General features: G+C 43.2%; 1 protein-coding gene across 1 annotated transcript; it reads right to left on the minus strand.

The window, feature by feature from the left end:
- Nucleotides 1–18,343: 18,343 nt before the first annotated feature.
- Nucleotides 18,344–60,612, minus strand: CMPK1 (cytidine/uridine monophosphate kinase 1). Its single transcript, XM_033916279.1, has 6 exons — nucleotides 60,378–60,612; nucleotides 54,994–55,140; nucleotides 46,123–46,275; nucleotides 42,718–42,794; nucleotides 28,979–29,075; nucleotides 18,344–19,695 (listed from the first exon to the last, which is right to left on the minus strand). Exons 1-6 carry the CDS (start codon nucleotides 60,489–60,491, stop codon nucleotides 19,648–19,650), a joined length of 636 nt encoding a protein of 211 aa, XP_033772170.1. The 5' UTR covers nucleotides 60,492–60,612; the 3' UTR covers nucleotides 18,344–19,647.
- Nucleotides 60,613–62,035: the final 1,423 nt, after the last annotated feature.

Below are 62,035 nucleotides of genomic sequence, written 5' to 3' on the forward strand. Positions count from 1 at the left end.
AGAACCAATCAAGCACAGCCATTTGGCATGTCAGTAGCATTCAATACTGTTATCATTTTTTGTTGAACAGATTGAGTACAGAATGACACTCAGTGGTTTGTGGGGTTTCTAAAAACTAAGTGATATAGTCATTAAAAATGGAGGTTTCATCTCTCTTTTGCACTCCCCCAGGTGGAGTTCAAGGGCCTCCGGTTTCCCCTCGTATCTGAGCTTGTTGGGATCAATTCCTTTAGACAGGAAAGACAGTGGTCTAAGCTGAAAGGAGCGATAAAAATGGCTACGGACCTTTATGTGAAGAAAATCAATAAAAACAAGAGGAAAAGGAAGCCGATATGGTTCTCCAAACTAGTGGCAGAGAAAATAAAGGCAAAAGAGTTGGCATTCGTGAAATATAAAAAAAACCAAGAAGAGGAGTGCAAAAAGGACTACAGGGTGAAACTGAAAGAAGCCAAGAGAGAGATACGTCTGGTGAAAGCACAGGCGGAAGAACAAATGGCTAAAAATGTAAAAAAGGGAGACAAAATTTTTTTCAGATATATTAGTGAAAGGAGGAAGATGAAAAATGAAATTGCTAAACTAAAAGATGTTGGGAACCGATATGTGGAGAGTTATGAGGAAAAAGCAAATGTACTAAACAAATACTTCTGTTCTGTGTTCACATAAGAAAATCCTGGAGAAGGGGATCCAAGATGGCCGCAGACCCAACCGGCTGAGTAACACGCCGAAGTCTCTCCTCTAACAACTTTTTACCTGCTGCCCGAGATATCTGCTTCCTTCTTCATGCCGAAACGAAGAGGACGCAGTGCCGCTGGAGCCTCGCGGCAGCCCGGTGCAGCGGTTTTCGGCAACATTGAGGAGATCCTCCGACGTATGCAGGAGACGCCCCGGGCGTCGGGGGTCCCGCTGGAGTTGCGCCGGAGCGGAACGGACGCTAACTCCTTGGGCTTAGAAACAACATTAAGCCCCGACGCCAGAGTACCTCCCCCTCCGCCTCAGGTAACCAGCTCCCCACGAGAGGAAGTGCTGTTGGAGCATGAGCAGTGCTCTCCCCCGGAGGCCACAGATATCAGAGAGGGGAGACTGGAGACTAACTCTTCTTTTCAGGAGAGTTTGGAAGAGTCTGAGAGTTCAACAACTGAAGGGGTTTGGAATCAGAGAAATGCTGTTCAAGAAAGAATATCAACTTCAACTGGTGAGACTTCTCATTTTACTAATGCATTTCACATTGAAAAACCCAGAGAGGTAACCCTGGATTCTCTTTGGGATCTGGTGGCAGATTTGGCAAAATCTGTGAAACCCCAACTGAGTCAGTTGGAAGAAAGACTTAAAGTTCAAGAGGTTACAATGGGGAATTTAAAAGTTGAATTTGATGAGTCTAAAAGCTCCATAGAAAATATTCATCAGGAGTTAAAAGTTTCTAAACAAATTAGAGAAACACTAATAAAAGATAATACTAATTTGAGAAGGAAGCTGGAATCCTTAGAAAATTTTTCTAGAAATAATAACCTCAGATTAATTAACTTTCCGAGGATTGCAACAATATCACCGAGAGACATAGTGAAACGTTACATGATGGAAATATTGGAAATTTCTGAAGATATGTTGCCACCTCTTACGCAGGCTTATTATCTACCTATTAAAAGAGAGGAACAGCAGCGTTTACAAGAAAAGGACCAGCAACCGTTAGATGTTACCGCAATATTGGAGCGTTCTGATATAGAAATGGTTTCTCCAGCGACACTGTTGATTACAGTAGCCTTAGCACCAGATAAAAACTGGTTGCTTAGGCTTTTCTTCAAAAATAGACTTAAGAAATTTATGGGACTTAAAATATTGATTTTTCCAGATCTGGCTCGAGAAACACAAAAAAGGAGACGTGAATTTCTTCTCTTAAAACCAGGGGTTATAGCTTTGGGAGCGACTTTTTATCTTCGACACCCTTGTAAATGTGTTATACAATATAGTATGAAAAAATATGTTTTCTTTGATCCAAGCCAGTTGACAACATTTTTGTCTACAGCACCTCAGGTTTAAGGGGGAATAAGAGGATAATTGATTTTTGTTGACCTGTCTCTGCCTAAAGGGCCTATTTTCTTTTATATAACAACTTAGTTTGTTTAAATTACTTTAATCATCCGCTTTCCATGACTTGGATCCATATAGTGGACTAGAGTTGAAGTTAAGCTATAATGATTTTTCTTGTAAAAAGTCTGGGAGTAGAAATGTTTATATTAGTACTTTATTGGCTTATCTTTATTTTTCTGTACAAGTGATACTTGAATTGTAAATTGAAAATATAAATAAATAAAAAAAAAAAAAAAAAAAAAAAAGAAAATCCTGGAGAAGGACCGAGATTGTCTGGCAAAGTTACACGAGAAAATGGAGTAGATTCTGCGCCATTCACGGAGGAGAGTGTTTATGAGCAACTTGAAAAACTGAAGGTGGACAAAGCAATGGGACCAGACGGGATCCATCCCAGGATACTAAGGGAGCTCAGAGAGGTTCTGGCGAGTCCTATTAAAGACTTGTTCAACAAATCTCTGGAGACGGGAGTGATTCCTGGGGATTGGAGGAGAGCGGATGTGGTCCCTATTCATAAAAGTGGACACAGGGATGAAGCAGGAAACTACAGGCCGGTGAGTCTCACTTCAGTTGTTGGAAAAATAATGGAAGTTTTGCTGAAAGAAAGGATAGTGTACTTCCTTGAATCTAATGGGTTACAGGATCCAAGGCAACATGGCTTTACAAAAGGAAAATCGTGCCAAACGAACCTGATTGAATTTTTTGATTGGGTGACCAGAGAGCTGGATCGAGGACATTTGCTAGATGTAATTTACTTAGATTTCAGCAAAGCCTTTGATACAGTTCCTCATAGGAGGCTGTTGAACAAACTTGAAGGGCTGAAGTTAGGACCCAAAGTGGTGAACTGGGTTATAAACTGGCTGTCGGACAGACGCCAGAGGGTGGTGGTTAATGGAAGTCGCTCGGAGGAAGGAAAGGTGAGTAGTGGAGTCCCTTAGGGTTCGGTGCTGGGGCCAATCCTGTTCAATATGTTTGTGAGTGACATTGCTGAAGGGTTAGAAGGAAAAGTGTGCCTTTTTGCAGATGATACCAAGATTTGTAACAGAGTAGACACCAAAGAGGGAGTGGGAAATATGAAAAAGGATCTGCAAAAGTTAGAGGAATGGTCGAATGCCTGGCAACTAAAATTCATTGCAAAGAAATGCAGAGTAATGCATTTGGGGATTAATAATCGGAAGGAACCGTATATGCTGGGAGGTGAGAAGCTGATATGCACAGACGGGGAGAGGGACCTTGGGGTGATAGTGTCCGAAGATCTAAAGGTGAAAAACAGTGTGACAAGGCTGCTGCCAGAAGGATTCTGGGCTGTATAAAGAGAGGCGTAGTCAGTAGAAGGAAGAAGGTGTTGATGCCCCTGTACAGGTCATTGGTAAGGCCCCACTTGGAGTATTGTGTTCAGTTTTGGAGACCGTATCTGGCGAAGGACGTAAGAAGACTTGAGGCGGTCCAGAGGAGGGCAACGAAAATGATAGCAGGCTTGCGCCAGAAGACGTATGAGGAGAGATTGGAAGCCCTGAATATGTATACCCTAGAGGAAAGGAGAGACAGGGGAGATATGATTCAGGCGTTCAAATACTTGAAGGGTATTAACGTAGAACAAAATCTTTTCCAGAGAAAGGAAAATGGTAAAACCAGAGGACATAATTTGAGGTTGAGGGGTGGTAGATTCAGGGGCAATGTTAGGAAATTCTACTTTACGGAGAGGGTGGTGGATGCCTGGAATGCGCGTCTGAGAGAGGTGGTGGAGAGTAAAACTGTGACTGAGTTCAAAGAAGCGTGGGATGAACACAGAAATTTAGAATCAGAAAATAATATTAAATATTGAACTAGGCCAGTTACTGGGCAGACTTGTACGGTCTGTGTCTGTATATGGCCGTTTGGTGGAGGATGGGCAGGGGAGGGCTTCAATGGCTGGGAGGGTGTAGATGGGCTGGAGTAGGTTTTAACGGAGATTTCGGCAGTAGGAACCCAAGCACAGTACCAGGTAGAGTTTGGATTCTTGCCCAGAAATAGCTAAGAAGAAAAAATTTAAATTGAATCAGGTTGGGCAGACTGGATGGACCATTCGGGTCTTTATCTGCCGTCATCTACTATGTTACTATATTTAGGTAAGAAAACCTACTGTTATGCAGATGATATTTTTCTGCTGCTTCCTGTTAGTCCATTTTTAGCTATATTAACTAAAACCTTGACAACAACTATTGGAAAATGTTTTGTTTGTTTTTTAAATGGGATTTATTTACTGCCTTTTCATGAAGAGATTCACCCAAGGGGGTATACAATACATTGAATAGCAATCAGGTACTCAAGTATTTTCTCTAGCTGTCCTGGCAGGACAATGGAGTGATATATGACTTGCCCAGAGTTACAAGGAACAAGGTGGAATTGAACTCATAACCTCGGAGTGCTGAGGCAGCAGCTGTAACCACTCTAGACCACACCTTGGAATACAATCTAGAGCACAGGTGTCAAAGTCGGTCCTCGAGGGCCAGAATCCAGTCGGGTTTTCAGGATTTCCCCAATGAATCTGCATGAGATCTATTTGCATGCACTGCTTTCAATGCATATTCATTGGGGAAATCCTGAAAACCCGACTGGATTCCGGCCCTCGAGGAGGTTAACACAGAGAAAACTAAATTAATGTGGTTTAGACTGAATCGGGAGTGAATATCTGCATCAGTAAACATACGAGTGTGTCAAATGCACTAGTCTGAATGTGAAAAAATATAGGTAGTATTGGCATTTTATATTTGATGTTCACCCCAGCTGCAATTTGAGGGTGAAATGCGGCCATGTCAAGTTTAATTCAAAATAAATTTGGTTTTAAAGGACTTCCTGTACTGCAGCCATTCCCAAACCTGGCCTGGGTTGTCAGGATATCCACCATGAATATTCATAAGATCAGTGTGCTTATGCCGTCTCCTCGGTAGGCAAATTTCTCTTTTGCATATGCATGGTACATATCCTGACGACGTGACTGGCTTGGATGCCTCAAGGACAGGTTTGGGAATCGCTGCTATACCAAGTGGCTTTTCTGTGCCTCCAGATACAGAAGCATTATAATAGGCCGTTCTGAGTGAGGATGTGGCACCCCTCTCCCGATCCCACCCCCGCTGAAGGTGCACCCCTTCCCTTCCCCCATATACCTCTGGTTGTTCACTGCCATGAGCCACTTCAGCATCTTCCTTGTGACTGCATCAGCTCTTCCTCTGACATCACTTCCTGTGCATAGCACCCAGAAGTGACATCAGCAGGAGAGCTGATGCAGTCACGAGGAACACGTTTATTTATTTATTCATTCAGTTTTCTATACCGTTCTCCCAGGAGAGCTCAGAATGGTTTATATTGAACTAAGTCCAGTACTGGACAGACTTGCACGGTCTGTGTCTGTATATGGCCGTTTGGAGGAGGATGGGCTGGGGAGAGCTTCAATGGCTGGGAGAGTGTAGATCAGTGGTCTCAAACTCTGGTTATCAAAGGCTGAAATTATTCACACTATTTATTCATCCAATTTTCTATACCGTTCTCCCAGGGGAGCCCAGAACAGTTTACATGAATTTATTCAGGTACTCAAGCATTTTTCCCTCTCTCTCCTGGTGGGCTCACAATCTATCTAACGTACCTGGGGCAATTGGGGGGGATTAAGTGACTTGCCCAGGATCACAAGGAGCAGCGTGGGTTTGAACCCACAACCTCAGGGTACTGAGGCTGTAGCTTTAACCACTGCAGCACTCTAGAAATCAAATTGTAGTAAAAGTGGGCCAAGTATAGGACAATCAAGCCATTGTGACATCACTGAAGAGGTTGGCTCTTATTGGTGGACTGAGGCATTATGATGTCACAATACCAGCTGTGGTTACCAGAGGCTGAAGCTTTTCATACTATTTATTTATTCAATTTTCTATACGGTTCTCCCAAGGGAGCTCAGAACGGTCTACATGCATTTATTCAGGTCCTTAAGCATTTTTCCCTGTCTGTCCCGGTGGGCTCACAGTCTAGCTAATGTATCTGGGACAATGGGGGGGATTAAGGGACTTGCCCAGGGTCACAAGGAGCAGTGTGGGTTTGAACTCATAACCTCAGGGTGCTGAGGCTGTAGCTTTAACCAGTGTGCCACAGGAAGTTGTTGCTTGCGGCATTGAACAACCAGCGGTACGGGGGAAGGGAAGGGGGCGCGCAGGTGGCGAGGGGAGGAGTGTAAACACCCCCACCAACATGGTGCCTGGGGTGGGCCGCCCCCTCACCTCCTCACTTACTATGCCACTGTCTCCCCTGCTTGACTGGGTGCAGTCTGCAAAATAGGAGCACCTTCGCAGCATATTAATGATCCATGTTTTATTCTTTATGTTGGCCCAGCAACATAAATACCAAGATTTAGGTTTGTAAAATATTTGTACGACCCTACTTTATTTACATATGAAATAATTTCTTGTACTCTTCAAATATGGATCTGTAGCAGATGTCATGTCCATTTTCAGAACCACAGTGACACATCAAAAGCCAAACACAAGGCCTCCAAAGCAAAATCCCAGTACAAACATCAAGAAATCATTCAGTTAAAAAGTACATGCCACAAGCACTGCACAGAGATCTTTTCTCCTCATTCAGATTTTCTAATATCGCCGGCAAAATCCAACGGGTCGATGTAGTGGCCGTAAATCTAATGATTAAAAAAAAAAAAAAGGACAAGCCATCCTCAAAGAACCATGCATGGAAATGAGATTCACGGAGGGTCGCCAAATTGACATGAGATCAGTGGCTGGCGATAGCGATCGGCACATGCGCAGAATAGTCCAGGGAAAGAGGCCTGCATGTACCAGGAAAAGCTACGCTATGGGTGTGCACATCACATGCTTACCTTATTGGACAGCAATATGGGCACGTCACACGCAGCAGTAGCCGTTAGGCACTCATGTCGCAAAAGATAAAAGCCCAGTGCTTTTACGGCAGTTTCCTTTTTGTGTTGGAGGGGAAGGGAGGGAAGGCACACTTGTCGACACGCTTTTAATACATAAGCTCAAGATACACGCTTTTGAGATTTTTTTTTCCTATTCCTGTTATACTACTATAATTTAGGCAAATAGTGCGTTTTCTTTAATTTTTTATCATGAGCCACAGCCAGAAACATGTGCCTGAGACACGCTTTTCACAGTACCAGCACCCCACCAGCTGGTAATTTTTGGTTGTTAAAAGCCAGTGCTTCATTTGGAGAATACCCAGCGATGATAATCACCCAGAGTGCTTGTTTAAATATTAACGAGCCCATTTTAATAGTAATGACCTCATTATAGTCCATTCGCAAGGCAAAGTCAGAGGTTGCTAGGAAGCTCAGAAAAGACCACAGTGAGTCATCTGATAATCGGGCGGTAAAATCCGGGCATGTTACACTGGCTGGAACTGGTTTAGTGACCATCGTTAAAGGCACAGTACGTTTTGAGAATCCGGCCTTCACGACCATAAGATTAGCAGAGTTAGCCTCAAAACTCCTACTTGGCCTCCATCTCACTGAAGGCAGAAGGAAGAGTGGCCTCACTGGCTGGGAGCAAGGGCCTGGACTCCCACTACTGCTCACCCTCTGGTCATAAATCCTTGGCACAGGCTCACACCTATGTGTATACAGATAGGCAGACAGATGCGTCCTTGGCTAGACGTGCCCTTGATTGATGTAGAACCAATCAGACATGCCAAACACTACTATCTATTACTGAAAGGCATACACAGTGCTGCACATTTTGACTTTTAATAGACAGTCCCTTCTCAGAAGAGCTTATAATTAGAGAATGACACGGTGACAAAATTCATCACCGTTACCATCCCCGCGGTAAACTATCTTCATGTCATTCTTTAAGGAGAGAGGGAAGAATCAGAGTATGAATGGCCACAACCACTGACCCTCAAGCTTTGCTTTGAAGAATGCTGGTGTAGAAGGACTGAGGTTGAAACAGACACTACAGAATGACAGTCTCTGGTATCCAGAGCAGATATTGTGATGTCATAATGCCTCATTCCACCAGTGCCTAAGAGCCAATCACATCAGTGATGTCACAATGGCTTCATTATCCTTGGCTCACATAAGAATCAGAGTGTGAATGGCCACAACCACTGACCCGCAAGCTTTGCTTTGAAGAATGCTGGTGTAGAAGGATCGAGGTTGAAATAGACACTAGAAAATGACATGGGATTATTTCCCGCGGTTATCCGCGGGGACGGGAACGGTGATGAATTTTGTCACCGTGTCATTCTCTACTTATAATCTAACCTAGATAGACAGACATGACATATAGGGTTGGGGATGCAGAACCCAAGGTGAGAGGAGGTAGAAGTTGAAAGCAGTCTCAAAGAGGTGGCCTTTTAACTTGGACTTGAACACTTCCAGAGACGGAGCTACTGTGTTTCCCCAAAAATAAGCCCTAGTCCCGGGATTTGCCAGCAACTCTTCAACCCCCCCCCCCGAACCGCGCAGCCAAACCCCTGCTGACCCTCCAGCCTTCCCTCCCTGCCGACCACGAGCAAGCCCTACCTTCAACCGAAGCAGCGTCGGGCCAGCAGCATTCTAAATAGGTTGCTTGGCCTTGTCCGTCGGCAGAATGAAATCCCCGACGTACAAGGCCAAGCAGCCTGTTTAGAGTGTTGCCGGCCCAAAGCTGCTTCGGATGAAGGTAGGGCTTGCTCGGTCGGCGGGAAGGATGGAGGATCAGCAGGGGTTCAGCTGCGCGGTAGGGATGGGGGGTGCTCAAGGGCTCTGCTGCACGGGGGGATGGGAGAGAGAGGAGGAAAGATGCTGCACCTGTGGGGGAGAGAAATGAAAGAGGAAGAATTGGGGTGAAGGAGAGGAAGGGAGAGATGATCATGTTCATACCCTGAAAATAAGACCTAATGCCTTATTTGGGACCCAAATGAATATAAGACACTGTCTTATTTTTGGAGAAACACGGTACCTGCATTAACATTTTAAATCAAAGACGTTCTGTTCAGGATTGGATTAGTATAATATATATTTAATCACAATTCTCTATGTACCTGGGTTTGCTTGTTTCATTTTGTCAAAATAAAGTCTGAAAGAAGGGCAGTTTTAAAAAGCGGAGAGAGTGAGGGATGTGGGTAGAGAAAAGCTGATCATGTTTAAGTCCATTTTTTCATGAAGGGGAAAAGCAACTTGGACAGGGATCATACATTCGGCACAGATTTACAAACAGTACCATATAACCTTTGAGGAAGTTAAACATTTGTTCCTTAGGCCGATTCGTTCAGCTGTTAGCTTCAACTTAACAAAAACTCATCATGCCAGTTTGGAGCAAACCTCAGAGCAGAACAACCCTGTTGAGTCCCAACCAATATAGCAGAACCCATGTAACACACATGCTGTTTTATTTAAGATGCATCCTTTAACAATTACTACATTTCTGGTTTTGCACTCTTGAGTGTTGCATGCATCATGAAAGGAACCAAAGCCCAAAGTGACCACATGTGTAAGTCACAATTTCCCTTCCCCCCCTTTTTTTTTATGAAGCAGCAGGGGTCTGTACTGGAACCAGTGCAATTTAACTTAGTTATAAATGATCTGGAAATTGGAACGACGAGCGAGGTGATTAAATTTGCAGATGACGCTAAAGTGTTCAAAGTTGTTAAAACGCATGCGGATTGTGAAAAATTGCAGGCAGACCTTGGAAAATTGGAAGACTGGACGTCCAAGTGGCAGATGAAATTTAATGTGGACAAATGCAAAGTGATGCACGTTGATTGCCCAATCCCACTCTTAAATTTAGGAAATTATTGAAAACTTACCTATTTGATAAGCAAAAATGTTAACTTTAATAGCATATCAATGATGGACTATTTTATTTAGGAATTTGTATTTTAATTGAATTGTTTTAATTGATGTTGTATTTAAAGTAGTAATATGTTTTCTGTATTGTATTTTTTCACTGAAATATCTCCGTTTCTCTTGCTGTGAAGCGCCCAGAACTACTGGCAGGGCGGTATACAAGAAAATAAATTATTATTATTCTTATTGGGAAGAATAACCCAAATCGCAGTTACCAGATGCTAGGGTCCAATTTGGGGGCTAGCGCCCAAGAAAAGGATCTGGGTATCATCATAGACCAGGGGTCTGCAACCTTTAAGACATAAAGAGCCACTTGGACCCGTTTTCGAAAAGAAAAAAAAACTTGGAGCCGCAAAACCATTATAAAACAAATCTAACACTGCATATATTGTTTCTTATCTTAATGCTATATACAGGATCACTAAATTGAAAATAAAATCATTTTTCCTACCTTTGCTATTTGGTGATTTCATGAGTCTCTGGTTGCACTTTCTTCTTCTGACTGTGCATCCAATCTTTCTTCCTCCTGTATGTTTCCTCTCCTCCAGACCTCATTCTCTCCCCCAACTTTTTCTTTCTGTCTCCCTGTTCCCCCTTCTTTCTGTCTCCGTGCCCTCCCCCAAGCCACTCGGTTTGCTGCCACCGCAATCGGGGAACAGCCCCCAAGCCACCGCCGTCCCAAGCTTTCCCTGCAGAAGTGTTGCGCTGACCAGCATTCCGCTCCCTGACATCAATTCTGACGTAGGAGAGGAAGTTCCGGGCCAACAAGGCATTTCTCCTCATTCCATCCAGCCTGAGCCCCATCTCTCCTTGATCCAGCATTTCCCTTCTGTGTCTGTCAGAATTACCATTCCACCTATTTTCCAGCATCACCCTTCTTTGTGTCCATCTCACCTATATCCCTATCTCACCACTTTTTCAGAATCTTCATTTGTCTCTGTCCTTATCTTTACGCCATGTTCACCATTTGCCCTTTCAATGTCTTTATCTCCCCCCCCCCCCCACTTTTTCAGCATTACTTCTATGTCTCTATTTCACCTCCTCTTCATGTCCCCTCTGTATCTCTATCCTTATTCAGTAGGTCCTGCTTACCCTTTCTCTTCTTTGTGTCACTATCTCCATTTTCAGCTTTCCCCCCCTTTTCCTTTGTTACTGCACCCTGTAGCTAGAATCTTTCCACCCTCCCTCCACTCCAGCCCAGCCCAGTATGAAAGATTTCCTTTTGTTTCCCTCCCCTCTCTCTTTCTCTCTCTCTTCTGCTCCCTCACCCACGAGTCCTGCATCTGGCCCTCTCCCTTCTACCTGCACCTGGCAACACCCCCCTGCTCCGCGGCTCTCTTCAGCAACTTGTCAGCAGCAGTGATCAAGACAAGCTGCCGACATCGAGGCCTTCCCTCTACGAGTCCCGCCTTTGTGGAAAAAGGAAGTTGAAACAAGCGGGACTCGCAGAGGGTAGGCCCCGACGTCAGAAGCTGCTGCTGAGTTGCCGAAGAGAGCCGCGGAGCAGGGGATGTGGCCGGAAGCAGGTAGAAGGGAGAGGGAGATAGGAAGGCTGTAGATCTCCGGAGCATGAACCGACCCCGGCCAGGATGATTTCTTACAAGTCCGGCGTCGCGGCGGGAAATAGCCATGCTGAGCAGTGAGCTCAGCACTACACAGATGAAAGCCTTGCTTGCTGATTGGTCCGGCGGGGCGGGCCGCCGGACCAATCAGCAAGCAAGGCTTTCATCTGTGTATGTGCTGAGCTCACTGCTCAGCATGGCTATTTCCCGCCGCGACGCCGGACTTAAGCTGCATGCCTGCGTGACACACTACCGGAGCCGCAGCAAAGGTGGAAAAGAGCCGCATGCGGCTCTGGAGCCGCAGGTTGCCGACCCCCGTCATAGACAATACGATGAAACCTTCTACCGGCAGCAGCCAAAAAAAGCAAACAGGATGCTATCAGTTAAATGTGGGTCACACAATTTGCTCTATCAAGGTGAATTTGAATGAGCATAAATCCAGAATATACACAGAAAGAGGCACAGTGCCTTTAGTTAAACAATGGCCACTGATGGTCTGATATTCATTGGCAAATCACTAATTCTGTAAAAATAGGGTGGGAGGGGGGTAACATCCAGAAATTTCTGGCTATTAAAGAACAACGGTGGATCTTTAAACTGAATTCATTGTCACCAGTGGAGTTAAATGAAGAAATTGAATGGTTATCCATTTTATGAAGTCAATTCTCCTTTTGAAATGCTGGCCTTAAGGACTTTTGAATATTGGTGTTTATAATGCATTAAGACCAGGATTTCATATGATATAATCTATGTGGCAGCGAATTACATCATAACATTAGCGCCTCACCAGTTGGAGATTTAAAGTCCCAGCGAAGAACGCCGCCACCATGTTATACGGAAGTCCAAGAGATTCATTGTAGGTAAGCACGAGCAGTGGCTAAATTGAAGTATATATCAGTTGGGTAATAACTTTACTTCACACATTCTGAAGCTTTTTTGTTGTTGTGAAGGTTTCAAGGATACTGCATGTAATTATAACCCCTCGGCCCTAAAGAAAGTTTTATCTGAAGCATGCATGTCGGGAGAGGTGGCAAGCTTACCTGAAGAGTATAAAATGAAGCATAAGTGCACAAGATAAGTGGTGGTTAAATTTTATTACCACACATTGAGTAAAAAAGTGAAAAATGAAATAGAAAATTAAGCACAATCAGTAATACAGGCATATTAAATGGATCGATGAAGACCAATGCGGTTGGTAGTTCCTATCTCCAACGGCATTCTGAAGATCCATACAAAAACCTATAAAGATTTATGAAAAGATTTTTGGGGTGTTACATGGATTATATACAATCTCAGCATTATGTAGCTTTCAGTGTGTGCGTAATGTATTACATTTAGAACAAATTAACAGAGGATTGTGTGAAGACTGTTAACTGAAGTAGCTGCTATTTATAGGAGCATTTCCCAGAATATAAAATGACACGGGGGACAATTATTTTCCCGTCCCCGCGGGAACTCATTTTCCCATCCCTGCCCCATTCCTGTAAACTTTGTCATCTGCACAAGCCTCAAACACTTTAAAATCATAAGTGTTAGTGGCTTGTGCGGTTAAGGCGGAGCTTACAGAAATGTGGCAGGGACAGGATGGGGAAAATTGAGTTCCTGCAGGGAGAGGGAAAAATTTGTCAAATGTATCTCATGCATATTTATTGTGGATATCCTGAAAACCTGACCTGGCTCTGGCTCTCGAGGACCGGAATTGCCTACCCCTGCCCTATACCAACCTCACTTTTGATGCAGTTAACAATGGCTTTGTTTAATGGCCATTTTTGCTTTCAAATTAAAATCATTGTAATGGGGCTCATTATGTCCTTCCCCCCCCCCCCCAATATTTGTGTGAATCATTTTAAAACTCAGGGTTTTTTTTCACCTTGTTAAAAACATAAGAAGCGCCATCTCCGGATCAGACCTTCGGTCCATCTAGTCCGGTGATCCGCACACGCGGAGGCCCTGCCAGGTGTACACCTGGCGTAATTTTTAGTCACCCATATCCTTCTATGCCTCATAAGAACATAAGACATAAGAAGTTGCCTCCGCTGGGTCAGACCAGAGGACCATCGCATCCAGCAGCCCACACCCGCGGCGGCCCAGCAGGTCTATGACCTGTCAGGTGTTCCTTGACTTAGCCCTATGATCCCCCTTTTTCTTCTATCTATACTCTTCCTAACCTAGCTCTACTTTTATCTGTACCCCTCAATCCTTCTTTGAATCCCTGTAGCGTGCTCTGCCCTATCACAACCTCCGGTTCTCTATTTAAATCGCAGTTGAGTAACATGTTCATCTTGCTCTTTTACTTAGAATTGTAGTGCCAAATACATTTTTTTAAATTTTACACTTTTCTAAACTGCCTTGATATAACAGATGCAGGTGGTATGTAAAGGTTAATAAACTATAAAAATTTTGTACATGATTGAATACATGACCCTAATTTGCATTCCACTTTATTCTTTTGGTTTGAGTCAAATTTCATTCTTGGACGTTACTGGATTATACTAGTTGCCATCCGTGACATTTGCAAGAGAACCTACCATTGCATCAGTTTGACTGAAATACCATTAAAAAGAGATGATAAAAGCAGCATGGCATTCAATAAAATGTGGGATAAACAGAGGATCTCTAATTAGAAAATGAAGGATGTGAATTAAAGAGCTAAGGCCGGTACTGGACAGACTTGCACGGTCTGTGTCCCATATGTGGTGATTTGGTGTAGGATGGGCTGGGGAGGGCAGCAATGGGGACATGAGGATGTTACTGGCCAGACTTTATGGTAGATATCCTGCAAACAGGATGGTTGGATAGGCTGAAGTGAGCTTGGACAGCAACTTCAGCATTTGGAACCTATGACAATACCAGGTGGACTTTACAGTCTATGACCCAGAAATATCAAAGAAGAGACAAGTTAATTTAATCAGAATAACTAATGGGCAGACTGGATGGACTGTTCAGGTCTTTATCTGCCGTCATTTACTATGTTACTTGGCAGAAACCCAAAGAGTAGCAGCATTCCAGAGCTGAGATTGTGATGTCATAATGCCTCATTCCACCAATGCCTAAGAGCCAACCTCAGCAGTGATGTCACAATGGCTAGATAAGATGGCAACTTCAGCATTTGGAACTTAGGACAATACCAGGTGGACTTTACAGTCTATGACCCAGAAATATCAAAGAAGAGACAAGTTAATTTAATCATATATTTTTAATGGGCAGACTGGATGGACCGTTAAAGTCTTTATCTGCCATCATTTACTATGTTACTATATATGGCCACATGTTCTTTTCAGTGAAGTTATCCTCTTGCATCGGTTATGCCTGTCTATAAGTGTGCCAAATTTATTAATCGTCTATTACTTGCACCCACACAAAAATTTTAAGAGAGCAGTTTTAGCATTGGTCTATTTTATAGGAGAATCCAGAATTTACTGCATTACTTACAGCTGCTGACAGACATACAAAGAATTTTGGTTCATTCTAACTTGTTGATGTCAACCACTATTTCAGTGAAGTTTCTTAAGACATACAGTGTGGACACTGTTTTTGTCCTGCCCCCAATCTTTATTGAGCGATATATTCCTTTTTTACAAATGAACACTTATGAGTTTCCAACATGTGACAGTACAGGACTGGTGTATTTAATTAGTCCAAGAAGACTGTCTTAAATTGGAAAGGCAATTCTTGCTTTGAAGAGACTTATTATTGAATACAGAAACTGTAATTTGCAATTGAAGACTTGATGTGGTTTTGGTGCCACATCGTGTTCAATATAATCCAATGTTTAAAGGACTGATGTTGACTGTTTTAGACCAATTGGTCCTTTCTCCTCAGGCTGGGGACCTTAATGTTTTGTTACTGTGGTGTGAACAGAAATCAACTTACTATCAACAGGATGGCACCTATGGAGCTCAACACCAAAATTGGTCAAGTCAGTTTTTTGTTTTAAAGGCTAGTGGTTTCTCGATTTGCCTTGTTTGTAATTTTGATTGGCTGCAAGATTTATTATTTCAGCACATGCTCACGGGCACAACTGAAGCATCTGTAGTTGAATGGTAAATGTTTCTGTCAACTAATGCCTTAGCAAATAACAACTGAGTTAAAAATGAAATGAAAAATCTTTCATAGTGTAAGTTCTCAATTTTATTTCCCATTGGTGTTTATAATTTCCCCTTGAAAAAGGTGTTTTGTTGGGTTGGGTTTTTTTTTAACCTTCTTACATTTTGAAGAGCTGAACTTTTTATTTTTTGTGCAGTTTGAAGAGCTCAGATAAGTTAAATTCAAATATTTCTTTGTTGAGTCTATAACAAAACACCTACTGAAACGCAGATTACAGGCGTGAGTGGTGTACTTGACTAGATCTGGCAATTAACCATTAGTCACATGAATTTTATGCTTTGTTGTATTTTGATAGAACAATTGATTTGTTTCAGTCTCATTGTAAAAAAATGTTTGGATTATGTGGGATATAAATGTTAATAAATGAAATGAAAATAGCATGCTATGACACCCCCAACTCACATAAAAATATTAAAAGATTGATCATGGCTGTTGACAGTGAATATAATCTGTTTAATCACCTTTTTTTGCATTTTATTTTATTACTAGACATCAATACTTATGCACACATGACGCTATGGACCTTAATTTCTAGATAAAGTTTATATGTAAGCCATGTACTGAAAAATGCAGCCTGCTTAAGTGATAGGACCCAGCACCTGGGAGCTCGTAATAAAATAAACCCATATTAAATCTGGTAAATGAGCTCTCATCTCTAAGAATGTGCACTAAACTTTCTGCTTTCTTTCAATATACTTAATCATTACAACAGATTAGATCTGGAGGATTAGATTTGGTCTAATCTGTAAAATAGCAAGTCAAGCACATCTCTGAAAACTGGCTCTTCCTTCAGGTGCAATTATGTAAAGAACTGGAAAAGAAAATTTATCTGATGAAATCATTTAAAAGATGTATTAATTACCTACAGCTAAGAGATCCCTAGTTGCTTTATGACAACACATCTGCTCCTAAAAGTACTTTCTCATTGAATTGACATGTTAAAACACATAAATATGGAACTCATAACAGCCACTAAAGACGCATACAAAACAAACCTGTGAAAGCAGGCGAAGCTATAAAGCATGTGAATATGAGTGTTTTATGCACCACGAATTACCTTTGTCACGTATTACCTTTGTTTATCCTGCTAGAGCAGGGGTAGGCAATTCCAGTCCTCGAGAGCCGGCGCCAGGTCAGGTTTTCAGGATATCCACAATCAATATGTATGAGATGGATCTGCATGCATTGCCTCCTAGAGATGCAAATCTATCTCATGCATATTTATTGTGGATATTCTGAAAACCTGGCCTGGACCGGAATTGCCTACCCCTGTGCTAGAGCACTGTTCTTCACCTGTACCGATATGGTATCCTATCACTGGTTGCAATAAAGAACTAGATGAACGCTTTACAGCAGGGATCTCAAAGTCCCTCCTTGAAGGCCGCAATCCAGTTGGGTTTTCAGAATTTCCCCAATGAATATGCATGAGATCTATGTGCATACACTGCTTTCAATGCATATTCATTGGGGAAATCCTGAAAACCCAACTGGATTGCGGCCCTCAAGGAAGGACTTTGAGACCCCTGCTTTACAGCAACATAAGAATAATTTAAAGGAATATATCAATTACATGGAAATGCTGTACTGGCCAAACCCCATCACAAACAAACAGAAAAACCACAAAAATAAATTTAGGTCTCTTTAAAAAATAAAATTCAAAATCAATTTATAAGTTTAACTATAAAAACATTTTTACCTTTATCCCAAATTGCAAAAAAGTTTAATACATAAAATGAAGAAATCATAATTGTTCTAGAAACTTTTTTTTCCTAATCCCTCAGCTGCTGAATGCACCATATTCAACAGTAACAGTATCAAGCAATGCATCTAAATGCAAAGAGAGCAAAGAAACCAGTGAACCAGCTTAACAGTCAGCTTTCTTCCTCAATATATACTGCAGAGAATATTCATTAGCAAGTAGTATAAAAATGGACAAACCAGAAGGCATCAGCAGTCTTTGTATCAAGATACACAAGTTGGGGCTGCAGGCGCAAAGACCAGTAAACATCTAATCGCATATTGTTTGCACTACTTGAATGCATCTCTGCTCAATAGAGGGTAATTTTCAAAGCCATTCATCCAAATAAGCAACTGTCTGATAATTAACATAAGAACAGCCTTACTGGGTCAGACCAATGGTCCGTCTAGCGCCCATCTTCACAGAGGCCCATCCAAGTCACAAGTACCTGACAAAAACCCAAATAGTAGCAGCAGTCCATGCCACCGATCCAGGGCAAGCAGTGGATTCTCCCATGTCTGTCTCAACAGCAGACCAAGGACTTTTCCTCCAGCAACTGGTCCAAACCTTTTTTTAAAACCAGCTACATTAACCGCTCTTACCACATGCTTTGGCAACGCATTCCAGAGCTTAAAACTATTCTCTGCGTGAAAAAATATTTCCTCCTATTGGTTTTAAAACTTCATCAAGTGTCCCCTAGTCTTTGTAAATCTTGATGCAGTTAAAAAAAAAACGATCCACTTGTGCCCTCGCATATATGTGTGTTTTTAGTTGCTCAAAAGGGAAGCATTGTACTTTTTAATTAACATGCATTATTTTCCATAGAAATTTCACCTGCTATAAGAGACGGTGCAAGTGTCTGTAGCCACTATGTAACCATGGTAATTTGCTTAGAGATGTTAGCATTCTCCCTTTGAAAATTAGGTGTAAACTACTTATACTTGCAGAGTTTCATTGAGGTAAACAATTTAAACATTACCCTCTGTGTGTTCTTTGCAACATTTGACATCTCAAAGTGGGGTTTTTTTCCCCAGGGAATTGAGGGGGGAGGATCTACAACTAATTTTAACATAATTAAAATTCTTGGATGCAGGAATCTTCACTTAACAAGTGAGACCTCTGCTTCCTGTTTTCCGATTACCCATTCAGCTCCCCATATAAAATTACTTCTCCGTTTTCTCATTTCATAATTCTATCTACTTAGAGGTTTATACATAGCAAAAAGGAAGTTTAGTGAAATACTCCCGAGGCTTGGTCCCTACCTCTCTATACACTGAGAGGTTCAAAAACTTAAAGACAGAAGTTTCAGGAGAAGCAGAGAGAGGGGGAGGATTTCTGGCCTTTGTTAAGCTACTAATCTTAAAACCCGTTCTTGGCAATAATGTATATGAGCTGCAACCTATAAAAGGTACAACAGCTTACATGGACAGCAAGAATTTTTAATTCTGTCTTTGGCTTGTGAGCCATCAGATTCATTAGAAGCACCAATTCAGTTTGACTCGTCCACACACACACACACAAAAAAAATGGAAGTTCTTATTAGGTGAGGGGGTGGGGGAGTCATTCCCACCAAAGCAGCAGCATGTGTTAGCGGATTCTTTTCATTTGGTACCAAAAAGGCCTCATTTGTATCTCACAAGCGATCAAATCTATGCTTAAAAAGAAGTGTCAACAGGCAGACGACCAGTCCAGAGAAGGACCACTAAAATGTCATGGTTCGCTCAGAGCCAGCAAGTTGGGGGTACAACAGAACTAATATTCATGTTGATACTAAGTTAATCAAATACAGTGTCAAACACCAAATCGAATCAAAAGAGCCCTGCGCAGACACCTGACTTGTTCTCAGATCAGAAAGCAATAGAAATGTAGGACAGATAAATACAGGGACTTGCCCTTTTTGAAGGATAGTTTACTGAACAAGCTTGTCATCTCAGCTGCGTAATGCACTTTTCACAGTACATCGGAGACGTTGCCTTGGTGTCTTTAAGGACCAAGGTTAAAAAGCCAGCTAAGTTGCTTCAGTTTGCTCTTCCAATCCCTCAGTTGGAATTGTTTCTTTTTCAAGAAGCTCATAAATTAAAGAATAGGGATGAATAATCTGGTTTTTCTTTTTAGTTGAGCACTAGCAGAAAGCCCCACATACGCTTCTTTAACAGTCCTTTTGTTAGATACAAACAGGCAAAAAAAAAAAAGAAAAAAAGAATCGGCTAATTTGCTACTGTTTCAGAATTTCTGTCTTTGTTTTAGGTACACAGATTGCAATGAAAAAAGAAAAGTGAAGGTAGCAGTTGTGAAAGCAAGATTCAAGCATGGCTCCAAGGTCATTTCCAAGGTCAGAATGAGGCGTCCTTGTCAAAGATTTTCTGTACAGCTTCGAAAACCTGAAATAAAAAAAAAAAATAAAGGTAATGCTACTGTAAACTAAATTCCCTGTTTTAAAATTTGTTAATCAGAATATCAGCTCGATGAGTTATAGTGGTGTACCAAGGGCAGGGCAGTGAGGGCGGTCTACCCTGGATGCAAAGCATAACGGGCTGCTTCTTTGCACTTCCCTCCCCCCCCCAGTGGTAAACCTCCATCCCTTCCCCACACAGCACCCTGCAATCTTTGGGCTGCAGGCAGCATTAACAAAACACAACATAAGAATTGGCGCTGCTGGGTCAGACCAGTGGTCCATCGTGCCCAGCAGTCCGCTCACGCGGCGGCCCTTAGATCAAAGACCAGTGCCCTATTTGAGTCTAGCCTTACCTACGTACGTTCTGGTTCAGCAGGAACTTGTCTAACCTTGTCTTGAATCCCTGGAGGGTGCATCTCCTATAACAGCCTCTGGAATAGCGTTCCAGATTTCTACCACTCTCTGGGTGAAGAACTTCCTTACATTTGTATGGAATCTATCCTCTTTTAACTTTAGAGAGTGCCCTCTCATTCTCTCCATCTTGGAGAGGGTGAACAATCTCTCTCTACTAAGTCTTTTCCCTTCATCTTCTGCAATGTTTTGATCATGTCCCCCCTTCTCAGTCTCCTCTTTTCAAGGGAGAAGAGGCCCAGTTTCTTTAGCTTCTCACTGTACGGCAACTCCTCCAGCTCCTTAACCATTTTTGTCGCTCTTCTCTGGACCCTTTCGAGTAGTACTATGTCCTTTTTCATGTACAGCGACCAGTGTTGGGCACAGTATTCCAGGTGGGGGCACACATGGCCCGTTACAGCTGCATGATAACCTTCTCCAATCTGTTTATGATCCACCTTCGTAATCATTCCTAGCATTCTGTTTGCCCTTTTCACCGCCGCCGCACATTGCGCGGACGGCCTCATTGACTTGTCTACAAGTATTCCCAAGTCTCTTTCCGGGGGGGGGAGGGGGCCTCCGAGTACCATCCTGTATTTATGGCCCAGAAGCTTTCCCTCTGCTGCAATGTCCTGCCTCTGCAGGGACAGAAAACTGAAGCAGAAGGAAAGATTCTGGAACCACCGAAGGCAGCGTGTTTAGAAGGCTGATACTGCCAGCGGCCCTCATACATAGGGTGATTACAGATCCTATAGGGAAGTTTGAGATGGCCTCTAACTTTAGAGGGTAAGCTGATGGTATTTGTAATATCTATAGTTTCAAGTTTATTTATTCATTTGATGAATCGCCTATTAAAATTGCTAGGCGATGTACAAAATCCAAGTAGAGAACAATACAAAGAAACTAACATTTTAACAATATAATTACATAACATACAGACATGAAGCAGGAGGGAAAAAATTAAAAGTTACAATCTTAAATTTGGTAGGCCCCCAATGTATTCTCAAAGCTGTTTTACACCTTACTGTTGAAACACTTGCACCGTTTTGGGGATATTTGCATCATTTAAGAGGGGATTTTAATGAAGTTGCTGTCATCATTTCTAGTAGAGAGGTTCCCATGTTTGTGTTCATCCTTGGACTTGGTGGAAGTGTGATGCCCTTTACACCCTTTACACATCTGTCTCAATCACTCTACCTTGTCCAGGATTGATCATTTCAGGAGGTTGTTTCTACACTTATCGGCCCTGCTGGAGATTTCTAATCATGCCTGGGTATCCACATCCATACGGCATGTCATTAAATTGGTTCATGCACCTCACTAGATTACAGTAATTTCATAAGAACATAAGAATTTCCATACTGGGACAGACTGAAGGTCCATCCAGCCCAGTATCCTATTTCCAACAGTGGCCAACCCAGGTCCCAAGTACCTGCCAGAAACCCAGAGAGTAGCAACATTCCAGAGCTGAGACTGTGATGTCATAATGCCTCATTCCACCAATAGCCTAAGAGCCAACCTCAGCAGTGATGTCACAATGGCTTGATTGTCCTATACTTGCCTCACATAAGAACATAAGAATTTCCATACTGGGACAGACTGAAGGTCCATCCAGCCCAGTATCCTGTTTCCAACAGTGGCCAACCCAGGTCCCAAGTACCTGGCAGAAACTCAAATAGTAGCAACATTCCAGAGCTGAGATTGTGATGTCATAATGCCTCAATCCACCAATGCCTAAGAGCCAACCTCATCAGTGATGTCACAATGGCTTGATTGTCCTATACTTGGCTCATATAAGAACATAAGAATTGCTGTACTAGGACAGAGCGAAGGGCCAACAAGCCCAGTATCCTGTTTCTAGCAGTGGCCAACCCAGGTCCCAAGTATCTAGCTAGATCCCAAGTAGTAAAACAGATTCTATGCTGCTTATCCTAGGAGTAAACAGTGGATTTCCCCAAGCCATCTCAATAATAGCCTAAGGACTTCTCTTTTAGGAAATTATCCAAACCTTTTTTTAAACCCCACTAACTGATTTCACCATGTTCTCAGACAATGAATTCCAGAGTTTAATTACACATTGTGTAATGAAATATTTTCTCCGGTTTGTTTTAATACTACTTAGTAGCTTCATCACATGTCCCATAGTCCTAATTTTTTGGAAAGAGTGAACAAGTGATTCACATCCACCTTTTCCACTCCACTCTTATTTTATAGACTTCTATCATATTACCCCTCCCTTTTTAACTCTCTAAATAGAATAATTATAAGATGAATAACTGGAAATATTGGAAAGATCATATTTTATTTCTGAAGTCCTTCAAGGGGAAATAATTGCTTATTCTACTTTTCAGAAAAAAAAAAAAAAATCAGACAGTTTATGAGAACAAGTGACCAAACTAAGATAAATGTATGGGAAGCATCATACTTTGACTCTTAAAATACAACTTTCAATCTCAGTAAGCCTTGAATGAATTGATCCAGCAAAATACAGTAAATCCATTAATTATTATAAGTACTGGTTGTATAAGTTTGCCAATGAGAACGGCAGCTTATTGGCCCAATTAGTGAGAAGTAGTATGGTCCTAGTAGGACAGCAACCATGAGGAATCACTCCAAGTTTAACACATAGGGCTCCTTTTACAAAGGTGCGTTTTTGGTCTTGGAGAATAAAAACTACAAGGGCAGCATCTATGAGACAGACTTGGTTTTTTTTGTTGCACAGAACTTTATGGACCCCAGTTCGTTTACAGAAGTTGGATAGTTCAAGGTCCAATAGATGTTGGCATTGTGGTTTAGAAGCTGGGACATTAGATCATTTGATATTTTTCTGTCCCTATATAAATGCCTTTTGGAAGTTAATTTGGCCTCAAATTAATTCATTGTTAGAAAATCATGTTGGCCTTTCATATGATACTGTACCATTTGGTACATCAATGAGATTTAAAAGCCAAATTTCAGCGAATAATAATAAACTTCTATTAATATTAACAGGGGTTGCCATTCAGCAGATTACAGGAAATTGGAAAGATTATACTAAACTAAATTATACTTTCTGGTGGAATTCAGTATGCCATATTTATAAAATGGAAAGGGTGCTTGCTATGCAACAAGGTAATTATAATAAGTTGAAAAAATTTGGGGGCCATTGATTATTTATTCTAATGATCAGACATCTTAAACACCTCAGTATTGGTTAAGATAAAAGGGGGGTGGGAATATGAATGACAATAATTGATAATTGTTAATTATTAATATATGGGTGGGAGGAATGGGATTGTTTTATATTTATATATTTGGAGGATTACAAATAAGATTGTCAAGTGATTAATTAATATATTTCTGAGTGATTATTGTACACTTGTAATTTCTGAAAATGAATAAAGATTAAAAAAAAAAACCAAAAAAAAAACAAAGGTGCGTTAGGGCCTTAATGCGCGGAATAGTGCGCGCTAAAATGACACACGCGCTAGCCGCTACCGCCTCCTTTTCAGCAGGTGGTAGTTTTTCGGCTAGCGCGCGCTAATCTGGTGCATACGCTAAAAACACTAGCGTAGCTTTGTCAAAGGAGCCCATAGTGATAGTGGCATAAACTCCATTCTATCATCTTTCTGCTCTAGTCTTGATGCTACTCCAACAGTTCCTATTTTGGACAGTGGCGTCTCTCTTGCCAGTTTAGATTTACCTCAGTTGGCTGTTGGGGATAAGGAGGAAGTAGAACAGGTGATCCAGGAAGGCTCCTGGGTATAAGTTGTTCAAATCAGAAATTGCTCCCACTTTGACCGTGGTGTTTTAACACACTACAGTAGAATCTCAGTTAACTGGCCCTCTCACCAGGGCAGGATTAATTTGTCGAGGGCCCCTAGGCACACAAATCCACTGGACCCCCTGCCCCACTCCACTCCACCCCGCCTCCTGCCCTGCCCCCATTTTTTTTAACCATTTTAAAATTCAAAACAACAACAAAGATTACCATACCAATGCACAGTTTTTCTTCTATGCAACCTCCAAACATCTCTGGACAAATCTCCCTTTCCTTCTTAGAGGACAGGATCTTCAGCTGGCAGAGCTTTGGGAAGCCCACCAATTTAATTTTGCATATGGGTATGAGGCATGGGGCATGGCGAGAAGAAAATTTAGTGCCTGTCATTTTATTGGACTAATACATCTCTCAATTAGCTTTCAGAGGTTAAAACCTCTTTCTTCAGGTCAGTAAACTATACTGCTGTTACAGGATCCCTGTCCTGACCTGAGGAAAGGAGTTATGGTCTCTGAATTAGTAAAGAATGTATTAAAATTAGTCCAATAAACAGGATCACCTTATTTCCATTTTCTATTAATAAACGATTATCAACACAGCTACAATAATACTTTAACCTAAAGCAAAAATAAAGGAAAAAAAAAGGAATTTTCTTCTACCTTTTGTTTGGTTTCTGCTTTATTTATTTAAAAATTTATATACCATATATTATCTATACAGTTTCCATAGTAACAAGCATAAAATGAAATGAAACAAGCATACATAATTCATCATTCTCTTACTTCCACCCAGTGTCCACTCTCTCTCTCTTCCATATGGCATCTTTCCTAATTCTATTTCCCTTCAATAAAATGTCTATCCTGTGCCCCTTCTCTCCTTTATACATGATTCATCTCAGCTTCACCCCCCTCCCTTTTCTGCCTCAACTCCCTCCCCTATACTCTTCTCCTTTCCTTCCCATAGTCTGGCATCTCTACCTCCTTTCCTTTCCTCCCCCCCCCCATGCCCTAGCATCTCTCTCTTGAGGCTCTCCCTTTCCCTCCATGTTCTAGCATCTCCTTTCCTTTCCCTCTGATCTGGCATCTGTCTCCTTAGTTTCCCTTCCCTCCCCCCATGCGCTGGCTCTCTGCTCTCTTTCTCTTCCATCTCTCCCTCCATTATCTGGCTTCTCCTCTCCTTCCTTTCTCTACTGCCCTTTTTCCTTTCCTCTGGTCTGGCATCTATCCCTCCCCCTCCATGGTCTGGTATTTCCTTTCCTTCTTTCCTTTCAATCTCTCCCATAGTCTTGGCATCTCTCTCTACCCTCTTCTCCCTTCAGGTTTTGAACCTATCTCCCTTCAGTTTCTCAGAATGCCCCCTTGTATTTGCTGTCCCCTTTAGTCTGAAGAATCTGTCCCTATTCACCCTCTCCATGCCCCTCATGATCTTGAAGGTCTCTATCATATCTCCCCTGAGCCTCCTTTTCTCCAGAGAGAAGAGCCCCAGCCTTTCCAGCCTCTCGGCGTATGAGCAGTGTTCCAGCCCTCTTACCATTCTCGTTGCTCTCCTTGAGAGAGTCCAAAGGAGAGCAACGAGAATGGTAAGAGGGCTGGAACACTGCTCATACGCCGAGAGGCTGGAAAGGCTGGGGCTCTTCTCTCTGGAGAAAAGGAGGCTCAGGGGAGATATGATAGAGACCTTCAAGATCATGAGGGGCATGGAGAGGGTGAATAGGGACAGATTCTTCAGACTAAAGGGGACAGCAAATACAAGGGGGCATTCTGAGAAACTGAAGGGAGATAGGTTCAAAACAAATGCAAGGAAGTTTTTTTTCACCCAGAGGGTCGTGAACACTTGGAATGCACTACCAGAGGAAGTGATCAAAAAGAGTACGGTCCAAGGATTCAAACAGGGATTGGACAGATTCCTGACGGATAAAGGGATCGTGGGATACTGAGGGAGGAGCTGGGATGTAACACAAGTATAGAATGTTAACCAGGTAATGAGTATAAACCAACCAGGTCGTGCATGTGCAAAACTGGAGGGCTAGGACTTCGATAGGAAGGCAGGACTTAAACGAGATACCAAGGTGGCAAGGCAGCCCCTTCTAGTGATTCAGACAGGTCGTGACCTGTTTGGGCCGCCGCGGGAGCGGACTGCTGGGCAGGATGGACCTATGGTCTGACCGGCAGAGGCACTGCTTATGTTCTTATGTTCCCTGGTCTTCCTCCTTCCTCCTTCCCTCTCTCTCCCTAATTGAGTACAGCAGCATTTCTCTTCCCCTCTCCTTCACATACTCGTCGGTAGCACAGCCTTCACAACTCACTGCTCTTGCTGGCTTCAGGCTTTCTTCACTGCCAGATCCCACTTGCTTCCTGTTTCCGCAAAGGAAGGACCCGGCAGAGAGGAAGGCCCAATGCCAACAGAGCAGTGAATTGTGAATATTGCTACTATCAGAAGCTGTCGCTAGGGGAGCAAATGGGCTGCTCCTAACATGTCCACCTGCCAGCCCTGAAGCTCGAGGAGCGCTCGGCGAGCTGCCCATGGTAAGGAGCCCTTTTGGTCCCATCTCTCTTCCCCTCACAAATTCTTTTCTTCCTCCTGGACCCCCCCAACTGCCTGGTGAGGTGATGTAAGCTTTCCTCCCTTTGACTACCTCACTGCCCTCTCTCCCGCCACTGTCACAGCTGTAAGTGAATTGAATTCATGTTGTGAATTCACTGTGCGTGCCAACTTCCCTTCTCCTCTGAAACAGAAGTTACATCATGAGGGGGAGGGAGAAGGGAAGCCAGTACGCAGAGCCTTGCAGCATGGATTCAATTTGCTTACAGGCGGCGGGAGAGAGGGAGTCAAAGGGAGGGAAGCTTACATCACTTCACCACGCAGTGGGGGGTCCCCTGTAGTTGTGGAGCCCAGGGCAGCAGCGCTGTTTGTTCCGCCCTAACGCTGGCCCGGGAAGGGGAAAAGATTTCCGGACAGTGGGGCCCAGAGCAGCTGCCCTGTTTGCCTTCCCCCAACGCCGGTGGACCCCCCTGATGTTTTTGGGCCCAAGGCACATGCCTACCCTTTAATCCAGCCCTCATCCAACTAACAAATAAAAAAAATCGCCAATGAAAAAGTGTCCCCGAAGCACCAGTGGCAGCGGTCCTGAGCTGCAAACCCTCCTCTTTCCCTCCAGCTCCAAAAACTAGAAGCACAGCAGTACTGAACTGCGAACCTCACCTCCCTCCCGACCTGAAGCATGAACGTGGCAGTATCCTGAGCTGCAAATCCTCCCCCCCCCCCCCTCCCGCAAGCTCTGAAACAGCAGAAGCAGGCAGTGGTCTTGAGTTGTGAACCCCCTCACGCCCTCCTTCCCTTACCTGAAGCACTGCTGGTCAACAAGAGGCAGCCTCAAAACAGGCTGCTCACAGCCAGCCCCGGCAAGGCCTTTCTTCTGATGCATCAAAGGAAAGGCCCTGCCAGGGCTGGCCATGAGCAGCCTATTTTAAGGCTGCCTCCTGTTGACTAGCTGTGCTTCAGGTAAAGAGAGGGTATGGTGTGGGGGGAGGTTGTTTTACACCAGCAGCGGGAGAGAGTAGGCATCCCTCCTGCTGATCTTTGATTTGGGGGTCTTTTTTTTTTTTTTTTTGCGGGTGTATTCTGCGCATGTGCCAATCATTTACCAGCGACTCATCCCATGCAAATTTAGCGACACTCAGTTGGAATTATTTACTGGAGAGCTGCATGGGAATAAAGCCAATGGGAATCCCACAGAGTTCTCCCATAGGGTGCGGCTACTGTGGGGATGGACATACTTCTTGTGGGGCTGCCGCTGGTATGTATCTGCCTCCAGGCTGGCTCCAAAACATCCAAATAACACCACCTCCCATTATCACTGCAATGACTAGGCTAAGCAATTTGAGAGGGGATATAAAAAAGATGAAATATTTATATTCAGTTGCCATCGAAAGCTCATGGTGTCAGATTCTAACCCTGGTTCTGATTAAGCTGGAAGAATGAAATATACCCCCCCCCCAAAAAAAAAAAACTAAACCATCAGGGAAAGCATGCAGAGCATATTTATTTATTTATTTATTTAAAAAATTTATACACCACTTACCAAACTAAGTAGTCCTTTTACTAAGGTGTGGTAGCCAATTTAATGCACGCTAATGCGTGCTAACGCGTCTATAGGATATAATGGACACGTTCCCACGCGTTAGCATGTGCTAATTTTTAGCGCGCCTTAGTAAAAGGACCCCAAAAGTATAGAAAAAGGAATTCTCTCTAACCCATCTACATGTACCAATATGTATACATTTTAAAGCAGTTCTGAGAGGCTATTTTTGTGGGTGGAAGCAATTTCTCGGATCATAGGGAAGTTGTAGGGAATAGTTTTCGGGTAGTGGAGCAGTTTTAAGGGGCTGTGTTTAGGGATAGAGTAGATTGGGGGGGGTAGTTTGAGGACTGGTGGTACAATTGCAGAGAAATTGCTTTTGTAAGATTACAGGGGTGGGACAATAACCAAGTCGTTAGGGCAGTTAAAGGTGGTTGTGTGGCGGGACGAAAGACACTTCCCCCTCTGTATTTGCGGTTTTAAAACATAAAAGTCATTTTAATTTTTGGGGCTATTTTAAGCCCTGTAAGCCCCCCCTTAAGCCTTACCTGGTGGTCTAGCGGGTTTTTGGGGCAGGAGCGATCTTCCCACGCTCCTGCCCTGTGCAGATCGCTCACAGGAAATGGCTCGAGAGACTATGAGAGCTCAAAGCAGCCATTTCCTGTGAACGTTTTGCATGGGGCAGGAGCGTGGGAAGATTGCTCCTGCCCCGAAAACCAGCTAGACCAGCAGGTAAGGCTTAAGGGGGGGCTTTCAGGGCTTAAAATAGCCAGGAAAGCAGGGATTAGGGGCAGAACAGGCCCAAATATTATTTGCAGTTTTTTAATATTCACGGGCTGGCTCTGACCCTAACCCCGCGAATATGGAGAGGGAACTGTACTATTTTTTGCTGCTGTACAATTTGGGTAAAGGCGAGGCAGACATTATTGAGCATTTTCTGCATGATTTTTCCAACTGCCAGTGGGTTGGAAAGAATTTTAAAAAACAAACCACACAGCAGTAGCTGACAAGCTTTATTGCTCTTTAAAAGATGAAAGGTCTTACTTGATCAACAGATCTAGATGCATCAACACGTCTGACTTTATTCATCTTCTGATATTGTTCGATTATGGGCTTAGTCGACTGCTGATAGGTCTGAATTCTAGAAGAGAGAAACAAAGATATTAGCTTTGACAGTTGTGCAAAAAGCAGAACTGTATAATACAAAATTAAAGACGTGAAGAGGCAACACACACGGACATAAAGGGGTCCATTTATTAAGCTGCACTGGGTACCAACGCATGCCTAAAGCAGCTTAAAAGGGCAACTGCCACATCTTTATATTAACCTTGGAACACAGGGCAAGGAGACCAAAATAGTGAAATGCCTTCCAGGATCCTCAGCTACCAGGAGTTCCAGGCAAATACTGACTATAATTAAGGAAGAAACTAAGGATTCTAACACCGATATTTCTATCCATTTGGGAACAAATGACCTGGCCAACAACTCCATACTTGCAGCGCAGAAAGCTTTCCAGGAACTTGGTGAGGGCGTGAAACCTTTTGTAAAGACTGTAGCTTTTTCAGAAGAACTGCCCGCACATGGAAAGGGAGAGGAAAGAGTAAAAACAGAGGACTTCAATAGGTGAGTCAAAGCCTGGTGTCATCAAGAAGGTTTTAGGTACATAGGTGGATGGGGAAATACATGGAAAGGCAAGAGACTATATTGTAATGATGGGTTACATCTTACTATAGCAGGAAAAAGAATCCTTGCTGAGAAATTTTAATAATATGTTTCTAGGTATTTAAACTAGAAGGTGAGGTGGCATATGTATGAAATACAATTATGGAGGCCACCCCCCCCCCCGCAAAAAAAAACAAGATGTAATGGTATACAGATAGCAACATAAACAATATTAGCAACTCCCTTCTTAGCAATGTAGCAGGAAGTGAAACTAAACATAAACCTATACGAAAAACAAGTTTACCACTGAAAGATAGCTGGAAAACAATGACCACAAATGCTCACAGTCTAAGCAACAAAGTCCATTATCTGCAAACCCTGATGTTAAAGGCAGACTTGGATATGTTGCTATTACAGAAACATGGTTCAGTGACTCCCATGGATGGGATGCAAACATACCGGGATATAATCTTTTTAGGAAGGACAGAGATGGTTAAAAAAGTGGAGGAATAGCTCTCTATGTAAAGATCGATATCCAAGCAACTGAAATGCTTGGATTACCTGGGGAGAGAAAGAAGCGATATGGATCGCTCTGAAAAGAGATGATGAAACTTCTATCTACATGGGTGTATTCTACAGACCTCAGACTCAATTGCAGCAAAATGATAAAGATTCGATTACAGATATCTAAAAGTTCAGAAAGAAAGAGGAGGTGCTGCTGTTGGGTGACTTCAACTTGCCGGATGCGGACTGGAAAGTTCCATCTGCGGAATCGGAAAGAAATAGGGAGATGTTCTTATTCAGGTCTTTATCTACCATCATTTTACAATATTACCAAATATTTATTTTGGAGGATGTGTGTCTGGGGCAGAATGGGTGTTCCTGCGCTAACCAGTTAGCAAATGGATACCACGTGGCCCATGGTAATTTTTTTATGGCTATGTGCTAATTCCAACATTATCAAAAGGCTTTTAAATACAACAACTTTTTTTTACGGCTGCAGTAAAAATGGCTGCTGTGCATGAGAAAACCAGCATAAGAGCAAGCTAAGTCTGCATTTTACTGCAGAATAGCAAGAACTCTGCCAGACTGGGAATCAAAATGGCAGATGACGTTTAATATGAGCAAATTCAAAGTGATGCATGTGGGAAAAAGGAACCCGATCTATAGCTACATGATATAGTGCTTTATATTAAGTCAAGGCCTAGGCCAGGGGTGTCAAAGTCCTTCCTCGAGGGCCACAATCCAGTCAGATTTTTAGGATTTCCACCAATGAATATGCATGAGATCTATTTGCATGCACTGCTTTCATTGTATGCTAATAGATCTCATGCATATTCATTGGGGAAATACTGAAAACTCAACTGGATTGCGGCCCTCGAGGAGGGACTTTGACACCCCTGGCCTAGGATAAGGATCTAGGCATCATCACTGAGGGTAAGCTGAATCCCACAGCTCAGTTTGCAGCAGCTAAGAAAGCAAATAGATTGTTAGGAATGATCAGGATACCTTTGTTTCATTCCATGGTGCGGTTGCACCTCAAATACTGTGTGCAATTCTGGTTGCCATATCTCAATAAAAGATATTGCGGAATTAGAAAAGGTAGAGAGAAGGACAATGAAAATGATAAAGGGGATGGAATGACTTCCCCATGCAGAAAGGCTAAAGTGGCCAGGGCTCTTCAGCATAGAGAAGAAACAGCTAAGGGGAGATGATAGAGGTTTATAAAATACGGAGTGAAGTGGAAAGGGTAGATATAAATCACTCGTTTACTCTTTTCAAAAATACTACAACTAGGGGGCATGCAATGAAGCTAAGTAGTAGATTGAAAACAAACCAGAGAAAATATTTACACACACAACGTGTAATTAAACTCTGAAATTCGTTGCCAGTGAAACGTGGTGAAAGCAGTTGGCTTAGAAGAGTTTTAAAAAGGTTTGGATAACTTCCTAAAAAGAAAGTCTATAAGCCATAATTAGGAAGGATTTGGGAAAATCCATTGCTTTTCCATAGGATAAGCAGCATAAAATCTGTTTATTCTTTTGGGATTTTGCCATGTGCTCGTGACCTGGGTTGGCCACTGAGCTTGATGGATCTTCGGTCTATCCTAGTATGGCAACTCATATGTTCTTAATAAGAATCAAATGATATATATCACAAACATGCAACAAATATGATTATTGCAATTGTCTGGGTCTTGCTACATCTGGGTAGGTAGAAATGATGTTTCAGCTATTGTGCAGTTGCTTTCTTCCTTCAAGGTGTATTGTGACACCTGCAGTTTGTCTTTATATATAGTGGGTCCTCAAACCTGATTGACTGGGGCTTGAGGTGATTGAGGCAGGAAAATTTGTTTGTCACGAATTTGAATTTTGGCTGAAACATCAGCCCTGGACAACTGCAACAATCACGATGCCAGCTGTGGAAGCCTAAAAGAACATGCAACAAATATATATACAGTGGAACCTTGGTTTACGAGCATAATTTGTTCCAGAAGCATGCTCGTAAACCAAGTTACTTGTATATCAAAGCAAGTTTCCCCATAGGAATGAATGGAAACTCACTTTGATTCGTTCCACCAACCCCCCCCCCACCCCCACCCGAGGCTACCGGCGCTGCTCCATTACCCCCTCCCCCCTGCTCTAACCGGCATCGTACCCCACGAACTGGCATCGCAACCCCCCCTGCGAAGGCCCCCCCTCCCCCGCGAGAACCGCATCGCACCCCTGTGCTGAAAGCGGCATCCGCCCGCCCTTCCTCTCAAACACGCTCCTTACCCCTTCTGCTGGTTGTGAGAGTGAAAGCAAGCTCCCGCCTCTTGCCTGGGCCGGGCCTTGAGCATCTGCGCATGCTCAAGGCCTTCTGGTTCTCGTTCTCTCGAGATGCTCAAGGCCCGGCCCAGGCAAGAGGCGGGAGCTTGCTTTCACTCTCACAACCAGCAGAAGGGGTAAGGAGCGTGTTTGAGAGGAAGGGCGGGCGGATGCCACTTTCAGCATGGGGGTGCGATGTAGTTCGGGGGGTGCGATGCCGGTTAGAGTGGGGAGGAGGTGCTCGCATATCGGAACATGCTCGTTTTGCGAGGCAAAAGTTTGCTGAGTGTTTTGCTCGTCTTGCAAAACACTCACAAACCGAGGTTCCACTGTATTAAAATCAAACAGGCAAAATAATTCTAACAAAAACAGAATGTATATGATAGCTCTAATTAGGGCTTCTGTTTCAGGTGTTTTACATTATTCATGCAGATGTTATTTTCTGTCTGCTAAGGATATTAAAAAAAAATCAAGCACTTATTGGTGTTTTTACAGCACAAGTACTATTGCAGGGTATCTTCCAGCTGAATCAGATACAGACATTTTCTAGCACAAATATGCGGCCATAAGAAAAACCTTCTTACCTGTAACTGATGTTCTCTGTGGACAACAGGATAAATAGTTCCACATATGGGTGATAATATTCCATAGCACCATATATGGATTGTCAGCTTATTGGCCAGAATAGCCAACACTACTCTGCAGACATGTAGCAAACACTGCACCATGCAGTTCTCAGACAATCCCTCAAAGCCAACAGGACTGGGTCATGAAAATTAGAAGCCATTAAATCAACAAAAGCAAGAATGAATGGGGGAAAACCCAACAAAAATCTACTAAAAAATGAACAAGGAAAAAAACACCCCACATCCAAAACAATGCAATGACCCAAACAAAAATAACACTTTTTAAAATGGAGAAAGACCTCAGTCAAGAGAGGCTCTCGCATAGATCAAAGTACCAGGAAGACACTTTCTATCATTGCTATAACAACCCCAAACTACAAAACATTCAGAAAGGAAATAAAGACTCTACTCTTCAAGAAATCCCTGAAAAAGACTTAACACCACAAGTTTCCTTCTGTCCTCTGACTAACACCCCGACCCCCCTGAAATAACCGGCTCTTCTCTTATCTCCCCTGAAAATGACCAGATATCTTTTTGTAATCCACCTTTTATAACTCTTTTGTAAATCCGCCTTGAACCGCAAGGTAATGGCGGAATAGAAATCCCTAATGTAATGTAATAGAATTTTTTTTAACCAAAGTACAACAAAATACATAAGAAGAAAAATGTTTTTTAATGCTCCCAGAAGATAAGTGTCCAACATGGCTGCATTTTTTCAACAAGGCTGCATCAGGGGCATACAACCAGCTGGTGACACACAATAGCTTCCACCAGTACCGAAAAAAAAATATTCCAGCTGTATGGGAACAAGGAAGTACTAGAACCTACTGTATTTGAATGTACCTGTAATTCACCTTGAGCAAAAAGGACAAACTTAGTGTGAGAAACAGCAATCTTGCTGACAGAGCTGATTATTCTTCAGCTTTTCTGCATCATTAACGTGGGACATATGGTATGCGTGGAAAATGAAGACGACTTTGAGCTTGAAGGTGATAGAAGTTGTAAGAGATTTCAGTCTCCTGGACTCTCTCAAAAAAAAAAAATAAAGCTACAAGCAGGGAAGAAATACTCCACAGAATAGCACTTAGTCGCTCTTCATTGAAAGCTCTTGACAAAGTATTCAAAAGCAAGGAAATAACACTCCAAATGAAGATCAGACTTGTCCACACACTCATTTCCTTAGTGGTCAATTATGGATGCGAAAGCTGGACACTACAGAGAGACAAAGAAGATTGACTCAATTGAGCTTTGGGCTGGAGAATAATTTTATGCGTGCCATAGACTGCAGAAGAACTAGCAAATCGATTCTAGAAGAGATCAAAAACGGCTACGTCACTTGAAGCCCAAATGATGACGGAGAGAAAGATCTTTGGAGGAGGACATTATGGGGTCCTTTTACATAGGCTCGCTAATCGATTTAGCACGCATTAAAGATTAGTGCGCGCTAAGGCGCCCATTATATTCTAAGGGGTGCCATAGCGTTTAGTGCGTGCTAATCTTTAGCATGTGCTAAATTGGTTAGCGCGCCTTAGTAAAAGGAACCCTATGTTTGGGAAGATCAAAGGAAGCAGGCGAAGAATGCGACCTACAATCAGATGAATGGACATGTTGAAAAGAACCATGAAGATGATGCTGAAGGACCTTACCAGACTAGCACAAAACAGATTTCTTTTTAGATCTGTAATTCATCAAGTCGCTAAGACTCAAGCACTAGTCAATGGCACCTAACAGATACGGTATGCATTGGAGCATGCACAGGGGCAAACCTTACTCAGAATATGGACACAAATTAAAAAAAAAAACAAAAAAAAAACATTTCAGATTGATGTTTATTTCAACTATTGATATTGAAGTGAATAACTCACTCAATTTACTAAATAAAAAAGAAAAAAAAATTAAATATGACCTTCAGATAAGGGTTATGAATTTGGACATAAGGGACCAAATTTTGTCAAATATTTTTCTCCCAACCTACATCTAGACATGTAAGCTTTAATAAACTTTTTCAGGGTGGATTTGGGTTTTTCACAGAAAGACTCGATCTTGCTGGTGTAATTTTAATATTTACAACCAGATGAAAGTTTCATTTTTTGAAAAATAACTGTTCAGATTAGTTTTACAGTTGTATAAAAAATTGATTTAGTTATACAATTAGAAATGCATAAATAATTATGAAATTATTGTGAGGTGAACTATTTCCAGTTTAATAGGAATCATATTTGGACAACTTTTCTGCTGTACTTTATTGAAAGAAGAAAAATAATCATTACCTTCACAACAATTTAAATAGTTTTATTTAACCAAACGTTATAGCATAGGTATTCTTGTATCTGCTTAAACATCCATGTTGACAGATGTGGTTAAGCAAAATATCTGGAAAAAAAACACCCCCAAACAAAACCCAAACAACTTAGAACATCAGCCAGGTCCCCACATGATAAACTTAAAACACTGTTTTTTTCAGCTCACTCATCATCTTGTTTGTTCATAATCTGGAAAAGAAAAGTAAACTTTCCTGCTTTATCAGGTCTCAAGCGATTTCTCAATTTGAAATGAATATGTCCAAAGGAAGAGAATATTCTTTCTATGCCAGCAGAAGAAGCTACTGCTTCTAAAAGTGAAATAATTACTTCAACCGCTTCTAAATCCAAGTACTTAATAAGTGATCTCCACCAGTTCACTTTGACTTTCTTTAAATCATTGGCAAACACATATTTCTTGAATGGTTCCCCCTTAGCTCTGAAGTTTATTATAGTTGGCATTACATATGGATGATTCCTGGATACCCATGTCATAGCTAATTCCTCTTCAGCATTTAAGGTTTGACCCTAGTACCAGATATTTACAATTATGCAAGAAAATGAGCTGGAGATGATGCTTGTCCTAATCATTTTTATTTTCTAAATGCATGTAATTAGTGTCATTGTGCAATTCTATTTTTAAGTGCTCACTCTGTTCCTTCCAAATTTCAACAGCATCAGCAATAAAACATCTATTTTTCTGTATTTTGTTTAAAGCTTCAGAAATGGGTTTCAGGATTCTCAAACAACATTTATCTTAAGCCCAATGCTAAGGATTTTTGCCGTTAACAGTGTCATCTATTTTCTCTCAATTTTGCTCATAAATTTTCATCAGAATAGGCCAGTTCCACTACAGTGATCAATTTAACAACTTGTGGGAGCATTAGCTTGGCTCCACTCATTCTTTTCAGAGTTGTTGCTGCAAAATGGATTGTTACAGATGTATTTAGCAATTTCAATTATATTAGTCTTTATTTCTGGGACACTGAAGTCTTTGTCTAGGATGTGCAGCAAAAGAGCGCTACAACCATATGCTATTAGCTTGGTATTCTCTTCATGCTCTTCTAAAATTTCTTCTCATTTTGGATACATTTACAGCATTGTCTGCGACTATACTGCGTACTAGACATTTTAATTTTTTTTCACATTATAGCTTTTGCTGCTACTTCCTCTACGAATTCTGCTATATGTGCATTTCTTGAGATATCAATTATTTCTGCAAGACAGACATTTCCTTCTTCTATTGTTACACAAGCACATAATATAGGATCATTATGGACATTACTCCACCCATTAAGACTTAGCTTAACAATTTTACCCTCTAACACATTGCTCAATTTCTCTGTCATACACTTTTATCCAGCAATTTCCGTGCAAAATCTATCCTGCTGACTGTATCCTGGTCTCAGTGACTGAACCATATTAATGAATTGTGGAATTTCAATCAGACAGAAAGAAGAGTTTGTCACAAACAAAACTAGGCAATTTTTTCATCAATTATCTCTTTTTCTAATCTACTGGTTTTTCACATACTTATATATATGGTGGTTCCTGTATCGTCAGATTTTATTTTTCTCTCTTTTAGGTAGAGACAAAGAAACTTGATGGCAGATAAAGGCCAAATGGTCCATCCAGTCTGCCTAGCCACTATCCTCTCAGATACTAACTGTAGAATAGGAGGTAAGGTGATCTTGAAGATGGATAGTTTCCAGAATCCTTTAGGCTGATGATAGATTCCCATAAAAAAAGTCAATGCTGTTATTATTGATAACATTTCTGCTTATTTAGTATCACTCATATTCATTGCTACTCGGTACTGCCCAAAAAAAGAAATATTTGCTTGTTTCAACTCTATTTCTTCATAGCAACTGTATTAAAATGACTAACATGCAGTAATAACAAATATATTTTTGCTCAAATATGACAGTTCCTTAAGCCAGTCTTTAAGAAATATGATGAATCAAAATATTTACCAACTTGAAGATTCTGCCTGTTCAAACATGCTCCTTTTGTTATCTTCATCAAAGTACTTCTCATTATGTTGTTTCATTCGGGCCACCAGGCCTTGCATTTCTTTGTTGCAGTGTTTGCATTTTGTACACGTCTCCCTTACCCATTAGGTAGAGGAACTTCATTACCCAAACCGGGTCTCTTTTACGGCCTGCTGTTATAGGTTTTCTCCTCCAAGGAGAGAATATGATAAAACTAAGGTTATATACACACAGATCCCAAGACTTGTGGAGTATTCTGCTCAAAAGATTTCACTTTCATTTTTATTGTTTGCCCCTCTCTCCACATATTTAGCTCCTTCTGCAGATATATAAACTTAGCACTTAAGAGGTAAAGGGTTGATTTACAACAGGAATGACGAGGCTATATATTTTATAACATTTTTGCTATGAAGTAGAAGCATGTCATCTCTGCAGACAAATTCAGTTTTGAGAAATTCAAAAGCAAACATCTGTGACATCTTCTAGATAGAAAAATTGCTTGTGACATTATGAATAGATTAATGGAATTCATTCAACAAAAAATTTAAACACTGCATGAATACACAGCCTCATGCTACTTAAATAGAAAACTAATCCTTTTTTCCTGATGAACAATTGGACTATAATGCATCTTAAATAGAAAACTATCTTTAGACAGATTTTTCCTCAAAAAAGCATTTTAAATTTTTAAAAAATCCAATATAAAATTTTAAAAATTCGATTTTTAACTTTTTTAATCATTGATTTTTCTCCACCCTGCTTTTCATACCATCTTAAAATGAACTGCAGCCCTAGAACCAAATATAGATACCCCCCACCCCCTCTTTTACAAAGCCACAGTAGTGGCTGCCACACAGCAACTGCATTGAAGCCCATCACTTCCCAATGGGCCACTCTTGATTGTCTTCATACTGTATGAAAGGGTGGGAGGAAAGGGATATGTGTTTATTATATCATTTGATGGTATTAAGTGCTGTTTATTTTGTACATTGTTTGATATGTTGCACTTGATGTTGGTTTTTAAAATGAATAAAGATATGGGGGGGGGGGGCGGAAAAGGAAGGACCTTAAGTCTACTGTCAAACATTTTACAGCAAAAACATACAATATACTGTACATTCCTTGTTATGGTGAAATACTACCTCAATCTACAAATGCTGTATAATGGTGACTTGATAAAGTATCGCATGAAGAACTACATACGCACCACATCAGCTCCTGAGGAAGATATAAAACAGGGCACCTCATTGAGCCTTTATGTGCTGCTTTGCTGATTTTTTATTAAAGGACACCAGCATATTGAGTTAAGTTACTTTGTTAACTATTTAAAATAATATGTTTTATTTTTATTAAAGGACACCAAGTATCTATTATGTTTTTGGGCTTTCCATAAGTACTTTTGATGACAAGGAAGAAGCTCCAGGGATGTTAGTTTCCCTGTTATAGGACTCAGAGCGAGAGAGGGGGAAAGATATTTCACTAGCATGTTGATGTGATCTTTTATTGTGTTATTCCAACTCAGGAACAACATCGGGAAGTATAGAGAGGGTGTAGATGCCTGGAATGCCTTCCTGCAGGAAGTGGTAGAGATGAAAACGGTGATGGAACGCAAAAATACATGGGATAAATACAAATTAATCTTATATGGCATGCATGGAGCCAAACAAGTCTATTGGCGATTAGATGGCAACATCAGTAATTGAGAAGCAAAGCCAATGTCGGGCAGACACTTACGGTCTATACCCTGATCATGGCTGGAGAGGGTCTTCAATGACAGCTTCAGTAGTTGGAGAACAAGGCTAGAGCCAGGCAGACTTCTACTGTTTGTGCCCTGAAAATGGCAAGGACAAATCAAGATCAAGTATGCATTTGAAGTAACACATCATACCTAATGCTATGAGACTATCTTGTTGGGGTTCATTTTTAAAACATCCAAAAAATGGCATTAAGTGGCATTTGGATGTTTTTCTTGCTAAAAACATCCAAATCATTATTTTAAAAACCCATATTTTTTTTCTAGACTGTTTGCCCACTGTTTGTCTAAATTTCAAAGATGTGTGTTAAAGGTGAGTTTTGGGCAGACTTAGGACTTGGACATTTTGCAATGATTTATTTATTATTTATTAAAAAAAAAAAAAATTACCGTATTTTCACGCATATAATGCGCGTGTTATACACAATTTTACAAACCGTGCATAACCATGCGCGTTATACGCGTGAGCGCGTTGTACAAATGTTTTTTACATAGTTCCCCCCCCCCCACAACGTCCGATTCATCACCCCGAAGGACCGGTCGCACCCCCACCCCGAAGGACCGCTCGCACCCCCACCCCGAAGGACCGCTCGCACCCCCACAGCCTCCCCCCCTCACCCTCCCGCATGGAGAAGCTGCCTACCATTGTTTCCAGATGCCAGTGAGCTCAGCTGCTTCCTCTTCCGGCGGTCCCGCCCTTTCTTTGACATCAGAGAAAGGGCGGGACCGCCGGAAGAGGAAGCAGCTGGGCTCACTGGCATCCGGAAACAATGGTAGGCAGCTTCTCCATGCAGGAGGGGGAGGGGGGGAGGCTGTGGGGGTGCGAGCGGTCCTTTGGAAAGGAGAGTCGGGGCGGGCGAGAGGAGAGTCGGGGCTGCATGCGCAGTATACGCGTTTGCGCGCTATAGTAAAAAAAATTTTACATAAATTTCTGTTCCCCGCGCGCTATACCCGTGTGCGCATTTTACACGGGTGCGCGGTATATGGGTGAAAATACGGTATATACTGCTTACAATAGAACATTCAACAAAACGTCCAAGGCACCATTTAGACGTTTGGGGCTTAACCTGTTTTAAAATCGAATAAGGGCTAAAAAGTTGTCTAAACTGACCAGATGAGCACTATAGCAATAAAAGCATGACCCCCCCTTACTCCCTCCTGTAGTCAGACTCCCTCTCCCACCACCCAAAGACGTGAAAGAAACAGCACATACCAGCCTGTAAGACAGTTTCACAGACATCTCAGCAGAGCAGAGGGGCACTCTAGGGGGTACATAAGAAGTTCAAGGTACACATCTCACCACAACCCACTTATATTGTATGGTGAGCTTTCCAAATCCCACCCAAAAACCTACTGTACCTATATAAATATATTACCAGGCATAAGGGCTATTATTGTGGTGTACAGGTGGGTACATTTTGAAGGACTCACTGTATAATATAAGCAGGGCGAGATATGTAGCTGGGACTTTTTATTCCACGTTCACTGTAGAACCCCCTAGAGAGTCCCTCTGCTCTGCTGAGATGTCTGTGTGGCCAGTTTGCTGAGAATGCTAGATGATTTTATCTCCCAATGGCTTGTTTGTTTGTGTGCACTTTTCTTTTGGACGTTATATGGAACTAAAAGATAGACGCATTAAGCTCAAAAACATCTAGAAAACGGTCATTTTCAAAACAAAAAGTTACGACATTTTTCTGATTTGCAAATGGTCATTTTCTCTACTGAATTTTTGAACATTAGATCTCATATCGAAAATGCCCCTCTATGTGTAATAAAATATGCTACAGTCAATGGTCGGCACTTGTCTTATCGGTTTCTCTGGCTGATGCAGATACCAATCCTATGCGCTGGGCCAAATGCCAACCCTCTACTGAATTTTTGAACATTAGATCTCATATCGAAAATGCCCCGCTTATGTGTAATAAAATATGCTACAGTCAATGGTCGGCACTTGTCTTATCGGTTTCTCTGGCTGATGCAGATACCAATCCTATGCGCTGGGCCAAATGCCAACCCTCTACTGAATTTTTGAACATTAGATCTCATATCGAAAATGCCCCGCTTATGTGTAATAAAATATGCTACAGTCAATGGTTGGCACTTGTCTTATCGGTTTCTCTGGCTGATGCAGATACCAATGCTATGTGCTGGGCCAAATGCCAACCCTTGAGCATCTATGATTGCTCTAGACTTGCCAACTCCCACCATCAGTGGGAGTTGGGAGGCCGTGAGCATTGCACAGGTGCTCAAGGCCCGGCAGTTCAGCCCAGTACACAGCCCAGTACCCAGTGTCAGATATAGAAACAGTAAGACAAGTGCTGGTCTTTGTGGGGAAGTAGAGAGAGTGAAATGCTGGTCACCTTGGGGGTGGGGGAGGTTGTGGCGGCAGTATGAAATGCCAATCACTGGAGAGATGAATATAAACAGAGACCCCACCCCCCACCATTTTGCCTTTTTGGGGGAGGAATTTATTTATTTATTTTTTTTATGTATTCAATTTTCTATACCGTTCTCCCAGGAGAGCTCAGAACGGTTTACATGAGTTTATTCAGGTCTTCAAGCATTTTTCCCTGTCTGTCCCGGTGGGCTCACAAGCTATCTAATGTACCAGGGGCAATGGGGGGATTAAGTGACTTGGCCAGGGTCTCGCACCCACAACCTCAGGGTGCCGAGGCTGTAGCTTTAACCACTGTGCCACACACTCCCCTCAGTTTATATTTGAGCATACATGGTATTCATTTACCAGTAATTGGAAAAATTACAGTAGACTAAATTATACTTTCTGGTGGAATTCATTATGCCACATTTACAAAATGGAAATAGAAAAAGGGAGTTATAATAATTTTAAAAAGATTTGGGGGCCATTGACAAGTTATTGCAATGATTAGACACCATTATTCATTGAAGGTACACTTGCACATAGTGGGGAGGGGAGAAAGTATAAAGTTATATTAAGGTTTGATCAATTGATAATATTTATATGAAATTTTTGATTGAAATGTTTGTGGGAGGGGGAGGGGAGTGTATAAATGTGTTTTTAAGAAAATGTTATAAGAAATACAAGAGATGTTTACAGGGTTTTAATGATGTAATATTGTGTTCTTGATGTTAGATGGAAAAATGAATAAAGAATTTGAAATAAATAATATAATATATATATACACATTTGCATTTCCCACTTTTTACAATGGCAATATATGTATAGCTTTTTGGAAACCAAATCATACTTCCTCACGAGCTCCACACATGTAAAATAGGGGCACGTGTGTAAATGTCATGACCTCCATTATTCCATTAATATCCATACTACTCAATTGATATATGCCAGTAGTTGTCTAAGCACTCCTTGGGATACATCTAGCCAGTTAGGTTTCCAGGATACTCACAATGAATACGCATGAAATAAATCTGAATGCACCGCCTCCAATATATGCCACTCTCTCAGATGAATATTTACTGAAGAGATCCTGAAAACTTGACTAGGTGTGTCAAAGACTGGAGGTAAGAACTCTAGATAAATACAGATATATAGATACAAAGCACACACACACACTTCTCAATCTTCTGTAGTCTTCGAAAGGACAGATACTGGGATGATACCAAGCTCTATCAGTGAAATACATTTCTAATCAACAAAGTACCTTTTCTTTAGACTTTCTCTGTTGTCATCAGTTCTCCCACTGCTCTTTCCTCTCTCCAGGCAGCGATTTATGCAGGTCTAAAATGCCAATACAGATAGGGTCAGTGCAAAAAAATAGTCCTCACAAATGGGTGTCATCATTCATTGCAGCTCACATTAAGTAAAATCTTCCCCTAAGTTTGGAACTCTACAGAAGACCTAATCTTGACACCACTTCCCATGCTGTACCATTGGGCAGGGCTACCTCATTTCTTTATAAAATACCAGACCAACAGGAGGAAAAAAAGATTACCGATAATCTTTCTTGTAAATGTACCTAATGGTCTTGAGCACCAGGGATTTGTAAATGAACTTGCAAGTTGCTTGCAGAATGCTGTCAATCATCTTTTCAACTCCGCCTCCTTCTCAAGAAGCTGCTCCTGCCCCTTCAGTTTGTAATGAAAGACAGTTTCTGAAGGAGGGAAATGTTATCTGTTATCAACATTATCAATTAACATTATAACATTCAATTATCTGTTCTAAATAGATACAAAAATGTGAGCAACCAGCACGAATCTTATCTAGAGCTCGTAGTTATTTACATGCCCTGCTATCAAGGAGAGACTTAAACCAGACATTACATTCTAGAGTGGTTTTTTTTTTTCTCAGCTCATCTGCAAGACCAAGCATTCTCCAAAACCAGACTAATCCGAAGGCAGGCAAAGCCCAGTTACAGGGTGGGGCTTCAGGACCTCTAGACATCTACAAGATGAAAACTACTACTGTCCCCTCCTGAAGTCTGGTGTTCACAGGGAGAGACTTAGGGTGAGGATCAGCAACACTGGCCATGAGGTCATCCAGACCTTTTCCAAAAAAGCTGACCTTTAAAAGGAAGGCTCGTCCCCAGTCCAAAGACAAATCCATAGAGGCCGGCACGCAGATACCACATAAGCCAGAAGAACTTGAATGAGATCATAAAGGGCTTCTGCCACATAATCCATACCATGCAGCACTAGCTGGGGACAGATATCCACTTCCACAAAAGGCTCCCTGTGCAATCTCGTGTGATAGGCATGCGCCGCGAAGAAGGCTGCCACCACCTTGATGCCTGAAGAAGGATCTTTGTTTTGTTTTTTTTAAATACCCACTCTGCAATCCTGGGAGTCCTTAAACACTACTCTTCCATCACTAAGGAGGTCCGTGTGCCAGGTAATCTGCACAATGGTAGAATCCACCTTAGGTTGCTCAAAATTGCAGAAAAGCAGGAGCCAGTGGATAAAGCTTAGACATATCTTGAGAAAGCCGGAAAGAGCAGCTTGGGAATCCTATTGTTCTGTAATCAGACCAAAAAGCTGTAGAGGGGATGGGGGGGGGGAAGGACATCACATTAGAACGGTCCATGACCAAACACTGTGACATGGAAAGAGGAGATTACAATTTTTTGCTCTTTCAAAACCTCAGTAATAAAATGTTTGACATAGCCATGCTTAAAAGGTCTGCTGATAGAGGGGTCCTCACCCAAATCTGGACTCTCAGGATGACTGTGTTAACTAGTTCCAGCAAGGGTATCAGCTGGATACAAATAAAAGCAACATAATATACATAGAGCATAATGCAATCGAGTTCAGCCATAGCCAGACGAAAGGACTCCTGAAAAGGGATCACTGGCACAACTGGTGACACGCCCAATGAGCTGGGTATGAAGAATAAACGAGCTGGGTACAAACAATAAATTTTCCAAAGGAGCCAATAAAAGTCCGGTGAAAATTCACACTGCACTGCTCCAAAAAGGTGTCCCCAGACTCTTAATGCAGGCATTTGGTGCTAAACTCCACAAGAGACATTTTTCCAAAATCATGGACCCATGCTGGATCCCTAGCCCTGGAGAACATGAAGGAGGTAAAGCCCAAAGCTCCGCTCTCTCCCCTTCGCTCAGCGTGCTGCAGCACGCGGTACACGGTTACAGATCCAATGCCAATCAAGCACAATCAAAGCACACATTCAACAGATTAGGGGCTGGAGAGTCCATCCCAAATGATTTTGATCAAATCGTGGGGTTCTGAGGCAGAAATAAAACTTTTTTTGGGAAAAAAACCTGATAAAAATCCAAGATGGCTGCCACCAGCAAATTCCTGCCAAAACTAAACTAAATTTAAAAAAAATTAGTGACTTGGGGTTTGGGGAGGTGGGAGACCTGAAACCTACCCTCAGAAACTCTTAAAAATTAGTTTTAGAAAGTTTCACAGACCACCCCCGAAGTTCCCATAGGAAATAATGGAGGTGTACTTACAAGTCTGTGATACGCTTGCCTGTCAGCTCTTTTCACTGCAACTGAATGGAGGAAAATGATTTTTTGCCTCAGTACCGCTCCAAAAGACCTAGACTTGAAGATCTTTGGACTGCCAGTCAGACGGACACAGACTTTAATCTCCACCCCCATGGATCCTCTCCATGCGATTGGGGGGGGGGGGGGGAAATACAGGCTGCACCCTGAAACCTGGAGGAGTTTTACTCAGGATGCAAACAGCCTGCGCTTAACAAGGTTAGACGGGCAAGCAAGCTTCCAGGGGAATGAACCCCGAGCTCAGGAAGGGTGGCACACAGCAGGCTGGCTCCCCAGATCCACCTAAGTTTCTCAGTGAAGCAGCAGTCTGGCTCCACAAGACTGCACCCTTTCCTCCGATAGAGGACCACCACAAAGCGGACTGAAGGCACTCAAGCCACTGAAAAAGACGAATATTAGGCAAAAGAAAAAGAAAAAGATGCAGAGCAAATCCAAAGACTTCTGCACGGATTGCTTGTAGAAACTAGGGAGCTCTAACTCTCTATGGTGGAAGGAGCACGTTCTCAAAAAAATGTCTGGATTTCCGCAACTCCCAGATTGCAGGAAGGGATTGAACACCTAGCGTACTGAATCCAGAAGGGACGTTAACAATACAGAGAAGCAAAACCATAGTAACCATTTTTATTTATTTTTTATTTTATTTATTCAATTTTTCTATACCGTTCTCCCAGGGGAGTTCAGAACGGTTTACATGAATTTATTCAGATTTACTCAAGCATTTTTCCCTGTCTGTCCCGACAATGGGGGGATTAAGTGACTTGCCCAGGGTCACAAGGAGCAGCGTGGGTTTGAACCCACAACCCCAGGGTGCTGAGGCTGTAGCTTTGACCACTGCTTTAACCACTGCGCCACACACACCATCGCACATTAAAAAGGGAGTTCAGAAACCAAAGTCATATTATACTTTCCAAGGAAATGGAGTTGCCAAAAACATATTGGAGTGTGACCGTATCCAACTAGCAAGCAGTTCTATAAGAATCAGATACAGTAAAAGACTCATGAACAAATGCTAATGTGCTGCTCTCTTATCGGTTGACCTGCCAGAACACAAAACATTAAGTCTCAAAGATATTTCTACAGTACCTCATCATCGCAGTCAAAAAAGAGAATGTAAGCTACATCTGCTTCATCATTCATGGCCTTGTTCCATCCCTGGAGATTATCTTCATTTCGAGGAAACCCATCAATTAAGAACTTATTCTTCTGGGCATCTGCCTTCATTGCTTCATTCATTGCCTACAAGTAAACATTAGATTCATCTTAAACTACAGGAGTTTAAAAAATATTAACTGCTTATTAAATCAGTTTTACCTAACCTGGGATTTGTGAGTTACATATGGCTTTCAGTGTTCTTGCTACTAGTCTTTTGCATCACAGATTTTAAAATGGAAAAATTAGTACTTTCCTTTTTTAAAAAAAAAAATTCTTTATTCATTTTAAAACTTTCATCAAGTGTACAAATATTCATAATAAACACATTTAGTTTGAGCACTTGAACATCTTATCATTATACCTTATAATTAAAAAATGTAACCCTCATCCCACCCTCCCTCAAAACCCTTTATTTATTATAAGATCATATAATTTGAAACCCACCCCCCACCCAATACTAAATGGTGTGTAATTAATAGAAAAATGGCATTTAATCATGACAGAAAGATGTTAATGGCTCCCATATTTTAATAAAATTTTTATAATTTCCATTCTGTACTGCTATTGATCTTTCCATTCTATATATGTGACATACTGAGTTCCACCAAAAATTAAAATTAAGCCTACTGTGATCCTTCCAGTTATTAGTAATATGTTGGATGGCAACTCCAGTCAAAATCATTTTAATCTATCTCATTGCACACCCGAAGACTCACAAGAATCCTGATGCAGGCCGGGTAGGCCGAAACATGTACATGTTGGGTCATTGAGTCATTGGATGAATTTATGCTACTTTGGATGAATAAAGGCACTTGGATTCAACAGATGAGTTGAAAGACACTTTCTTTGTGCACCATTCTGATTGGGACAATTCCACCCTTTCTCTGTACTTTTGAGTTTGTGGTTTTGATTCCCCTGTTTTTTTTGTGCCATTACAGGAGGCATCCATCATGAATCTCAGGTGAAGACTGTGTTCCTGGTGGCGATCACCTCAGCAAGACGAATATTGGAATTGAAAGCTCTCTCCTGCAGAGAGCCCTTCCTCGGGATCATGGAGGCTGGAGTAGCTCTCCATACCGTTCCTTCCTTCTGAAGGTTGTATCAAGTTTCCACATCAACCAAGAGTTTTGTCTGCCTACTTTTCAACCCACTGGCTAGGGTAAGCAGGATAGGATTTTACAGAAACTGGGATGCGAGAAGAGCTTTACTTCACTACCTGGAAAAGACCAATGAATTTCATCTTTCAGATCATAGACAGATGGATACACATGGCTATTTTGCCAACATACATCGCCTGTGGCAAGCAGCCACCAGTTTCTCTTAAGGTACACATGACTAGGAGGGTCACATCTTCATGGGCAGAGTCTTGGGTAGTTTCTCTTGGAGATTTGTAGAGCAGCTACTTGGTCTACTCTCCATACCTTTACGAGGTTTTATAGCGTAGACATGGCAGCTCAGGACGACGCAGCTTTGGGTCCTCGATCTTGTGAGTAGGCTCTTCTGTTCCACCCTAGATGTAAGCTATTGCTTTGGTGTGTCACCTAATGTACGGACTCCTGTGTAGATTTAACAGAATGAAAGATTAGGTTCTTACCCAGATAATTTTCTGTTAGTCTTCACAGATGTCCGTATGGCCTCTCCTTAGTATTCCTGCTTGGCTTGCTTTCTGCCTCAGATATTTCTAAATTCCTGAATCAGAGTTATTCTCCTGTTAGTCAAAAGGCTAAGCATAAAGAAATCCTGTTGAGCTTCTAGATCATATGATGTTAGTGCTTATTGCATACAGCAAGTTGGTTCACTATAGCTGCTATGTAATGCTTGATAATAATTGTTCTTTTTATTAGTTGCAGAGCAGAACAGATATGTATGCTGTCTGTGAAGAAGTTCCCTGTAACCCTTCTTTGTATTGTATTCCAGTGGAGATTGGTTGCTTTGGTACGAATTTGAGGGGGCACTCTACTCCACTCCACTGGGAATGAGGGAGGTGCTGAAAGCTGCAAGTGACACACTTTTGCAAAGCCAGTTCATGGCTATGGATTGATCATCTAACACAGTGGTTTCCAAACCCTGTCCTGGGGGACCCCCACCAGTCGGGTTTTCAAGATATCCCTAATGAATATGCATGAGAGAGATTTGCATACCTGTCGCTTCCATTATATGCAAATCTCTCTCATGCATATTCATTAGGGATATCTTGAAAACCTGACTGGCTGGGGGTCCCCCAGGACAGGGTTTGGGAGTCACTGATCTAACATAGGACTCCTGTGTAGATGTAACAGAAGAATTAGTTTTTAATTATGTAGCATGAAAGCACAGTTACTTACCGTAACAGGTGTTATCCAGGGACAGCAGGCATATATTCTCACATGTGGGTGACGTCATCTACGGAGCCCCGATGCGGAAGCATTTTCAAGCAAACTTGATTGAAGATTTAAGTTTGCTCTGCTGCTCCACGCATGCGTGCCTTCCTGCTCCACTAGGGGGCGCATCCCCTCGTGGTCTCCAGTTCACTTAACTAGCAAAGAAGCCAACCATGGGGAGGTGGGCGGGTTGTGAGAATATATGCCTGCTGTCCCTGGATAACACCTGTTACGGTAAGTAACTGTGCTTTATCCCAGGACAAGCAAGCATGATATTCTCACATGTGGGTGACCTCCAAGCTAACTGAAAAGGGATGGAGGGAAGTTGGCAATTTAAGCAAATAGATTTCGCAAAACCGATTGGCCGAACCGGCCATCGTTTCTGGACAGTGAGTCCAGACAGTAGTGGGAGGTGAAAGTATGAACCGAAGACCACGTGGCAGCCTTGCAGATTTCCTCAATAGGTGTGGACCTAAGGAATGCAACGGAGGCTGCCATCGCTCGGACCTTGTGTCCCGTTACTCGACCATGCAGCGCGAGACCAGCCTGAGCGTAGCAAAAGGAGATGCAATCGGCCAACCAGTTGGACAAGGTCTGCTTGGAAACTGGATGACCTAACCGGTTTGGGTCAAAGGACAAAAACAATTGTGGGACTTTCCGGTGTGGTTGAGTGCATTGGAGGTAAAAGGCCAACGCTCTCTTGCAGTCAAGAGTGTGGAGCGCCACCTCTCCGGGGTGAGAGTGGGGCTTGGGGAAAAATACAGGTAAGACAATGGACTGATTGAGATGGAAATCAGACACTACTTTAGGCAAGAACTTTGGATGAGTGCGGAGTACCACCTTGTCATGATGGAATACAGTGAAGGGTGGGTCCGCTACCAGAGCCTGTAGCTCACTAACCCGCCAAGCGGAAGTGAGCGCAAGCAGGAAAATCACCTTCCAAGTGAGGAATTTTGGATGGCATTTGTCTAGGGGCTCAAATGGGGGTTTCATTAGTTGAGCCAGAACCACGTTAAGGTCCCAAACCACCGGAGGAGGTTTGAGAGGAGGGTGGACATTCAGAAGACCCTTCATGAAGCGAGAGACTAAGGGATGGAGCGAGAGGGCTTTCCCTTCCAGGGGCTGATGAAAGGCCGCAATCGCACTGAGGTGTACCCAATGGAGTTGGTCTTTAGGCCAGAGTGAGATAATTGAAGTAAATAGTCAAGGACCAGGGGGACGGGAATCGATACCGGGTCCTGGCTGTGAGAGGAGCACCAGGCTGAGAATCTGGTCCACTTTTGGGAGTAGCAGGTTCTCGTCGAGGTCTTTCTAGAGGCCTCCAGTATCTCCTTGACTGATTGAGACACGGGGAGAGAAGTCAGGGGGAAAGAAACCAAGCATTCAGATGAAGAGATTGAAGATTGGGATGTAACAGCAAACCCTGACCCTGTGATAGTAGAGAGGGAAACCGAGGCAGAGGTAGTGGATCTCTGACACTGAGTTGAAGTAGAAGGGAAAACCAAGGCTGGCGTGGCCAGCGAGGAGCAATCAGGATCAGGGTGGCTTGCACCGTTTTCAGGTGGACCAGCGTCCGCAGGATCAGCGGAAACGGCGGAAACGCGTACAGAAACCTTCCCTCCCAGTCGAGGAGGAAGGTGTCGGCCTCGAGCCGGTCCGGGGAGTACATCCGGGAGCAGAAGAGAGGCAGCTTGTGGTTGTGGGGGGATGCGAATAGATCTATTTGAGGCGTCCCCCACTTTTCGAACACCTGTCGTAGGATCTGAGAGTGCAGTGACCACTCGTGTGGCTGGAGGAGGCGGCTGAGTCTGTCCGCCAGACAGTTCTGTTCTCCTTGTATGTACACCGCTCGAAGGAAGGTGTTGTTGGAGATTGCCCATTTCCAGAGGCGCAGGGCTTCCCGACAAAGGGACCAAGACCCTGTTCCCCCTTGTTTGTTTACGTAGTACATTGCTACCTGGTTGTCGGTTCGGATGAGAACCACTCGGTCGTGGAGCAGATGTTGAAAAGCTACAGCTGCGAGATAGATGGCCCGAAGCTCTAGCACGTTGATGTGGCAGCGACGGTCCTCTGCTGACCACATCCCTTGAGTGCGTAGGCCGTCCAGATGGGCTCCCCAAGCGTACTCCGACGAGTCCGTGGTGAGTACCTTGCTGTGGGGTGGGGTGAGGAAGAGCAAACCTTTGGAAAGATTTGAAGAGTCGGCCCACCAGCGGAGCGATCGTTGCAAGGAAGGCGTCACTGTCACGGGGCGGTCGATCGGGTCCCGGTCTTGACGCCATTGAGAGGTCAGGGTCCATTGAGGAATTCTCAGATGGAGCGGGCGAAGGGTGTGACATGGACGGTGGAGGCCATGTGGCCCAGAAGAGTCATCATCTGCCAAGCTGATACCGAGGTCAGCAGGGAAATCCTTCGACTCAGACTTACTAACTCCTCTAGACGCGGAGGGGGGAGGAAGGAACGGAGGCGAACCGTGTCCAGCGTGGCCCCGATGAACTGTAGGGACTGGGAGGGGCGTAGTTGGGATTTTGGGAAGTTTATCTCGAACCCCAGACTCTGTAGGTAGATAATAGTCTGTTGGGTCGCTGAGATAACCCCTTCCCTGGACGGGGCTTTGATCAGCCAGTCGTCCAGGTAGGGGAATACCTGAAGGCCCTGGGAGTGTAAGGTAGCTGCGACCACCACGAGGCACTTGGTGAAGACCCGAGGTGACGATGCTAGGCCGAAAGGGAGGACACGGTATTGTAGGTGCCAGTCCCCTACCTGAAAACGCAAGAACTTGCGGTGAGCGGGGTGCACTGGGACATGTGTGTACGCCTCCTTCAGATCGAGGGAGCAGAGCCAGTCGCCCTCGTCGATCAGGGGGTAGAGGGTCGGTAGGGAAAGCATCCGAAATTTTTCCCGTACCAGAAATTTGTTGAGGCGTCTCAAGTCTAGTATTGGGCGTAGGTCTCCCGTTTTTTTCGGTACCAGGAAGTAACGGGAGTAGAAGCCCTTCCCCCGTTGGCCGGGGGGAACCTCCTCCACTGCTCTCAGGCGAAGCAGGTCTCGAGCTTCGGAGAGGAGTAGGGGTAGCTGCGTCCGGTTGGGAGGGCAATTCCTTGGGGGGTTGTCCGGAGGAATGGCCCAAAAGTTGAGAGTATCCTGATGAGATCACGCCAAGGACCCATGCGTCCGACGTGACTTGTTCCCAGCGAGGGTAAAAGGCTTTGAGGCGACCCCCGATGGGGAGGAGGCCTGGGACTATGGCGGAGGGGGCCCGCCCCCTTCCGTGTATCCCGTCAAAAGGACGGGGATGGTTTGGTAGTCGCAGGCGGTTGGGACTTGGGCAGAGCCCGATGGTGGGCTTGCGGACGCCTGGGTGGAGGCCGCGAGAAGGCAGGAGTGGATTTTTGTGGGTAGCGGCGCGGAGGGGCCCTATACGGCCAGGACGCAGGCGGTTTAGGCTTTTGCCGGACGAGGGAGGCAAACGAGCGTTCGTGTTCGGAGAGGCGTTTTGTAGCCGCCTCGATAGTGTCATCGAACAGTTCTTTCCCCACGCAGGGGAGGTTAGCCAACCGGTCCTGTAAGTTGGGGTCCATGTCGACCAGGCGTAGCCAAGCTAGTCGGCGCATGGCGATAGCAAAGGCTGCCTCTCTGGAGGAGAGTTCGAAACCATCGTAGGCCGCGTGGAATAGATGGAGGCGTAGGTTGGAGAGGGATTCCAAAAGCAGGCTAAACGCTCCTTGGCGGGAGGCCGGTAGGTCAGTCTCAAAGGCTCTCAGTAGTCCAATGAGGTGTTTGAGGTAGGATGTGAAGGTGAAAGTATAGCTTTGCACCCTAGAGGCCATCATCGCATTTTGATAGAGTCTCCTGCCGAACTTGTCTAGGGTTCGGTCTTCTCGGCCTGGGGGGACCGCTGCTGAGACCCGGGAGGGGTGAGCCTTTTTTAAGGAGGATTCTACTAACAGCGACTGGTGGGAGAGCTGTGGTTGTTCAAATCCCGGAAAGGGTACTGTACGGTACTTGGCCTCCATTTTGGAGGGCACGGCTGTGACCATATAGGGGGTCTCCAGGTTCCTGAAGAGAGCCTGTTGGAGTATCGGGTTAGGCGGTAAGCGAAGGAACTCTCTGGGCAGTGATGGCATATCCAGTTCCGCTAAGTACTCTTTAGAGTATCTGGAGTCGGACTGGAAGTCTAAATTCAAAGCGTGGCCCATGTCCTGGACAAAGCGTGAGTAGGATGGGCGGGATGTTCCCGAGGCCCCGTGCGGGGTCGGTGAACGAGACCTCCGTCGGGTGGAGAAGGAAGGGTTGGCTTCCCTCGAGTATCGAGGTTCCTGCTCCGATCCACGCTCCGAGACCGGGGAAGCACTGTGAAAGTGTTCCGGGGTCGTGGATCTCTGACGTCTCGAGGAGCCCCTCGGAGACGACGCCGGGGTTCGGGGTACTGATTGATGTCGAATCGGTGACCTCGACCCGGACTCCGTCGGTGAAAGCCCGAGACCTCGGATCGGCGCCCCGGTCCGGGGGGGAGTTTGGAGGATGCGCGGGTTGGAAAGTGATAACTCTGCCACCCTCAGCGGTCCCGTACGAGGTGTAGGTGAACGGCCTCGTAGAGTGGGGGAACCCCGGGCCTTCTTGGAGGTACGGCGGTTCAAGGTTTCTGTTGTTTTAGCACGACGTTTTGCCCCGCGGCGGTCTGTGGAGGGAGAGTGCCTCGGGCGCCTCGGCGAGGAGTCCGAGGAGGATGAGATGCGGTGAAGCTTGCGCACTTTTCCCCGAGTTGGCTCGACGCGAGGCTCAGGCTGGTCTGGCACATGCGGGGGTCGAGGTCGAGGCCGGTTGTAGCTGGGCCATTGCAGCGGACAGCTCCGACGAAATCATCGCTCGGAGTAGGTCCTGAAAGACGGGCACGGACAGCATCGAAGGCATGTCCACTGCCTCGGTGCACTCCACCGGGGGCGACCTCGTATCAGAGTATTCCCGTGTGGTGGAGGCACGGCCCGAAGGCTTGGAGGGCTTCGCCGGGGCTGTAAGCATGGGACTTCCGCCATGCGTCGCCGGTGTCCCCGAGGCTGGTTTCTTCGCTGGTACAGAAGCTGAAGAGGGAAGAGGGGACTTACCCAGAGCCGAGGCTTTCTGTTGTCCCGAGGACTTCGGATTCGAGTCTCGAGGCGATGCCGAGGTATTCGGGGCCGAGGTCAAGGCCGGGGCCGACCTCGAGGCCGAGGTAGAGGGTTGGTCTGGGGCAAAAAGATCTGCCATGCGGGCTTTTCTTCGACGGAGGGCCCGGTTCTGGAAAGTAGCGCACGAGTCGGTTGGATGAGCGGCCCCCAGGCAGAGGATGCACCGGCGATGCGGGTCTGTGATGGAAAGAAGCCGCTCGCACCGGGTGCACTTTTTAAAGCCGGTCAAAGGCCAGGACATAGAATCGAAAGTGGCCGCGGCTCGAGTAGCCATGCGGCCACGGGGACCCGGAAGCCTCCGGGTCGGTCAAAAACGAAGCAGGAATCAAGTTGAAAAAGAAAATTTCGCGCACAGCGACTTAATCGAGAAAAAACAAGAAAAAATTGCAGTGCTAGAAGGCAGTTGGGGCAGAGCCTGAAAAAACACGACTTCTAGGCTCAGCGGAAAATTTTGAACTGGAGACCACGAGGGGATGCGCCCCCTAGTGGAGCAGGAAGGCACGCATGCGTGGAGCAGCAGAGCAAACTTAAATCTTCAATCAAGTTTGCTTGAAAATGCTTCCGCATCGGGGCTCCGTAGATGACGTCACCCACATGTGAGAATATCATGCCTGCTTGTCCTGGAATAAACTGTATATTTGTATAAAGTTAAAATGTTTGGTTAAATCTTGATAGGTGGAGTAATGCCACAATGAGCCTCTTATGCTTGCATAACATAAGAAGGGAATTTCTTTCTTGCAGAAACAAATACCTCAGGAAATGTACATACAGCAGAATATTTGGAGAAAGTAGCAGCAAAAGCTATAACAAAAGGTGAACAAAAATTCAAATGTCTAGTATTCAGTTTCGTCATGGACAATGCTGCAAATGTATCCAAAATGAGAAGAAATTTAGAAGAGCACAAAGAGAATGCAAAGCTAGCAACACATGGATATAATGCTTATTTGATGCACCTCCAAGCCAAAGACTTCAGTGTCCCAGAAATAAAGACTAATGTCATTGAAATTGCTAAATTCGTCCATAACAGCTCTATAAAGAAATGGGAGCCTTAGCTTGGTTCTACCCAAAGATGTTAGATGGAACACTATAGAGGACTGTTTTGAGCAGTATATGGCAGTAAATGGCCTCTTCTGATGAGACCTGGTTGTAAATATTAAGATTATACCAACAAGAATGAGTATGTAAAAAAACATTATTTAAATCAAGTCTTTCTGACTAGAGATTTAAATCTTGATGGGCAAGCGATCACACAACACTGGCTTTCATTTTCTTACCCTCTGCAACAGTCTGATTGTTATCTCAACAGGGACGATTGCTCCTTCTTTAATGCACTTATCAATGAGCTCTCCATCCTGAGAGTTTGATTTCTTTCTCTCCTCACGTAGTAGATCTCCAGCAGAAAGGTGAGTGTAACTGTATTTCTAGGAACAGAAATATATTATGCACAAATGAATGCACAGAACAATTATTGGGGACAGACCAAATATAGTTAGGTTTACAGGGTAATTTATTAAAACTGTGATCCAGCACTGTTAAATGCAGATTAAATACCACCTTGGGTAAATCTCATCATAAAGGGAGTTAATAAATCCCAATAAAGAAAATTACTGCAAGAACCTGCATAAAAGGGTCTATAAAGCAACTGTTCACTAAAATAGCTCTTCACACGTTAGAGGAAAGGCCCTGCGGAGTTGGCTGCAAGCAGCCTGTTTTAAACGCTGCCTCCTGCTAATCGGCTACCGCTTTGGGTAAGGAACGGAGGAATGGAACAAGGGGGTTCGTGGCTCAAGACCACTGTTGTGCTGGTGCTTTGGGGCAGGAGGGAGGGAATTGATATCTGGCAAATACTCCTTGTACACTATTGTATTATACAATAAATCAGGCAACCAGACAAACAGTTATCTGGCATCCACCAATCCCCATGGGTGCCAGATAACAGATTCTACTGTAGTAAGAAAATAGTTGGAAAAGCTCACTAGTGCCACTTAGTGTTGATTTGGAGTAATGTTTTATTCTCTGTACAAAGGCCTGTAATAAAACTACAGTACTGCACATGTTATGTGACTGTCAGCAAAACAGATTTTGTTAAGAACATGTGATTTGCCTTGTGCCAACTACTAATTTTGAGGTAAGAGGAAGGTTTAAAAGAAAGAAGCAACTCAACTGTTAGATTTGGGAGTGGTGAGGAATAGGAGACGAAAGGCGATACTTACTCCCCTAGATGCAGATGGTGTCTTTTGTATTATCTTTGGATAAATGAAATCTTTGATATCATTCGCCATAATAAGGTATCTGTATCTAATTTTAATTAAATTAACAAGCTGAAATTTCCCTCTGCTTAAAACCAGATGAAGTGACTGCTTGGAAGATCCTTCCTATTCCCACTAATGAGGATACCAGGTAACCCATCTTCTGCAACCTTTGCAGTTTTTTCTCATGCTCCAACTTAGCCTACAGCTAGATGAACTAAAAATGGTCGTTAAGAACATGCAGGTCGCTGTGGACGGATTCTTTTTGGCCAATTTCTAAATAGCGATTGATTGTAAAAGTTTAATATGATGTAATATTGTGTACTTGTTGTAAGATGGAAAAATGAATCAAGAATTTGAAAAAATAAATAGCGATTGATTTTCAAATGGCTTCCCATGCAAATTAGTTATTAAGAAACCAGCTTTCACATTTGTGCAGAGCCAGTCTGGGGAAGCTCAAACAGCTGAGCAGCAAGGAAAGCCCCAAAGCAGCCTCTTGCCACTCAGCTGTTTCGGGCTTTTTTTCTTTTAACACCACAGATGTTGTGCATGTGTTACATATGCACAATATCTGCTTCATAAAAAAAGAGTCGGTGTCACCCCCCCCCCCAATGACCCCCCAGAATAAAAATAAAGAGAGGCAGGAGAGATACCCATGCCCTCCTGCCGCTGACGTAGATGGGGAGTCAGAAGAGCTGGCTAAACCTGGACAGACTCCCCCATTTTAAAAAAACCATCCGGGCACCCAGACAGTCTTCTAAAAAGAGAACATGTCGGGGTTTTCCTGGATGTCTTGTAACTATATCCCTAAAAGCAATTTTCATTCTGCCACATAAGAACATAATTGCCATACTGGAACAGACCAAAGGTCCATCAAGTCCACTATCCTATTTCCAACAGTAACCAACCCAGGTTCCAAGTACCTAAATAGATCCCAAGTAGTAAAACAGATTTTATGCTGCTTATCCTAAGAAAAAGCAGTGGATTTCCCTATGCCATCTCAATAATGGCCTATGGATTTCTCTTTTACCCCCCCCCCCCCTTTTACAAAAGCATAGCACAGTTTTTAGCGCCAGCTGCGGCAGTAACAGTTCAGACGCTCTTAGAATTCCTATGAGCGTAAGAGCTATTACTGCTGCGGCTGGGCTAAAAACCACACTACGCTTTTGTAAAAAGGGGAAGGGCTAGGATATTATCCAAACCTTTCTTTAAACCCTGCTATGCTGATTTCACCACATTCTCTAGCAACAAATTCCAGAGTTTAATTACAAGTTAATATTTCTTTCAAAACTTGTAATTATCTCCAGTTTGTTTTAAACCTACTACTTAGTTTAGCTTCACTGCATGCCCTCTAGTCCTAGTATTTTGGGGGAAAGTAAGCAAGTGATTCACATCTACCCTTTCCATTCTACTCAGTGTTTTATACACCTATCATATCATCCTAATGCATCTCTTCTCCAAGCTGAAGAGTCCTAGCCGCTTTAGCCTTTCCACATAAGGACTTTGTCCTATTCCTTTAATCATTTTTGTAGTCGTACTCTGTACCTTTTCTAATTCCATAATATCTTTTTTTGAGATACGGCAACCAGAATTGCACACAGTATTCGAAGTGTGGCCATACCAGAGAGAGGTACAAGGGCATTATAACATTTTCCCCATTGTTTTCCATTCCTTTCCTGATAAAACATTAGGAATTATTTGCTTTCTTGGCCACTGCCACACATTGAGGTTACATTGAAACCCTCAGCTCAGTGACAACACCTAAATCCTTTTCCTGGACAGCGACTAACATGGAACCCTGCATCATATAGCTATAGTTTGGGTTCCTCTTTCCAACATGCATCACTTTGCACTTGCTCACATTAAACGTCATCTGCCATTTTGATGCCCAGTCTCCCAAGGTCCTCTTGCAATTTTTCACAATCCTCTTGCAATTTAACAACTTGTGTCATCAGTAAATTTAATTATCTCACTAGTTATTCCCATCTCTGCATCACTGATAAATATGTTAAAAAGCAGCAGTCCCAGCACAGACCCCTGGGGAACCCCACTATTTATCATATACACTATCTCTCTGTTACACACTTTTAATGTTTTAAAGTAAAGGATCAGTGGTCAGTGTTCTCACATTAGACTTATCTCCAATTGTCTTTAAGTCTTAAATCTTCAAAGATTACTCTATTTAGAGGAGGGGCCTCAGATCCCAGTGCGCTGCCAGTAGTTAACTTAACAGCCGCACTAGAAGGGGAAGCAAACTCATCGGTCTTCCTCCCACTCCTGCATAGCGTTCTATAGACTATTGAGTGCTAGAATGCTAGGCAGGAGGGGGAGAAAGGCCTATGAGGTTGCTTCCCTTTCTAGTGCAGCTGTTAAGTTAACTATTGGCAGCGCACGGGGGATCTGAGGCCCCTCCTCTAAATAGACAATTGGAGATAAGTCTAATGTGAGAGCACTGACCACTGATCCTTACTTTAAAACATTAAAAGTGTGTAACAGAGAGATAGTGTGTATGATATTTAGATTGATATTAGATTGATCTCTCTGCTTCCCACATACATATATATATATATTTTTTTTTTTATAAATCTTTATTCATTTTCAAAAATTACAAGTGTACAACATTCATTCAGAAATACCTTAATTCATCACTTGACATTCTTATTTGTATTACTCCAAATAAATAATTATATAAGAAACCCATCTACATATATATTTTTGATTTGTAGAACCCCACTATTTACCCTTCTTCATTGATAATATTGACCATTTAAACCAGTTCTCAATCCATAAAAGGACATTACCTCCTATCCCATGACTTTATAATTTCCTCAGAAATCTTTTATGAGATACTTTGTCAAATGCCTTTTGAAAATCCATACTAGATAAAATAGGCAAGAAAATATTAAAGAAAAGAGATGCGAAGCGGGAAGGCAAAGCACACTGAACAGAGTTCAGTCAAAAAACTACTTCGCTATGTGGAAAATGAAGAACTGAGAAACCACGAGGCTACGTTGAGCAGGAAGGCACTCGCGCACGCTGCCTGCTTGTCCTGGGATAAGTATATGTTCTATCATTTTGTTCTTTACAATAGTCTCGCCCAACCTTTCCAACTCATTTGAAAGAATTAAAATAAAACTGTCAAAGTGCTTGTGCAGGAACTCTGCCCATTTCTAAATACAGTTTAAGAATTACTCACTAACCACATCATCCAAGCCTTATATTTTATTTGGACAGCTGTATAATAAACGTTAACAAAAAGATTTATTGAAAAGCTGACTAAAGAGCAAAGCATTAGTTGTTTACTCTCCTCTTCAAACAAAATAGCTGCATGAACTCATTTGTTCCACAAAACTTTTTATTCTGTTAGGGAGTAAACAACAAAGGCTTTCATTTATAGTTTTAAACTTGTTGCTCTTATATCACACTGAACTATTCCTGAAATCTGACTCCTGCCAAATTTAGGCATACCTATTCAAGCTGAACAGTGGAAGCAGTCATATGTATCACTAATATCATTAGTGCTACAGATTTGTCTTATGAGCAAGGTCTTATGGCTACTCCTTGGGTTTTGGCCAGGTACTAGGGACCTGGATTGGCCACCGTGAGAACGGGCTACTGGGCTTGATGGACCATTGGTCTGATCCAGTATGACTACTCTTAAGCTCTTATGTGGGCCAAGTATAGGACAATTAAGCCATTGTGACATCACTGCTGAGGTTGGCTCTGAGGCACTGTGGAATGAGGCATTATGACATCACAATCTCAGCTCTGGAATCTTGCTCTCATTTGGGTTCCGGAATCTTGCTATTCTTTGAGATGCTGGAATGTTGCTTCTCTTTGGGTTTTGGCCAGGTACTAGGGACCTGGATTGGCCACCGTGAGAACAGGCTACTGGGCTTGATGGACCGTTGAGCTGATCCAGTAAAGCTATTCTTATGTTCACTGTATGGTTAACTTTGTCAAATTAATATCTAAACCACAAAAATAACCAACAGTATAGTTCTTGCATGCTAGTACTTTAGGAGCATAGTTAAATCACATAAGTACTTCTGAAAGTAACAGGTAGGGGCAGCGATGGAGGAAATTACTTGCAGTCCAAAGGCTTGCCTATTTTTTACACCTTGCTAATGTGCTGCAAGATTTAAAAAATGGGAAAGCAGGGCGCTAGATTTAAGCCCAACAGAGCCCCTACAACTGCACAGACTAACTTCTCCAACTTATTGGGGGTGCTACACCCACAAGAAACGACCTTTCCCCGAGTTTGTTCGATATTGGCGGTGCTCAAGTGCCTCCCTATGCTAGAGTTAGTCTCGCTCGACACGAACGAAGCTTCCCCGAGATGGCCCCAACTTCTTCTCCCCCTTCCCTCCACCGCCAACGGTCAGTACAGCCTCCCGGAGCCCTTTTACCTGCACTATCCGCTCACACTGGGTCCCCTTGCCGGCACCGGGCCCGCCGAGAACGAAAACGACGAGGGGCTTCATGACGCGCAGCTGAACCAGGAGAGGAAGACTTCGCCGCATACACGGAAGCCGTTAAGACCGGTTGAAAGGCTGGCTGAGCTGGCAGCAGGAAACGTCCAAGTACTTCCGGGGCAGCCGGCACCAGAAGGTGGGTGGAGCTGGGTCGCGAGAGCAGGCCACGCGGTTGGTTCTATCCGACGTCATGACGCCATCGCGGTCCTGCAGGGAGTCTTTCTGAGGGTTCTTTTTGCGCTAACGTCGGGGTAGGCAGGAGCCAGGTCAAGTTTTCAGGATAGCCACAATGAAAATGCATTTATTAAACGACTACGGGATTTGTAATTCCTACTCAATTGCTCTCATACATCAAAACATTATTTTATAAACATTAAAATATCATTTTATCAACTTTTCTAGGAGGGGAAGAGTTCACATTTATTTATGAGATATATTTATGTGACTAATCAATGGTGCTAGTGAGGTTTATATAAATTTGTGATAGGTGTGGGTGAAATTACACTTGAGAAATAAATTTTAAATGATTAAATGTGTTGCAATTGTTAAGGTGCTCTCCATGGTTTATAAAATGATGCAATAAATAGATGCATGAGATATATTTTCATCTCAAAGAGGAAGTGCATGCAAATCCATCTCATACATATTCCTGGTAAAGATCCTGAAAACCTGACCTGGCTCCGGCTCTTGAGGACTGTAATTATCTACCCCTGCCATATCTCAACCCCCTCGAAACTCTTCCCTCTCTCCCAACTCAAGTCTGGATAGCAGAGATGACACGTTACCCAGTTCCAGGCTGGAGACTGTGAGACATTCCTGGTTTTGAACTTGCCTCGCACAGCAGTGTGGGATTTGTAGTGCCTGACCTTGCCTGTTGAAAAATCAGTGCTGCGCATCTCATAATGCATTGTGGTGGAATGATCAGAAATCCAGAATTCTTGTACAAGCTCACTTTTATTCTGCGACTAGTGGGTTATTTCCCTGTACCTGTCAGGACTTGTAGGAAGCCTCATATGTCAGAGACTTAAGCTCCACCCTCTCATCTCAGCCCTGCCCCTTCAAGAACCAGTTTCTTTTCTACAAGCCAGGCTGCAGGACCTTGTTTTTAATGCTTGTGTTTATTTTCTTTAAAATGCAATCATTTGTTTGCAGATTTTGCACTCATGCTGCAGACAGCACTGACTGCGGGAAATCACAGACCTTTGGAAAAGTCTGTTTCTACGGAATTGGCTGCTTATCAGTGCACCCTCTGGACAGTTTGCACTTTGGATTGAGACTCCAGGTTTCTTCACTTGGGAACTGGTTCATCCCAGGTTTGTCTGATAATGTGTAAAGCACAGGCTGCGTGGCTCCATGGAGGTACGTCCGGGATTGGGGCCAGACTGTGTTCGTCCGCCAGGTGGCATGTTCGTGGGTGGCAGAGGGTTCTGTCCATGGAAATCTGGTTGGTGGGGCAGACAGAAGATTTGAAGCCCAGCTTGCCTGCTTCCTAAGACAGAGGATATTTTGAAAAAGAAAACCCTGGACACCTAACCCACCCCATTCTGCCTCCAGCCCCTCCCCATTCCACTCCCAGTCTGGCCCCTGACAAG

The sequence above is a fragment of the Geotrypetes seraphini genome, chromosome 12 (genome assembly GCF_902459505.1).
Source record: "Geotrypetes seraphini chromosome 12, aGeoSer1.1, whole genome shotgun sequence".
Classification (NCBI taxonomy): domain Eukaryota; kingdom Metazoa; phylum Chordata; class Amphibia; order Gymnophiona; family Dermophiidae; genus Geotrypetes; species Geotrypetes seraphini.

Bases quoted from the DNA above. Each gene is read 5' to 3' on its own strand.
- CMPK1 (XM_033916279.1), bottom strand. From the start codon at position 60,491: ATGCGGCGAAGTCTTCCTCTCCTGGTTCAGCTGCGCGTCATGAAGCCC. The intron at 42,795-46,122 runs GTACTGTAGAAA...TTGGCATTTTAG, and splicing joins TTTTTGACTGCGATGATGAG to ACCTGCATAAATCGCTGCCT. The intron at 19,696-28,978 runs GTAAGACCTTTC...TTTTTATTTCAG, and splicing joins CATCTAGATCTGTTGATCAA to GTTTTCGAAGCTGTACAGAA.